This window comes from Peromyscus maniculatus, chromosome 20 (assembly GCF_049852395.1).
Source record: "Peromyscus maniculatus bairdii isolate BWxNUB_F1_BW_parent chromosome 20, HU_Pman_BW_mat_3.1, whole genome shotgun sequence".
Lineage (NCBI taxonomy): Eukaryota > Metazoa > Chordata > Mammalia > Rodentia > Cricetidae > Peromyscus > Peromyscus maniculatus.
In genome coordinates, this window is record NC_134871.1 from 19,516,301 (window position 1) to 19,588,389 (window position 72,089).

General features: G+C 38.1%; 1 protein-coding gene across 1 annotated transcript; it reads left to right on the forward strand.

Moving 5' to 3' along the window:
* The first annotated feature begins 9,664 nt into the window (after positions 1-9,664).
* Positions 9,665-43,813, forward strand: Eif3e (eukaryotic translation initiation factor 3 subunit E). Its single transcript, XM_006978711.4, has 13 exons — positions 9,665-9,827; positions 14,113-14,227; positions 16,648-16,765; positions 20,025-20,067; positions 21,945-22,049; positions 25,936-26,061; positions 26,676-26,800; positions 30,498-30,624; positions 31,358-31,459; positions 32,897-33,006; positions 41,245-41,347; positions 41,958-42,092; positions 43,619-43,813. The coding sequence occupies exons 1-13, from the start codon at positions 9,738-9,740 to the stop codon at positions 43,655-43,657; spliced, it is 1,338 nt and encodes a 445-aa protein (XP_006978773.1). The 5' UTR covers positions 9,665-9,737; the 3' UTR covers positions 43,658-43,813.
* Positions 43,814-72,089: the final 28,276 nt, after the last annotated feature.

Here is a 72,089-nt window from a genome sequence, read left to right on the forward strand (position 1 = left end):
CAAGAACAATTTTATTAGAGTTCAAAAGAAAAATCCCAGGACAGGATAGATCTTAACAGCTTTCTGGAAATGGAGGAGAGATGTAGGGGGTGGGGCAAGTCATGTAAGCTGACATGGAGGTCAGACATATGCCCAACAAGCAGCCACACAACAGGGAGTGACCAGCCAGCCTGCTTTCTTAGTCAACCCAGGATCAAGTAAGCAGGAGCAGCATATCCCACAGTAGCCTGAGTCCTCCAATACCAATCGTTAATTGAGAAAATAACCCACAGACTTGCCTATAATTCAATCTGATGGAGGCATTTTCTCAGTTGAGGTTCATGTAGTCATCATGAATCCATCATGTAGTCTAATAGCAGCAAAAATTGCCTATGTACAAGGTATAACATTACAGAATCTGAAATAAACTTTTTTTTTAAAGAGTGGCAGCAGGGATTATTTCAGATCTGTTTTGCTCATGCCAAAACACAGAACTGGAGAAGGTGTTGTTTCAACTAAGTTTTCAAAAAGTGACGTCAACAGGGTCAGAGGAGAGGGAAGACCATTTTAATCTGGGGGGTTTTATTGAAAAAAAAACAATGATATTGGAAGCTTGAGCAGAAATGACTGTGGAAGATGTATAAGGTTCTGGAGGGAGATTCACACAGTGTATTAAGAATGTTAAAGTATATACAAAATAGGAAATGACATGATACATTAGTTTGGTTAGGCTGCCATAACAAATCACCACAGACTGCATCGTTTGATTTACACAACAGGCATTTCTTCTGTCTACAATCCTGAAGGCTAAATGTCCAATATCAAGGTGTTATACATTCTTTCTTATGAAGCTTCTCTCCTCTGCTTATATATAAATACCTTTACAACATCTTTTCTCTATACATATTGGTACTCTAATCACTGGTTTTTATGTGTACTCTATTTATAATGAAACAGAGCCCACTCCAAGAACCTGGTTTTAACTTAGCCATTTCTTCAAGACTCTGTCTCCATACACAGTCACATTCTGAGTACTACATTCTGGGATAGTAATCTATCTACCTAGACAGTGTACCAGGCCTTTTCTTTTGGGCCACCAACCAGCTCCCAAATCATGACACAGAGACTTATAATTAGTTTTGAATGCTCGGTCTAGCTTAGGCATATTTCTGGCTATCTCTGTTTAACTTAAAATAACCTGTTTTTCTTTATCTACCTTTTGCCTCAGGACCTGTTTCCATTCTTACTTATTTCTGAATATCTTACTTTCACTGTTTCTCTATGTCTGCTGGCTGGAGTCTGCCTGGCTTCTTGCCCCGGACATGTCCCTTGTTCTCTTCTCCTTCTTCTCTCATTCTTCCTTCTCTTCTTTAGCATAGATGTCTCCTCCTATTTATTCTGTCTGCCCACAAGCCTAGACTATCCTTTCTCCCGCCTAGCTATTGTACATTCAGCTTTTTATTAGCCCAATCAGGTGCCTCAGGCAGGCAAGGTGAAACAAATGCAAAATGTCTTTTCACAATCAAACAAATGCAGCATAAACCAAGTAGCACACTGCTATGAAATAATCCTTTTGTACACCGTAAAGATTTGTTACTCAAATTGGTTTAATAAAATGCTGATTGTCCGTAGCAGGGCAGGAAATATAGGCAGGGCAACCTATGGTGATATTTTATTTGTACTAAAATGTGATTTTATTTGTATGTTAATAAATAAAGTTGCCTGGGGGTCAGAGCTAATAGCAAGCCATAGCAGAAGCCAGGCGGTGGTGGCACACACCTTTAATCCTGATCACATGACAGATAGATCCCTGTGTGTTCAAGGATACAGCCATCAGCCATCATGGAGACACACACCTTTAATCCCAATCACATGACAGGCAGATCTCTGTGTGTTCAAGGATACAGCCATCATGGAGACACACACCTTTAATCTCAATACCAACCATAGAAGACCTGGAGGTCTGTATAGACAGGCAGTGACAAGGAGGTCATGTGGTTGGGTTTACAACCAATGAGAAGGCAGAACAGAAAGTCAATAAAAAGACACAGGAAGTAGGCCTCTTTCTGAGGGGAAGGACGATAGCAGCAGGAAAGGGTAAGAAAGGCGGTTTTTAGTCTCAGCTCTCAGCTACTGCTCTGACCTCTTGGGCTTTTAACTCTGTATTTGGCTCTGTGTTTCTTATTTAATAAGACTGTTACATCTACAGCAACCAAACTAAGGATGATGGGAGGGAGAAGGGAAGAGTCAGGAGTCACCAGCCAGATGCAGAGGGAGCAGAAGATGAATGTGCCATGCTAATAAAAGTACCACCATGTGGCATAATATAAATAAAGAATATGGATTAACTTATGTAGTAGGACAGGCCCATAGGGTCAGACCAGTTGCCAAGGCATGCACTTAAAGTACTTTCTTAGGAGCCAACCTGGAATCTGCCTGAGGGGCTAGCAACAGTAGCTGCCAGAGTTCCTAATTGTGCCCAGCCAATGAGGGACAACCACACAATGCCACCAAATTGTGACACAGACTGGGTGCTGGGAGGAGGGTATATAAGGCCTTCCCCTTATTAAATAAATGATTTTGTTGTTTGCCTTCAACTGACTCCCAGTGTCTGTGCTATTGATGCCTTGCCTTCTCACCTCCTCCCCCGAGGAAGCCATTAGGATCCAACAACAAACTTAAAATGTAAGAGTTAGCTAGTAATAAGCTTGAGCTATCAGCCAAGCATTTGTAAGTAATATAAAGCCTCTGAGTGGTTATTCAGGACCAGGTGGATAGGTGAGAACTGTCTGTTTTTTACATATGGTGTTCCAACATGTGGCCGAAATTTCCACATAAAACCTGAGAGAGCTTGAAAAAGGAATCTAGACACACAAGAATGGAGTTAAGCATGGCTTCTTGATAGCAGCATTTTTCAGATAGTCTGTCTTTGCTAGAGGTGAGCAGAGGCACAGCTCCATTAACAGATAGCTTTCTGGCCAGGTGCTAACAGCAAAAATGGGTGACTCTTTTAAGAGGCCCTGATACCTAACACTTATATGGTGTTTATGAGCAGTAGAAGACATGGTACTTAGTGACAGCATGGACTCAAAAGCTCCCCAGAGCTGGGGTGCTAACATGGCTCCCACCAATACCTCTGCTGTGAAGTTAAGCTCTCACAGACCAAGGAGCAGGGCAGAGCCAGCCGCCAAAGCTGTTGCTTTGGTCCTAGGCATGCTACTTAGCAGTTTAAAGACTCATGAGGTCAAAAAAAAGGTTGAGAATATACAATAGAGATGGATTTAGACAAAAGAAACCGGTTACAGTGTGTTTAAAAATATATGTAAGCATGGGAGAGAAAAGAAAAAGGGTAAAGAAAGCCTTAAAATAGAAATAAAGTAATAAAAATTAGAATAAGCCACTTAAAGATGTAAAAAACACATAAAGTTTGAATTATGTATATTATTGTGTTGTCTTTAAATTTTTTGGATTCTAAAAGACATTGGATTATGAAAAAATGCTATATTAATCCAACCTATATATTTTTAAAATATCTTGACTTCAAAATTTAAGTCAAAAGATCAGTTACTTCAAAAAAGAGGTTCTGCTTTTAATTCCATAATAAATGAGAGGCTCTGGATTTATTCTGGATTAAGAAAAATCAGGCTTGATTATGGAAGACTTCCAGAAAAACTCATATAGGAATGGATGGTCAAGATGATCCAATGTTTCAGAGAGCCTCTGTTGCAATTTCCTCTGAGTTCTGCATCCTGAACATCTTCAAGGCTGCTGGCTGAGATGATCCAGCCTCACTGAATACTCCAGTCAAGACTTCACCATAATCCTAAATTTTTCCCAGGGTCTCCCAAAGATTATCAGAGCCCCCAATCACCAGGAAGTAGTCTAGAGAACTATGCCCACATTCCCAAAAATAAATTATGAAAGTTTGTCATTATTTAAGGGGTTAGTTACAAGTTGTTATTGATAATGCTCAGAAAAAAAAAACTGAACAAAGATTAGATTCAAGGATCTCATTCTAAAAAGAAAAAGGGGGTTTATAGAAATAGGATAAAAGGGTAGATTATTGAATCTACTTTTAAACCAAAAAAGCAACCTCTAGTCTAAAATATTTTACATATATTCATTTGGGTTTATTGATACAAATTTAAAGTAAATTTTGTTATACTGTATATTTCTACTCTTGTTTGGGGTATTATGTTTGTGTAGCTTATTTAAAATGTAATATACAATTAGGAAATACAGATTAATAGTCATCTGTAACAGCAAATTTATAGTCATGTTAGGTATGTTTTCAAGGTCATACAGAGATACATTTCAGATGGATAGGCAATCTTCAAATACTTCAAAGACCTACAGAATATTGGCATTTTAAACGTTTTAAGAACTGAGACTTTTCCTGACAGTGAGACACATCTGCTCCTACCAGTACAAATTACTTCAAAGAAGATGATGAGCATTGAAGAATATGGATATGGGATACAGAGTCTCTTTCTTTATGGCAAAATCTAGCCATGTGGGCAAAGAAACTGCCCTTGCCTTAATTGCTGACAGATACTGTACAAACTAGACCAGCAGGATGCAAAAAAGCTGACTGCCGAACTTTCCCAAGATAAGGTAGGACAGTTCTCCAAAATTCCCTTCTTCACAGGGAAGTCTGTCAGACATGCTAGGCCTGTAGGCCAAAGAAGGATGCCCCAGTGTTGCAGAGAAACTTTGGGTGACTGTTCAGGCAACCTAATGTCCCTGTCATTAGGTAACATTTTACCCTTCTGGGGTCTTTGATAGAGTTAAAGACTATATAGTTATAGTTATAGGTTTCATTAATTATGATAAAAAGCAAATTATGTATAAAACTTTAGACTCACCAAGATAAGATAGATAATAGAATATTTTCTCTAATTTTGCCAAATACAAATAGACTAGACACTGTAACTGTAATTCTTACTTGATGACTATTTTTGTTGTATATAATCTTACTATGTTAAAGTCAAAACCTTCCTTTTTAATTAGAAAAAAGGGGGAATGCTGTCGAATAATCCTCTTGTACACTATAAAGATTTGTCACTCAAATTGATTTAATAAAATGCTGATTGGCCAGTATATAAGAAGGAAGTATAGGTAGGTTGACCAAACTAAGAATGATGGGAAGGAGAAGGGCAGAGTAACGAGTCACCAGCCAGACATAGAGAGAGTAGGAGATGACCATGCCATGCTAATTAGATAGGTACCACCACATGGCAGAGCATAAATAAGGAGTATGGGTTAACTTAAAATGTAAGAGCTAGTTAGTAGTAAGCCTGAGGTATTGGCTGAGCATTTATCAGTAATATTAAGCCTTCAAGTCAATTATTTGGGAAACAACTGCCAGGTATTTGCGACCAGGTGGTCAGGACAGAAAATGTCCATTTACAGCACACCTTTACACAATTAAAGTAATATTCTGCAGCATAAACAAATGTAATGCATCTTTGCCTAGTTAAAATAATATTCCACAATGGGAGAGAGCATAATTCAGGTCACAACAGGGTTGTTCCTGATTCAAATCATTGGCTTGGTCTGGTTTGTGATACTATAACACAGTATCACAGACTGGATAATTTATAATAAACAGAATTGATTGTTCCTTGTTCAGAAGGCTGGAGTCCAGGATTGAGAGGCTGGACTTTGATGGATGTCTTTATTCTGTATTATCCCATGTAGTCAGATAAACAGGGTAAAAGTGAGCTAAAGGGAGTTAAACCTGTAATTATATAAGGAAAACATTTTTCTGACAGTTGCATGAATTATCCTATCACCAGGATGTCGTTGGTTCTATTTTGGCTCTTTGCTCTTTTTAGGGGCCTACCACCCAGCTCCCAAATAAATTCACACCAAGAGGCTTATTCTTAATTATGACTGCCTATCCTTAGCTTGGCTTAGTTTCTAGGCAGCTTTTCTTAACTTTAAATTATCTCACCTGCCTTTCGCCTCTGGGCTTTTCTTGTTCTTTTACTTCTGTAAATCTTACTCTTACTCCATGGCTTGCTGTGTAGCTGGGTGGCTGGACCCTAGAGGCCTCCTCCTTCTCTGGCTACTAATCCTTTTTTCACTCCTCTATCTCTTTTTCTTCTTTCTTCTCCCAAATTTCTCCTTCTATATATTCTCTCTGCCTGCCAGTCCTACCTATCTCTCTCTCCTGCCTTGCTATTGGCCATTCAGTTCTTTATTAGATCAGTCAGGTGTTTTAGACAGGCAAAGTAACACAGGTTCACAGAGTTTAAAAAATGCAACATAAACAAAAGTAACATACCTTAAAATAATATTCTACAACAGCAGGGTAGTATCTCTATGGCCCAATACCTCACATTAGGCCCCACCTCTGAACAATGGCATATTAGGTCCAACCTCTGAAAACTGCCACAAAAGTGAGTGATCAAGTTTCCAATACATGAGTTTGGCAACCATCCAGACATTGTGATAGACCAGTCCAACTAAGAGAGACATTTAGAAGAACATTACAGTGGTCTATATAAACATGATCAGAGTCTCTCACGGAACAAAAGAGGACATGTCAAAGAAAGGAGAAAAGAGATTCAACGGGAAAACAATGTTAGGAATCACTATCCTCAACATGGTGACACACAACTACTCCCTCAGCACATGGGAGACAGAAGCAGAAGGATCTGAAATTGGAGTCTAGCCTAGACTTCACAGCAAAACTGTCTCAAAACTCCACAATTTGGGGATGTAGGTCAGTGGTAAATGGCAAGCCTACCATGTGCTAGGCCCTGAGTTCTACCCACAGAAATACAATAAGTAAATAATTATTCTGAAGCATAGAACTCAATTCATCAGCATAGTCCATGGGCTTAGGACATTTTATCCATAATGCCCCAGTGTCTTACTGGTGGATATAAAATGCATGTTCTTCCTAGCATTAAGAATTTCTCAAAGTCTCTATTCATACTATGCTTCTTCTCAAATTTCTGTGCCTCCTGAACATCTGTCTGTTTAGGTAGAGGTATTCAAATGTTAACTTCCCCAAGAAGTAACTCTGTCAGTGAGTTACTTCCCTCTGGCAATCCCCAGGAACACTATGCACAAGTGCATTCTCATATGATGCTATGATTGGTTTATGCTTTACATAATTGCCACCCCTTTGAAACTATTCTTTGTGGGCTAGAATTAGTCTTATTTCTTTGTTTCTCCAGAGCTCAATATGGTGATCATTCAATGGAGAACATCCATTAAACACCTGATGAGTTTGTAAAACTCAAACTTCATACCTGATACTACCAAAGTGAACCAGATGAGTCTGCCTTTGCTTTCTTTCTCTGTAATACTTCTTTTATGGAAACATCAGGAAGATACTACATCAATAAAATTAGATTTTTCCATATTTTAAAATATAAATCTCCCTTATACCCCCCCAAAAGACTACCCAGCAAAGAAATTTCCAGGGGAAAAGCCAGGCAAATCAATCAACAGAGTTTCCAATCTGTAACTACTTTAATCCAGCTTATAAATCAACTCCAGTTTAACTTTAGGGATAAAATATCACTTCTTTCATATCCTTTTCAATTTAAGAACTCAGTAAGTGGTTCTCATTGTCTATCTGGTCAAATCAAAGTTTCCCAGTCTAGCTTTGAAAGTCTTCATTACCTGTCCAGATAACATTCAACCAACCCACTAGCCACACAACTGTCAGAATTAACCGTCCTGAAATACAGGACTGTTCTCTTTCATACTTAAAAATGCTTTAAGACTCCCTGGAACTTAAGATAAATCTCAAATTATTCACAGCTATTAATATTTGGTTCTTGCCTCCCCTTCCCCCCCCGCCCCCCGGCACATCCTCTTCTAGAGACACCGGTCTTTAGCTAAGTTCCCAAGCTTTTATTCAGGTCATTCTTTCATTTTCCTGCCTGTGTGTTTCTCTAGTGTTTAAGTTGTTTTAGAACCATGTGCAGTTCTTTCTGCTGTGTCTGTGTGTCTTTCATAAGACCCAGCACTCCCAATAAGCTGAGCTTTCTCCATCTGCTGTATTGATAATTTCTACTGGGCATCAGCCTGATTAGTACTCTCCGCTCTTCTCATACTCCAGTCAGCTTCTCACAATACTCCCTTACTCCATTAGTTATCTACATGAGTATTTTTTTTTTTAGAGCTGAGGACCAAACCCAGGGCCTTGTGCTTGCTAGGCAAGTGCTCTACCACTGAGCTAAATGCCCAACCTACATCAGTATTGTACCCAGTACTATGAGCATCCAAACCATATTGTTTAAAACACACTCCCTGTTCCCATCTACTGATCTTTTTTTTTCTTCTAGTTAAGGTCCTCAATATATGTTTGTATATGTTGTTGCAATCTTTCTTCTTTCATCCTTTGACTTCACTATGAATAGATTTTTCACCCATTATTTTTTAAAAGCTCCCATATTAAGGTCATCAAGAGGAGAGGATGTGCCAGGAAAAAAGGACCAGAGTCAAATAATAATAGCACAAAATTGTTATGAATAAATTAAATAAAATAAATTGTTGTAAATATTTTACATGTGAACTTTATCACGATGAAGTAACAGAGCCATTACATATAATTAATTGCTACTTGAATCCCTCCCCTCCTTTGGTTCCTAGGACAATAGTTTCTCTTCTTTCCCTCCATCTATATTGTATTAGTCAGGGTTCTCTAGAAAGACAGAACTGGCAGAATAAGTGTGTGTGTGTGTGTGTGTGTGTGTGTGTGTGTGTGTGTGTGTGTGTGTGTAAACAGGATTTATTAGAGTGGCTTACAGGTTATAGCCTATTCCAACAATAGCTGTTTCCCAATGGAAAGTCCAAGACCCCCGTAGTTGTTCAGTTCCCGAGGCTGGATGTCTCAGGTGGTCTTCAGTATCTGCCGGAATCCAGAAGTAGACTCTAACTCCGGGGAAGGAATGAACGGGAGGGTGATGGCAAAATGACAAAGAGCAAAAGCTTGCTTTCTTCTTTTCCTCCTATAGACTGCCACCATAGGTGTGGACAGATTAAATGTTGAGTTTTCTGACCTTAAGCGATTGGGATTTAAAGTGGGCCTGCATACCTCAAATAATTTAACTAAGAAAAATCACTCACGGGTGTACCCAGCTGCTTGGAGTTTGGTTAATTCCAGATGTAAAGTTGACCACCATGAATAGCCACCAGATTATATTACCCAGCGCTATGGCTTCTTTGCTTGGTCTGAATTGCCCCTACTTCTGTGAGGTGAGGTACCTAGGTGTAACCTCCCTCACCTCTCTTTCTAACACTCTGACGGCTTAATTTTATGCAGTTTCATGGCTTTCAATTCCATCAGTAAATTAGCAAGAGTTAATTTCTATCTCTAGTTCTGATCTTTGCCTTTGTTCCAGTTTCAAATATGTACCGTGACCTAATACTCATTCTCTCCACTTAGGATGTCAAGTCAGCAGGGCAATCTACACCAAATCGATGTGAAAAACTAAACTCTTGGTTTCCTTCCTCCCTAAAACTCGCATTTGTTTACTGGTACAACAAGAAGGGAACACTGAAGAATCTGGAAGCAGCAGATAATCTGCGAGAGGCTTGAGCCCCACCCAGAAGGCGTGGAGAGGGAGGGAGGGAGGGAGGGCTGGGAGGGAGGGACACAACGCGCAGGCGCGGCCCTGGCCCGCACTCTTCCGCGGGGCCGCGGCTGCGCATGCGCAGTGCGGGGCCTGTCCGTCCTTCGGCGCTGTTTAATAAAGTTTTCGCGAACAAGCTCGCCCCTCTCCTCCGGCAAGATGGCGGAGTACGACTTGACGACTCGCATCGCGCACTTTCTGGATCGGCATCTGGTCTTCCCGCTCCTTGAGTTTCTCTCCGTGAAAGAGGTGAGGGAGTTTTGAGAGGGAGGAAGGTGTCGGGCCGGGAGAGGCGCCGGGAGAAGGCCGGGGAGGCGGCGGCGGGGCCGACACACGTGCGAGCCGGAAGCCGGCTCGGGCCGCCCTGACGCCGGCTGGGCCCGGGGATGGCAGCTGCGGGCCCTGGGAGTGTGGAGCTGGTGGGGTGCGCGGGGCGGTGGGGTGCGCGGGGCGGTGGGGTGCGCGGGGCGGTGGGGTGCGCGGGGCGGTGGGGTGCGGCCGCGCGGAGGGCTGAGGTGACAGCGCGGGGCTCCGGCGACGCCGAGGCCCCGGCTTCCTGTCCTGTGCGGGACCCTGCGGGCGGCCACGTCCGTACTCGCCCGAGGCTGCGCCGGCGGGGCGGGAGGAGCGCCGGGGCTTTGCGCTCGCCCCCCACCCCCACCCCCATCCCCATTCTCCGAGGCTGTTGGAAGTTCCACGTTTCTTTTAGGAAGTGAGTTGATGGGCTTGGATTTGGGTCGCTGTGTGCGGAATCCCTGGACATGATTCTCGTACACGTAAAAAGTCGTCTCCGGCACTTGAGCTTCCACGAAGTCGTGGGTGCTTTTGCTGTTCATGTCCTGGTATTCGCTCGGTAGAAACGTAGTGTATGTTGTCAGGTGAGGATAAAGACCAAGAGGAACTCACAGCCCCACAAGCTGCCGTGTAAACTTTGTTTTCTACTATTGATGTTCAGACTTAACGTCATACGCTTTAGTCTTTAATGTTCGCTACGTGTGGAGTTCTGGGAGTTTATCGTTCAGCCTTTGAAGGCTTTAGGACTTTGGGGTTATTGAAAAGAAACACTGGGTTAGAAATATTAGGCTTAACTATACATTGACTTTATGGGAAAATTGATGCATTTTGCTAAGTACAGTAAGTAAAGCTACTATCACATAAGGTAGAATTTTGTCCAGAAAAGTTGATGAATTCTGTTTCTGGACACAGATTATAACATAGGGAACTGTAGATTGGGGGGCTGGGGGTTTGGCGTCCAACATTTTTTTTTTAAGTCTGGTAAAACTTTTTATGATTTATAAGCTTCCAGATACGGTTTATATGACAGGTGTAATCTTTATGTTCGTAGGAAGCTTTCTAAACACATGTAGACTGCTCTAAAATTGTTGATACTATGGACTAGCAAAGTTCAATGCTGAAAAATGGCTTAATAAGTGAGACATGAGCTATTAGATTTATTTATTTATTTTTTGCGTTAAACTTTTGTAGTCTGTAGACTAGAGAGTAAATAAAAATTTGTGTGTTTTGTTTCATTTTCTGGGTAAGTGAGAGTCCTATGTACATGAGAAGTACATACTGAAATCCCTCACTTTTCTATGTGTAGCAGAAATATTTTAAAAAGCTGCCTGAACTAAGTTTTTTGTTTTTGTCGTTGTTTTGTTTTGTTGTTTTTCGAGACAGGGTTTCTCTGTGTAGTTTTGGTGCCTGTCCTGGATCTTGCCCTGTAGACCAGGCTGGCCTGGCTCTGCCTCCTGAGTGCTGGGATCAAAGGTGTGCGCCACCAACGCCCCGCTGAACTAAGTGTTTTTTGTGTGTTCTTATACATTCATGTTTTTGAGGCAAACAGGGAGGAATGTGTAGATGTAGGTTGGTAAGGTACCACTATAACTGAGTGAAAACTGACTCCTTTGAGGATGTTATTAAGATGGCCTTAGTATACACCAAGGGGAAGGCAGATCTACTTAGCAGTTACTAAATATTGGAACTTGGAATTGTGAAAAATTCAACATAAAACTTAGACATCTTACCATTGACAAATTGTCTTTAAGGTAGAAGTAGTACATATCAGGCAAGTATTGGCCAAGTGCTGTTAAATTAAAATTTTTCTGTTACCTTCAGTGGCCAAAGAGAACTTTGAGAAGGTGCTTCTGTCTTAAACTAGACGAAGAGGATAGAGTCAGGGATCTTGATGGATGTCAGTACTGACGTAGGTGTAGATATTGGAGAATATAGGTTCCAGAAGAGAAACTACTTGGGTTCTCCATGTTCTCAGCACTTGAAAGAGTTCTGCATAAAGGCTTTGATATCGTTGAATAATTAGTTAAATGACTATGTGTTGGCTTCTCAGTGTTTATTCTTATGTGTAGTGTCAGGACAGGTGGAGCAAAGGCCAGAACCTTTGAATTTGGACATGAGTTAGGATCCTTGCCCTGTCTTAATTCCTCTGCACTATAGGGTGCTTTTTCCCTTTTATCCAACTTAGTGATCACACCTCTCACTGTAAGCTCTTTTCACATCATGGATTTGTTTGACCTGTTGTGGTTTTTTGTTTTCCTTTTGAGGTAAGATCTTGCAGGGTAACCCAGGGTGGTCTTGAACTCCTTACTGCCTGTCAATTTCCCAAGAGCAGGATTTGTAAGAGTATATACCATGCCCAAATTTTATTTATATGTATGTGTATATGTGTGTGTGTGTGTGTGTGTGTGTGTGTGTGTATGTGTGTATGTATGTATGTATGTATATTGGTATGACAGGCAAGCTGTTTGCTACTGTGATCCATGGTCTAAGTTCTATTTTTAGAAACAGAGTTTCCCTGTGTAGCCCAGGCTGATCTAGAACTCAACTCCCAGAGGTCCTCCCATTTCTTCTCCTGAGAGCTGGGATTGTAAGTGTATACCAGCACCCTTGGCTTCTTGAACTAATTTCTATGTCATCTTTCATATGATAGCTGTTGTTGATTTTCATTGCTGATGGTTAATCTATTGTGTTATACCAGTTTATTCATCCATTATAGCGTTAAAGGACTTGTGTGCTGTGAACATTTTTAGAAATATACTTAAGTAGATGTACTCTAGCTTTAGGCATTTTGCAGAGTTTGTTAGTCAAAGCGTGTATGACTTCAGGAGATAAAAGTTTTGAAGTGATTGTATTCTTGCCAGTAGATTATGAATATTCTAGCCAGTCCGAATTGACAGTGGCACTGATACTATCAGTGGTTTGTTTTGTTTTGTTTGTTTTTTATCATAGTTTTTAGATGCACTTCCCTTTTGATTAATGAAGTTGAGATCTTCTCATGTGCCTTTTAGCCATTTATCTTGCTAAGTGACTATTAAGATGTTCCAGCCATTTCCCTTGGATTATCTGCCTTTTCTTAAAATTTTATGGAAGTTTTGTATATAATTTGGGACGTTCACTTTTTATTCTGTGATATACTATTGTGAACTCTTCTTAGATTTTTCTTTCCTTGGAAAATTAAACTCAGAACGTGTCTAAATATCTCTCAGATTCCTTATATGTTCTCATTAGCCTTCATCTTTATGTCTGTACGTATATGTTTATTCCCTGTGAGTTAATACGTTTCTTGAGCACTCTGCAAATAAAAAACCCGGCATGAGGTTGTTGACTTACAAAATTGGTGCTAGTTTTATTTTAGAGGTACAGATAGAGAAGCACATAAATGATTGCAACTATTAAATGAGAAAAATGTAAAGGTAAGGTTGTAGCCACATCAGAGAGGTGGGTAGGCATCATGTGGATGTAAAGGATACCAAGGAGGTAAAATATTTAAGAGGCTATTCTTAATTACCTGGGTGTGGAGAGGAGACAGAGACACTTGGTTTACAGTGGAGAAGGTAAAGATATTTTTGTATATTATATAACTTTTCTAGAAAGAATAAAAGATTGCTTGATAAAACAATAATTGATCTGGAGTAAAATGGGAATGAAATTCATTTTCAAATCTTTGGGTAGATAATATGTTGTGTAAATTGGGTGCTTGCTATATTGGTTGCTTTTCTTTTTACTAAAAGTTGACTGTGTGTGTGTTTGTTTGTGTGTGTGTGTGTGTGTGTGTGTGTGTGTGTGTGTGTGTGTGTATACACGTGTACTACTGGGAGAGGAACTTAGAGCCTATGTACACTAAGCCAGTGCTCTACTGCTGACCTCTATCTCTAGCCCTGTCATGCTTTTTTAAAAACTGGGGGGTAAGGGGCAAAATTCAATGTATTAGCTTCCACATTACACACATGGAGGTCAGAGGACAGTGGATAACTTTGTGAAGTCAGTTTTTGTCATCTTTATGTAATTTTCAGGGATTGAATGCTGCTCTCCTGACTTGCTCAGCAAGTGCTGTGCCTGCTGAACCCACTCACCAGCACTCCCCATATGCTAAACCAACTCAGCAGCGCATGCGCGCGCACACACACACACACACACACACACACACACACACACACACTTTTTAGTGTTTCATGAAGTATGATTCTGAATAAACAGAAGAACTTAAATATACTCATTAAAAGTAGTTTTTCTCTTACAGATATATAATGAAAAGGAATTATTACAAGGGAAATTGGATCTTCTTAGTGATACCAACATGGTAGACTTTGCTATGGATGTCTACAAAAACCTTTATTCTGATGATATCCCGCATGGTAAGTTTTATTGTTAGAACTGAAGCACATCTTATAGCTGAGTTGTATGTAAAGTTTTATGATACATGAAAGAGCTGTAGCTAAAAGGCTTAATTATTCAACTGTTCTTAAAGTCATTGAGTGAAAACATAGAAAGGTTACAAGGATTCTAAGATGTGTTTTCTCTTAGTGAAAGATGTGAATCTGCTTTCACATAGTCATCAAATACCTTCAGATCATAGTGTGTGTCATCAAAGTTGTGCTCGTGCTACAGGATGTTGGCCTACAATTTTCTGAAATGCAGTTCTATACATTTTGACGTCATCAGGTTACCTGGGAGAATTCCTTCGAAATGCAAATTTTGGCCCACAACCCAGACCTGTTTGATCAGAAACTCCTGAGGCTCTGTAGTAAAGTTGGAAAACTACTAGGAGAGTTTTCCAAACTGGTTCAGTACAGTAGATGTTTCTTGAAGAATGAAAGAATAGAAAAATGGTCCCTTAAGTACAGGAAATATGGTAGTACATACCTCTGATCCCAGCAGCCTTGGGCCTAGAGGCATAGGCAGGTGATACTCTGAGTTTGAAGACAGCCTGGTCTACACAGCGAATTCTAAGCCTGCCAGAGCCCTGACTCAAAGAAAAAAGAAAAGCGTAGGAAATACTGTAGTCTTCTTTTCCTTTTCTTTTTCTGTGCATGTAACAAATTCTGAACAGCAATGAGCTCTTTACTTTGTTTAACATTGCTGTTTTTCAGGTTCTCCATTTTTTCTTTTGGGCATGAACTTGGAAGTTTTTTGGGTTTGGGTTTTGAACGTATGGCTTAAGCACAGAAATTTAAAGAGAAATGCTTAGGCAAAGAAAAAGGCAGCCCATGTTGGGCCAGAGAGATGGCTCATAAAGAGAAAGTGTGGTGATTTTTTATTTGTATGATAATAAATGAAGTTTGCCTGGAGGTCAGAGGTCCCATAGTGAGCCATAAGCAGAGTCAGGTGGTCGTAGCACATGCCCTTAATCTGATCACATGGCAGGCAGAGTCTCTGTGTGTTCAAGACACAGGCAAGCGTGATGGCACACACTTTTAGTCACAGTACCAACCATAGAGACCTGGAGGTCTTTATAGACAGGCAGTGACGAGGAAGTGAGATGCCTGGGTTAAGAGCCAATGAGAAGACAGAACAGCAAGGCAGTAAAGGTGCAGGTTAGATGGGTTTGGTTCTCTTGGGAAGCTATGGCAACGTGGTGAGCTAAGGTTAGTTGGTGACTCTCACTATTGCTCTGATCTCTACGGCTTGCACCCTTGTATTTGGCTCTGTGTTTCTTATTTAATAAGACTGTTTAGAAATTCATCTGCAGGAAAGCACTTGCTACAAATGCCTCCTGACCCCAGTTTGCTCCCTGGGACCCATAGTATAAGAGAGAACAAACCCGTACACTCACACCGATAATCCCCATCATTCACACTGATAATAATTATAAATAAAGTAAAATTTGAATAAAAGCAGTATCCAGATAGGAGAAGGAATAGGATAGGTTAGGAGTGTCCTATATAATACAGACATTGTTAAAAGTCAATATAGCTTTTTTTAACTTGTAAGCAGTAACTATTTAAATTTAGATTTGTATTTTATGTGTATGATGTTTGACTGCTTGTGTGTTTGTATACCGTTTGTGTGCCTGGTATCCCAGAAGGTCAAAAGAGAGCTTTACATCCCCTGGGATGTGGGTGCTGGGAATCAGACTGAGCTCCTGTAAGAGTAACAAGTGCTTTTAACCACTGAGCCATCTCTCCAGCCCCCCACTATTGTCTGCTTTTATCTCAGCTTCTTAAGTGGCTAGAAGTGCAAATGTGCAGCCCTGCAAGTACAATGACTGTTAGTCGCTGAGTGTTATCTGAGATATTTTGCAACATAGATTATGTGTGAGTTTTCTCTTTATTTTGGTGGTGGTAATTTGGTTTGTGAGATTACAGTTTGTTTATATTAAAAAAAGATTCTTGAGTAGATTAAAATTCCATTCCACCTAGTAATAATATGTAAACCCACTAGTATAGTGTCTCTGCTCAGAAACTGTAGGGTAATAGTTAATCAGGAATTAAATAGGAACAAATCGAAGGATACTTGGAATGAAATCAGAAATGTAGAGCCGAATGACAAGCGCCCTTTTCCTGCCTGCTCTTTCTCACCACTACCTGCCCCTTCATTGTATGTGTGTAGTTTTCCCCTCCACAGTAGGAAGATGAAGCCCCTTTCCTTTATGTGCCTTTTGGCTCTAGCAAAAGGAAATTGTGAATTTGGGGAAGGTGTTAAGTTGGTGGTTCCTGGCATATGAATACAGTCTGAGGAATAAACAAGTGTGTATAGTTTGAATTAATGGAAACTTCTCTAGACAGTCTCCTGGAGTCGTGTGGTTTAACTTTCTAGTACTCATGTTTTTCATTAGCTTTGAGAGAAAAAAGAACCACAGTTGTTGCACAGCTGAAACAGCTCCAGGCAGAAACAGAACCAATTGTGAAGATGTTTGAAGATCCAGAAACTACAAGGCAGATGCAGTCAACCAGGTAATCTGTGAACTTGGATCCTAGACGTTCTCTTTTCTGGATTAGTAGACAGTAAAAGTTCACAATCTAAATGAGTGCCTCATTTGTTTATTTTCATTTATCTTTATTTTTTAAGTGTATAGTGCTTTGCTTGCAAATGTTTATGTGTACACATGCCTAGTGTGCTTGGAGGACAAAAGAGGGGGTCAGGTTCCTGGGAACTGGAGTTACAGGTGGTTATGAGCCTCCAGTTGAGGCTAGGAATTGAACACAGGACCTCTGCAAGAGCAATAGGTGCCCTAACTGTAACATGAATTGCTAAATGGTCTTATTAATAAAAAACCCAGAGCCAGATACTGGGGTGAAAGCTGAAAGATCAGAGGGATAGAACAAGCCACGGCCACCAGCTATTACCTCACTAACTCCACAAGTGCTTATTGAAATCACCTCAGCCTCTGAGAGAGAGAGAGACAGAGAGACAGAGCTACTTCCTGTATGCTCACACCTATATACCTTTCTGTACCCTGCCATCTTACTTCCTGTCTCCTCCCAGCTACATCACTTCCTGTCTTGTCTGTACAGACCTACCTCCAGGCCTTTATGGTTAACTAGTGCTGGGATTAAAGGCATGTGCCACCGTACCTAGCTCTGTTCCCAGTGTGGCCTTGAACTCACAGATCTGGATGAATCTCGGCCTCCCGAATGCTAGGATTAAAGGCGTGTGTGCTACCACTGCCTGACCTCTATATTTAATATAGTAGCTTTTTCCTCAGATCTCCAGGCAAGCTTTATTTGTTAGAGCACAATAAAAATATCACCACATTTAACAGCTGAGCCACCTCTCCAGCCCCAATACTAAATATTTTAAAGGAACTCTAAACCAGTTATTCAGACCTTATCATGGCCTGGCAGCTGCTCAGCATTCCCTGACCCCCTTTAGGAGACATTTGGCTATAACTGGAGACTGACTGTCAGATCGGAGGAGCGCTGCTGCACCAAGGAAGTGCAGAGGTGGGAATACCGCTGAGCATTCTGTGCTCAGGACTGCCTTTCCCTGGACTCCTTCCCAAGAGTCAGCCAGCTCCAAGTCCTTGGAGAAAACCTGTTCCTGGTGGATGCCCAGAATGCTTGGGTTGCTTTCTGAAGGAGACACCTGCGCTCACTTACCACTTAACATTCCTTTACATCTTTCAATGTCTGTACTCACCCCAGCTAAGATGATTTTGTTTCTAATTTTCTTTTTGCTAGAAAGACTTTTTGTTTGGTTTCCAAATGAGCCGCATTACCTTAACCTTTGGAGTTATTAGAAATATTTGAAAGTAACATGTACTAAAACTGAACATTAGCTGCTGTAATATGACTTAGCTACCAATGCATTCACTTCAGAAATTGTTAGTGACTTTGCCATGCTGTTGGTTTCTAGACTACATGTTCAAACCAAATTTTTAAAATAGTGGCTCTCAGTTTTTACTTGTGATTTAGGAAAGCGTTACCTGATATTATTAGAAAAGCTGCAAACATTACGCAGTTACTCTGCCATGCTGTAATATGCTATGTACTGGGCCATATTACACTACATGCATGTGCAAAAATACATACAGATGTACAGATAAAAAGCTGTATTCAAAGGAGAAAGTTCCACCTTTCTGTGTGAATATGCATATATCTCCACTAGACTATTTGTTTACTTGTAAGAGTACAAAGAGTAATTATAGCTCTTCAGGCCTCATGTCAGTATGCAGAAAGTAAAGGCTGAAATAATCCAGATATTAGATGACAACAGACATTTTAGCATGTGTTAGGCACGTAAAGATTGGAAATGGGGACTAGAGAGATGGCTTAAGAGCATGTACTGTTGAGAGGGCTGGAGTTTGGTTTCTAGCCCATTTCAGGTGACTCAAAACTGCCTATAAGTCCAGCTCCAGGGACTATGCCTCTGGCTGCTGTAGGTACCTGCAGTCATTTGCATGATAGCCACACAGACACATACACATACTTAAAAATAATAAAAGTAAATACTCAGAGGGAAGAAGAAATATTCAAAAGAAATATTCAAAGAAAAGGGGATGATGAAATTAAGGTAAGAGCAGAATGCATGTATGATGTGTTCACCACATAGTGGACAGACAATGCCTTTCATAATGTAATGGGCTCTGTGCTAATTAGTTCTTAGTTCTTTGTCAGCTTGGCACAAACTAGAATAATCTAGGAAAGGGAACTTCAGTTGAGGAATTGCCTCGAGCAGATTGGCCTGTAGGCATGCTTGTGGGGCATTTTCTTGATTATTGATTTTCTGTAGGAGGGCCCCAGCCCATCCGGGAGAGAGAGGCAATGTCTCCCCTGGGCAGGTTGTCCTGAGTTGTATAAGAAAGCAAACTGAGCCAAGCCGCTGGTGAGCAAGCCTGTAAGTGGCATTTCTCAGTGGTCTCTGCACCCGCTTGGGCCTCCAGGTTCCTGCCTTGAATTTCTGCCCTGACTCTTAATGACTGTGGTTGGGAAGTTTAAGCCAAGTAGATCCTTTTCTCCACAACAACTTGCTTCAGGATGTTTCATTACAGCACTAGTAAACTAGCTAACTATGGCAGTAACTTAGTTGAAAACAAATGAAGGACTCACCTGTTAGAAATTTGTAATCTACTTAGACGAACAAACTACTTACTTTCACAGTAATGGTATTTTTCTATCACTCTCTTTGTTTTTTTGTTTTTTTGATCATATAGTGTATCTCTTAGAAAGTTATCCAGAAAACAGTGCAAGTTTGAACTTTGTGCACACTTTGTATTCAGTAATTTAATGCTGGCAGGGCTCCCAAAGTGTGCCACATTCCACAGCAGATTCCCACATTGAAGAAGCCTAAGAGAACATTTTATTTTTTGAAAATGTGAAGATATGCTTTTTGACTTTATTTTTTCACCATTGGTATACTTGTTACATTTGTCTTTTACTAGTCTGTCAGGATCTAGAGTTAGTACAAAACTAATTTAAGAAAAGCAGCTTGATGGGTAATAATTGGGTGAAGCTTGTGACATTGTGACATGGGTACCATCTAAGTTTGTCTTCAGTCAGAGCTTAAGAAATCTAAAAGTAAAATTTCAAGCTTATATTTATTCTATATCTAAGTTTGATATGTGCTATTTGTTTTATTCTAGAAGCTATATTTCTGTTCACGTATTAAGAGATTTAAAGTGACTTTTTGGATGATAACTTAGAAGCTAGAGCTGCATATTTTTCGTTCTGCAGCTTGTAAACCATAATAATGCTCGCTTTTTCCAATGTTTAGGGATGGTCGGATGTTATTTGACTACTTAGCAGACAAGCATGGGGTAAGTTTTATATATATATATATTTTAAAAATGGTTATTTAGATTTAGAAAATTAGAAAAATGGTTATTTATTTAGAAAAATGGAAAAAGGTCTTTAGAGACTATGGCTATGCAAATTCATAGTTTGGCATAAGAATATAATTCTTAGATTAACTTAAATAGTGGCTCTCAGTTTTTACTTGTGATTTAGGAAAGCATTACCTGATATTATTAGAAAAGCTGCAAACATTACGCAGTTACTCTGCCATGCTGTAATATGCTATGTACTGGGCCATATTACACTACATGCATGTGCAGAAATACATACAGATGTACAGATAAACTGTATGTATAAACCTTTATGGTTAACTAGTGCTGGGATTAAAGGCATGTGCCACTGTACCTAGTGTGGCCTTGAACTCACAGAGATCTGGATGAATCTCTGCCTTCCGAATGCTAGGATTAAAGGCGTGTGTGCTACCACTGCCTGACCTCTGGTATGTTTTTAACATGGTTTTTGTAAAAATCAGTGATGATAGGGAAATTTTTGTTTATAATCCCCCTTTTTTTTTTTTTGATTTTTCAAGACAGGGTTTCTCTGTGTAGCTTTGCGCCTTTCCTGGAACTCACTTGGTAGCCCAGGCTGGCCTTGAACTCACAGAGATCCGCCTGGCTCTGCCTCCCGAGTGCTGGGATTAAAGGCGTGCGCCACCACCGCCCGGCCAATAATCCCCTTTTAATAACAAATCCTTACAGTGTTTGCCTTATGTGGTCATCATATAATAACTCTTTATTTTCTCTCTCCCTTCCTGGACTCCCAAACTCTTAGATTTTTGAGGCAGGATCTTGCTAAACTGTCCCCAGATTTTGGTGATCCTCCTGTCTCTGTTTTCTGGGTCTAGGATTACATGCACATGCTCCTGTATAGAAATCAGGATTCTTTTTCCTCTTAGCTTTATGAGTAAGGTCAGAAGCAGAGTTGAATTAAAAATGCTTTCTTTGCACAATAAGAACATTTTGGCTGCTTTAGGGGACGCAGTACTCTTGACATTTTCATGATTAATTCACATTAATTCATTAATTTACAAATTCATAAATAAGTGTTATAGTTCTTCCTAATGTCTTTGATTTCTGTTAGCTTAGGGAATGACACTTTGTTGTTTGTTTGTTCGTTTGTTTTCAAGACAGGGTTTCTCTGTACCTCCTACACTTTGTTTTTTGTTTGTTTGTTTTCAAGACAGGGTTTCTCTGTACCTCCTGGCTATCCTGGAACCCACTCTATAAACTAGGCTGACCTTGAGCTCGGAGATCTGCCTGCCTGTGCCTGCAGAATGCTAGGATTAAAGGCATGCACCACCATGCCTGAGAATGGCACTTTGAATATAATCACACTTAACGTTGAGTTCTCAGCTCTCATTTAATAATTGCTGGGGTGGATTGCTGATCACCACATAATACTCTGTGGTTTGGTATAGAATATTTAGTAGTTTGTTGTTTGTTGTTGCTTTAAGTCTTCAATTCTTTTAGATTTCTTCAGTTTTATTTTGTTTATATTTTAACTCTAAAAGTTGATGTAATTTTGGAGCCAACTTTCAGGAAAGAGAGTTTTATTACTATATGTGTTATTGGTTAAGACCACCAAACGTTGGAGGAATATATATGCTCCATGGTTAGCTAGCATAGTCACCTTAGCGGACACCAGATATCAGTTGTGGTCAGAGTTTGTTTTGCAGTAAAATTGGTATCAGCAAAATATAGAAGTCTTTGAGGTCAAAACTGAACACAAAACGGACAATTTCATGTATACATTACATATAATCAAGCATTTCTCTGATTAGGATTTATTGGTGGCAGTTGTTTTTTTACTACTTAACTGTAGAAACTTTTTCTTCCCCCAGTTTAGGCAGGAGTATTTAGATACACTCTACAGATACGCAAAATTCCAATATGAGTGTGGGAATTACTCAGGAGCGGCAGAATATCTTTACTTCTTTAGAGTTTTGGTAAGTACCTCACCCCACCCCACCCTTTACCCTCTGCTTCTAAAACTTTTCCTCGTTCCTCAAAAAAAAAAAAAAAACTTGTCTGTTGAGTTTGTCTGTTAAATTATAAAACAGTCATTGGCAAAGGAGAAACATAATTTAGGTTAAAAAAAAAATGAAGAATGAATGAAAGAAAATGAAAAGATCCTTCACAACAAAAACCAAATAGAAAACTTTATTAAGGCCTCAAAATTTGAAAGTAGGGCTGCTGAGATGGAACCGAAGGTAAGTATTCTCACAGTACAAACCTGAAAACCTGAGTTTGGTCCCCAGACTCTCCATCAGGGTGTAGTCAGAGAACCACTCTACCAAGTTGCCCTCTGACTTTCATGCACACACATGTATGCATGCAGTAATAATAAATACAATTTCAAAACAATATTTGGGAGGGGAAGCTTTGATTTGACCTTGAGATCCAAAAATAGGAAACGGTTACTTATAATTACATGAATTTTAGTATTAGCAGAATTCTGTCCTATAATGGATTTATTATGGTACTATAAGCAGAATGAATGACAGGTTTCAAACTCAGGCCTTTGTCTTAACAAGCTTTCTCACTCTTTCTTCTGTTTAGGTAATCCGAGTGCTCTTACTAGCCTTTTATCAAGGAAGTTATAATTTGTTACTCACTATGGATTAATGGGCAAGCACCGAAAGCCTGTGGTTTCTTGAGTTAATCCTAGAAATGAGAGAAAGCCCTAAAAGAGAAAAAGTGACAAAAATAAAGGAAGACGGGGACTTTCTGTCTTCCAATCTTAGATTTCTTTATTTTCTGTCGCTTTTTTTTTCTTTTAGTTTTATATGTCACTGAGAGAACACTTGGACCATGCTGTCTTTGGTGCCTTCAATGAAATTCAAGTTTCCTCTTTGGGGTAGTTAAAGGGGAAAATCATTGTTATGTATTTAGATATCTTCTACCCTAAATTGTACAGGAAATTTTTTAAATTACCCACTGTCCTTCCTTCAAGGAAACGAGTATTTTCTGATTATTTCCAAGCTGATTTACAACATTATTTTTTCTTTCTCTCATTTGTGTAAATGAGTTCATTTACGGATAAGCTATGATTAGCTTGCAAAGTGCACTGAAGGTAATCATTGATGTTAAACTTGAAGTGACTTATCAAAAAATTCCATCACTTTTTACCTTGAATGTTACCAGGGATTTAAGAGAGCAAAAGTTGATTACTTTGAGAATATAAACAGCTTAAGCTAGGATTGTAAATCCAGAAGCCTGGTATGATTACAGCTACATGAAAAGAGCCGGTTATTCATATCATTTGTTACTTCTGGGAGTGAATTTTGAGAATGAAGATTTAGTGTCATGTTAGAATTCTAGCACAGTAAATTTATTGTTGCTGGTCAGTGAGTGAACGTGCCATTTTCCTAAGACATGGAAACTTAAGGTAACTGCTGGAAATCCAGATATTGAAACTCTTCTAGTATATCCACGCTTGAAAGCAGGTTGCTATGAAGAGCCAACTGTAATGACATGGAGTTGAGCCAGCGTAGTGCACATGAACCTTTTGGGGGTTACAAAACTTGAAGTTGTACAAAAAGCTTTTATTCTACCACATTTAACACATTTTAGTTCTATGAGTGTCATGTTTATGGAGTATGGCTTAATAATTAGCCTAATAATTTCCATAATTAATAGGTGCATATTTTATAACTGGGAGTTTTAATATTTACTTTAAAAGTTATGACACATATTACTCTGTCTTTAAAAACATTCAACTATATGCCTTTGCATTATTCCTAAGAAATCTTGCATTGAAATTCAAATAATAAAGACCAGCAAATGAAAATTGAGTTTCTTAGAATTTATGTAGAATTCTATTGTTTCATTTTATACCATAGAAGATTTGAGCTAGGTAGAAGCTGTTTTGTTTTGGCATATTGTTACCTAGTGCAAAGGAAGAATAGATATTAATTACATTTTGTTGATTTACGTACTGCCATTAGAAATCTTAGGTTTTAAAAGTTTAGTAGTAAAAATAAAAACCTTGCTTTGGATTTGGAATGACATGTTTTAATTTAGTTATTTCTTTTGCAGTAGGCTTTTTTCATTTCTGGATTTTTTTTCCCCCCTGGTGGTTGGTTACTCTTGAATCTATGGTTAAGGAAACATAAGCTATGAAAGAGCCATTGTAACTGGGCTGAGATTAGAATTTGACTCTCCAAATGACCTATTGTAGGTCAGTGTTTATAAATTAAAGCTGTGTGACCCTAGATTTATTTTTAAAAGACTTGGTGGCTTTTAGAATATGTTGAATGTACCATTTGGATGTGAAACTTCTTTGCATTATGCTCTAAAAGTGTGTTAATTAAAATAAAATCAGGACAGTTAGTAGAAATTTGAATATTTTTGTTTGAAAGTTTTACTGAATTTTTATTAAAGATCTGTCCTCACTTTAGAGCCTTTGGTTTACCTCTAAAATATAACCATTAAACAACTGTTTTGTTTCTTTTAAATTTTCATATGGAATGATAAAATATGTATGTTTGTATCTGGCTGTTCTTTGTCAGCAAGGTAAGGTTTTGATATCGTATTAAAGTAGCTATCAGAATTCTTGCTGCTTAGTAGTATTCCATTCTTCACATGTACTTTGGTCTGCTTGGGTTTTAATCATTTCATACATATTTGGATTATTCCAGTTTTAGTTTATTAACAGTTGTGCGTATTTATATGTGGATCATATTGTGGGTATACGTCAATGATTTCCAGAACATTTGAGAAAACTACTGCAAGTGATAATAAAAATTATGTCAAAGTGCTATAAATTTTCCACTGTGATGACCTCCCACTCACTCACTGAGTTCTTAGTGTGTGTTGGGTAGTACACTTTCTGTCCTGTTTAAGCTGCACAGCATCTGAGAGGGGTTCTCACTCCTCCCTGTGCTGCAGGGAGGAGGCTCGAGTATGGGTGCCTCTGCTGTCTGGGGAGCAGGGCCAGAGCTGCACACTTGGCTGGCTTTCTAATCACACTGTACAGTTGAATTGTAATTTGTGATTCACGTTATTTCTGCTTTGTAAATGCTTTGGTGAAGTGCGAATTCAGAATCTCATCGTGCAGTGCAGGAATATGTTCTTTCTTCTCAGCCTTCTCCCTTGCTCTTGCTGCCCCATGATAGTTAGTTCATAGTCATTTTATGTGTTCCCGTTCATATGTTGTTAGGGAGTATTTTAGCAGTTTTTATCATTAGTTTGGTGGTTATTTACAATTTCAGTAACTTTCCTTATAAACCATTAGGCCTGCATTTTACACTTTCTTTCCTATCATATTTTTGTAGTATTTATTTTCTTGAGTCGAGGTCTCTGTTATGTGTGGCCTCAAACTTGTTATCCTCCTGCCTCAGCCTTCCTAGTGCTGAAATCGCTAATGTGCTACTGTCCTCTCTTTAGAAATGTTTTTAGTATGTGTTTAATCTCTTACCATATTGTGAATGAGACCCAGAAGTTTGGGTTTCTATACCTTGATATAGATTCTATCCATTGATACTAGCTTTCTTTGAATCTAACATAGTTTGTAAAGTAGTCTCAGGTACATGAAATTTGATTGCATATGTATTATCTGAAATAGGTATACTAAAGTGATGCTCTTATTTGCTGGCTTTAAAAATCATCCCTTATTTTACATGAATACCTGACATTAAAGACCTAAGTATTTTTAAATAATTATATTGAAACAGTTTACTGTTGTGCTTCAATAAGGCCTTGAAAATAAGTATTTTGAGGAAGAGGTATACTTTGTATATATGTCTTAGGTGGGCTAGATGGATATGTTGTATTTGAAATGTACCTTTGTTCTTGCTGCACGATATTGAGACTAACTAATTGTTCATACAGGTTCCAGCAACAGATAGAAATGCATTAAGTTCACTCTGGGGAAAACTGGCCTCTGAAATCTTAATGCAGAATTGGGATGCAGCCATGGAAGACCTTACTCGGTTAAAAGAGACCATAGACAATAATGTGAGTTACATGTTCTGGATTCATTCTCTGAAACTTCTATGTACTTGTCATCTTTTCTGATATGGGACAACACTGCACTCTTAAGAGAGGAAAAAAGAAATAAAAATCCTTCATATTTTGGGTTTTTCCTTTATTTTGACTTGACCACAAAAGCATAGTTGGTTAGCTCATTTCACCTTGAAAACTGACACACTTGGCTTGACTGGTAGAAAAAGGATTTAACCCTTCACTTCTGCTACAGCTATTCCACCTGTTTTCTATGCCAGTGAAAAGGACACTGCCCTTGTTAGTGCCTCCTACTGAAGGAAGCTGTTGCTGAAGATGACAGTTTCACCCATAATTAATGTCATCCTACCTACTAAATAAGGACTGTTTACTTCTGTCCTTGTTTTTACAATGTATTCTGAAGTGTTTATAACTTAAAATCATTTGAAATGTCAAAGATGATGAGAAAGGACTTGGGGTCAAACCTTGATCATAATGCCTGATTAGTATATGCCGTAGAATACAGTCTGGTCTAGTTCTAGTTACACTTTTGAGATTGGTCATGTTTATTTGCATGTCTGTTTTTCACATACTAATGCTTCCTGTGTATACATTTTTTAATCCTTCAGTCTGTGAGTTCTCCACTCCAGTCTCTTCAGCAGCGGACATGGCTCATTCATTGGTCTCTGTTTGTTTTTTTCAACCATCCAAAAGGCCGTGATAATATTATTGATCTCTTCCTTTACCAACCACAGTAAGTTACATCACTGTTTAATTTTAGTTTTTGATTATCTGAAATGTCCTCCTCTAATATTTAAATTTGTCACCTGCCAATCTTTCTGTTTGATTATGAGGGGTGTGTGTGTGTGTGTGTGTGTGTGTGTGTATGCTTGCTTGATAATTGAAAACCTCACATGTAACTGTTAGTTAAGTAATTTGATAACATGTACTCTAGACCCTTCCTTCAGAATTCTTCTTAAAGTATGATCTCTGAACCAATAATCATGTAGACTCAGGGCTCATCCAAAAGATTAAATCAGAATTTGCATTTTCACAGGGGCCTCTGTTATGTTGCAGACAGCTGATCCTGTTTTTGTGGATGACATATCTGTAACCAACTGAGAGAAAAATTCCATCTTTACTGAATATATACAGATGCTTTGTTCTTGCAATTATTTCATAAATAATATAGCAGTCACTACAAACAAATTTTATATATTATTAGGTATTATAGGTAATTAGAGATTATTTGAATTATATAGGAATATGTGCAAACTGTACTCCATAATATTATAAAGGGACTTTGGCATCCATAGATTTTGACACATAATGACATTTTGGAACCAATCCCTTATTGAGTGACTGTACATTCAAGTGTTAGCAATAAAGATTTATTGCTAAGCCTGGTGATGGTGGCGCACGCCTTTAATCCTAGCACTTCCAAGGCAGAGAGAGGCAGGTGGATCTCTGTTCGAGGACAGCCTGGTCTACCAAGAGAGTTCCAGAATAGGCTCCAAAGGCTACATAGAGAAACCCTTTCTCGAAAAACCAAAAAAGCGGGGGCGGGGAGCTTATGCTAAATTATTGAAGGGGAAGAAGGGGGGTGGAGGTTCTCTCATGGAAGAGTCCTTTTTGTATCAACTTGGCCTGTCCAGCTTTTGGCTTATCTTGAGTCAATAAGAAATACACACATTGTTTTGTGAATTTGTGAACTACACCATTCTGTTGTTGGCCAGAAGTTTTGTTTTATTTTTTTTTTATTTACCTTTTTAAAGTTCTCACTATGTTACTGACGGTTCTTTATATACCTCAGTCTTGCCTAAAACTTGATCATCCTTCTTCGACTCACAGGTATATCCCACAAACTTGACTCTTCCAGATATAAGGATGTGTATATGAATATAAGTATATGTATAAAGTTTCTGATTGGTTAGTTGTTTTGTTAGCCAAGTAAGAACAGTCATTTACCAGCAGGGATTCAGTTGTTTTTCATTTCAGCAGCCAAAGACACACAACCAGAACAAATTAACTTACTTGAAACTAGAATGGTTGCTGAGGGGAGGGCCCCCGGGGACTTGCTCTGGGCATGGGAGACGTTTTCTGAGTTAGAGCTGCCCCTGGGCTCCTGTTGTCACGTACCGCATGACGTGGAAATTCACTTATGCAGTCTAACATTCAGTCTGAAATTTCAAAGTAAAACAGTGCTTTCATGTAAAATTTATGCTTCAGTACAGTCATTTAAGTGACAGCATGGGATGAATCACAAGTTCCGCCTTGCAGCCTTGTGCGTTTCCCATTCTGTCCAAAGCTAAAACCAGAAGCAGACCTTCCTTGCTGCAGATTGGTGACAGATCCTTTCAAACTCACTTTGCAGGTCTAGAATGTCATAGACCTCATTGCAAGCACAAAGGAAAGTCCCGTATTTCTAAATTCATTCAACTAGATTGAATTGGAAGTGATGAATCTGTAATGTAGTCACATGCAAAGAAGCAGTATCAACACAATTTAATTAAATTATGTAAGCAATAAAGTACTCCCATATGCTTGTCAATTGATAACAGTAGTTCAAGTATCTTTGCATAGCTTTTATGAGGCCATGGGTTTGAGCCCTTACATTGCAGGCCCCCCAAAATGACTAAATATTAAATATTTGAAAATCTTATTATAGGTCAGCATTAACCAATAAACACTGTAAAATGTGTGATAAATTTTTAAAATTTTTATTACTTTTTATTTCTCAAGATGGTCTCATTGAGCCTACCCTGTCCTTGAACTTGTTTAGTGTCTAAGGGTAACTTGAGCAACTGATTTTCTGCATCCCACTCCCAAGTGTGGACATTACAGGTGTGCACTGTCATGTCCAGCTCATTTGCAGTCACTTTATAAGCACTTCTAAATTTGAACCCATTAAGTTATCCCCAGTGAAGGAATTCCATTTGTCTTATTACTTAGCTTGTATTTTTAAAACATAAATTCAAATACTATATTTTGAATTTTGTCAGTAAAATATTTTAGAAATTTGACTTCTCTTTCTGTAAGTACCTCTATAATCCTAGTTCTTCACAAAATGTTTGTCAGCTTCTGGCATGTATTCACTGAAACGTTATCCAAGGATGTGGCTCACTAGGAATATGAAAACATTGTACAGTGATACAAATTTTAGAATAAGTAAAAGGAATACAAGTTTAGCACCATGTGATAAATTTGTAGATTTTAGGTAGATTTTTGACAAGTTCCCCAAATGTTTACTAAAATGGTCCACTTCAAAACTGTTAAGAAAACAGAGTATCAAGTAAACTTCTTTCACATGAGTATTACAATTTGCTTCTTGAATCAAGGCTCAATTTGTGAGCAGATACAGTTGTTAGCTGGTCCATGTTAGTTCTCTACCTAGAAGTTTTGTTCTTGAGGATATTGGTTCCTATACCTTATCTTAGGAACATTTGAGAGAGGACAGGCGATCCTCGGTAGTATAAGGTATTAAATTCTAAAGGCATCTTAAGAATTCAGTAGGAATTTGTAATACAGGGATGTGTGTGTTCTTGTTTGTGTGGATACATATACACGTGCTATAGTCTAGGAGAGCATGGAAGTTAAAATCTTAAAAGCTGGCTGGGATTTCATCTTGTGAGAAGTATATATTTGGAAGAACAATTTCTATGGCATCAGCTTTATTGGTGGGAGCCAGATTGATACTTTAGAACTTGAATATATATATATATATATATATATATATATATATATATATATATACCTTTGAGAAATGATCTTCACAGACAGATAATTCTGAACTCAGTATCATACCGGGGGAAGGCACTCAGCTAGTATATATTGGTTCTATATAAGGAAATTGTTCAGAAGTGCAGTGAGTTAGGTTATCCACTGTGAATAGCAGCATTATTTGGCAAATAACACCTAAGAGCCCATTGACATCTCACATTTATTCCTGGTTTTCATGATTGCCACTGCTACAGATTAATCCAGGCCATGTAATACTGTAATAATGCCCTCATTGTTTCTACTTTTATATCAGCAGAATTATTTAATTTGTATAAGTATCCAGGTTTCTAACTATGAAATTACTTGCACAAAGTTTCACTCCTTTGTTCTAATGAGAGCGTGACAGTCACAGCTGATTCCAAGTTTTTGCAATAAACTAATAGTACATCCAAAGACCTTCCACCATTATTTTGCAGTAGTAAGGACTTACTACATTCTTGAATGAGTCTTCCAACTTACTCTTAATTGACAATAGTAGTGAGATTGCCCTCCTGTTATTGGAATCTGCTGATTTTATAGGTGATTATTCCATTGCAGTAGTTATTGGTAAATGTTTGCAGTCTTAGGCTAAACAATGTAGTCAGATATTTCCTGTCTTTCACACTGAATTATATACACTGAAAATTGTGGGAATTTAGTGACTATTAAGTAATTGTTGTATTTTGCCTTAGGTACCTTAATGCCATCCAGACAATGTGTCCACATATTCTCCGCTATTTGACCACTGCCGTCATAACAAACAAAGATGTGCGGAAACGCCGGCAGGTGCTGAAAGATCTAGTGAAAGTTATTCAACAGGTAAAAGTAAACACCTTAAAGTATTCCTGCAGCCTTAAGTGTAAGCTCTTCTGAAGTAAGATTCTGGGGTATTCGGTGAAAATATGAAAAGTGGAAGGGAAGTGTACGTGAAGTTAGAAGAGAGACAAGCCCTGAGCGTTTACTTTTGTAGATTCCCAGTATCTTTACAACAGATCCGGCATAAGTGATTGGTGCTGTCTTCTCAAGACTCCAACTTGCTGGAGCAGCTTGGTGGGGTTTGCGGGAGTAGTTACCTGCACAACTAGATGGTGACCTTCTAAATAGACTATATAGTAACAGTCCTTAAGGCGAACAGAAGCCATTGCTGCTTGATTTATATTGAGCTTCCCAGAAAAACAAAAACCAGCCCAAGAAATCTTTATTTAACCTAAGACTGCATTAATACTAAGAAGTGATTGTTACAACAGGGTTATATCTTCATAGCTGGAAAAGTTCTTCATTGTTCATTGACTAGAGGAGGCTAGGTATTAGAATTGAAAATTTGTGATTTCTGAATAATTCTAAGATGAGTGCCAGAGACTTTGATTTGGACATTATTACAAGTTTACCATGTTACCTGGGATAAGGGTTAGAATAGGTGCACTGAGAAGATGACATTGGATTATTTGCTGTGAATTAATGATAAGAAAACTAGAAAATGGAGATATTTTGTAGACAGTGTGCTAAACAGTGCTCAGCAAGATCTAACTGAATATTTGACTTGATTTTACAGGAGTCTTACACATACAAAGACCCAATTACAGAATTTGTTGAATGCTTATATGTTAACTTTGATTTTGATGGGGCTCAGAAAAAGCTGAGGGAATGTGAATCAGTAAGTATGAATTTTTACTACGCAGCTTACATTCTTAAATTTCTAGATGTGGTATTGAAGGAAATGAAGTAAGAAAGAAGCTTAAATGGCAGGTTATTGGTAGAATGAAGTCATTTAATTAGCACTTGTCCCCTTTGGTTACAGAAGTTAAAGCATCAATTGTTTTTGAATGCATCTGGGTCTCCTTAATTCTGTGTTTTTCTGATCTGGTTCATATGTACATGCATATCACAACTTTGACTCTTATATTTGGAGCTACTTTTAGAATTTTTCAAATGATCATATTTAACATTTCCTATAAACTAGGCAATTATTATAGTTATGAGTTTTATACCTAATCTTTCCTGTTGTTCATTTGACAATAAAATTCTTTGAGAGAAAATCTGGAACTTGATATATAGACCAAACTGTCAATGGAGTGACAGAAATCCATCCATCTGCCTCTGCCTCTCAAGTGCAGGTATTAAAGGCCTGCACCATCACGCTCTGCTGCTGCTTTTCTTGTGTTTGTTTTTTGTTTGATTTCTAAAGAACTGCCCTTTTTTAGTGTTGGGCACACATGTGGAAGCCAGAGGAGAACTTGGTGGATTCTGTTTGTTGGTTCACTGTTGCATGGCTTCCAGGGTTCTGACTTGGCCGTTAGGCTTGCATGCTGTGCTCTACCAACTGAGACATCTCCAGGGCTTTGCCACATCTAATTAATTAATTAACTAGCTCATATTCGCACCATATTTTGGGGTTTGGTGAGGCTTGAGAGTGCACAGTTTGCTATCTATCTTAAGCTGACCTTGAGTCTGTGATCTTTGTACCTTAGTTCCTTGAGTGTTGAAATTGTAGGTGTGCAGCACCATGCTCACCTAGTTTCATCCAATAAAATCAGATTTTGGGGAAAAGTGTTTAACTAGGATCTTGTTTTTCTAAGAAAAAAAAAATACATTGTGATAGTTTATATTAGTCAACATAGAAAAAAAACTAAAGTCTAGATTGACAGTTTGTGTCCTTATAGCCATGTGAACATTACACACTGCTGTAGAAATAATCTCTTTTACTTCTTTCTGTCTTTGAGCCATTCCTTGCACTGTTTTCTAAGTCTGTCTGTCTTGGGTTGCAGAAAGTTCATATCCTTAGTCCATTCCTTCTTTTTAGTAGCTAGAGCATGATGGACAAAACAAAGCATCTCAGGAAGTTGCTCTGTTATTTTAGTCATCAATGAAACAAGGAGCCACTGAGGCTTTTTGGAGGTTTTCTTCCATCCTTTAACTACTTAAATTATTAAGGATTTGAACATGAGCAATATTCTAGAAAGTGCTATGCTCTAGGGTTTTTTTTTTTTCAGATAGATTATAGTGAATAGAGCAATAAAGTAGACAAAGTGAATCAAGCTTTTAAAAACAGTTGTCAACATCATTAATTTTTAAATATATTTTATACATATAGGTGCTTGTGAATGACTTCTTCTTGGTGGCTTGTCTTGAGGACTTCATTGAAAATGCCCGTCTCTTCATATTTGAAACTTTCTGTCGTATCCACCAGTGTATCAGCATTAAGTAAGAACACTCAGATTGAATAGATATTTTCTACTTTAGTCTCTGGAAATTGACATTTATTATAATGTTACATGTAATGAGATTTCATTCATTTAATTCCATTTTTGTTTCTCTTTGCTTTTAGAAGAAAAAGAAACTAATTTGCTAGTAATTTGTGAAAATTTTAATCTGTTTGAATCTGAGAAATCTTTAGGCTTTGTGTGGTAGAATATAATTTCTGTAAGTGACAAGTTGAAAACTGAAACTCTCTTGTAGTTACCTTCTTAGAGAGTAAACGGTGTTGTGCTGTTATGAAGGGATATTCAGGATGGTTTTCAGCGTAGGTCAGATGAGTTAGCCCTTAGCAAATGAGAAATTTTGTTGTAAGACCACTACATTTGGTAATAATTTCTGTTAAGTTTGTTTATTTAATTACATATTTGAATTCTTGTATAGTAAGTTCCTATGACATCCTAAAATGTTGAAACATGGAAAGCTTGTGGTGAATTTAAGTTGAAAGTTTCTCTGTTGTGTGAGAAAATAATTGGGAAAATTGTGAAATGTACATGACCTATTAGAAACTAATTTCATGTATTAGGCTTTCAGAAATTATTAGTGCCCTTTGGCCACAAATGAAGTCAAATATAAAACATAAAAACTTAGTACTTTAATGTTTGCCTCTGAGGAATTTTGTGTAAACCAAATTCTGTTTCTTAATGCCATTTGTTTTTGGTAGGAGAGCTATCCATACTTGCCTAATTTTAGTGGGTTGTCCAGAGTTAGAAGTGTAGTGTGAACACTGGGCCTTCCTTTCGGGGACTAGGACTTTGATGTAGTTTGCAGGCTTGCTTTTTAAAATGGATTTTCTTCCTAGTCTTAATGGACAATTGATGTGTGATTTCAAAGGCAGGCACATCACATATGGACTGATGGACAGGAGATACCTGGACTAGATTGTTCTTTGTTTTGAGATTTGTAATTGGGGCTTCTCAGTGAGAGAGGAATGCTTAGTATTTTGGTTTCCTTTTGTAATTTTCTCTATTCCCTCGTAGGCTGTGTTCTCTTGTCTTTGGATTGATTTGTTTTGTTTGCATGAGTGTTTAGCCAGAACTTCTTGAACTGCTCCTGTGTTTTATAGCAAATTTTGTACAAATCTTTATTAAGTGAATCAATGTATTCTGAACATTTTATAGCTTAAGGCTTCTTTACATTTTGCTTCTGAGATACCATGGATAAGACATTTGTGATAATTCTAGCTCTTTACATTTATAAGTTGGCATTTGGGTTTATTATTTTGTTTCTTAAAATTGAGTTGACTGTGTTTGTCAGTAGAATAGACTAAGTATTTATACTCTGGTAACATGTGTAGCCTGGTGACAGTAGTAGACTAGGACTATCTCTTAATGTTTATGGTTTTGTCTGTGTTGGTTGCTTGGCTTGCTTTTTTGTACTGCCAGGATCCAACCAGGACCTTGTAATTGTTAGTTAGGCAAGGCCCTGATTACTGACCTGTACCCAAAGTTTTCCCATTTACCTTATGGACATTTTACTTTTTCTTGGATCTCTTTTCTTTTCTGCTAGACTATCTCTAAAGCATCTTAAACTAAATTTCTAGAGGTGTTCCAAAGCCCTAGCTAGGGTCTTCTAGTCCTCATATTGTATTTACTTGAGATTGTTTTACTTTTTTTCTTTTTGCCTGCCTTAGAAGATTAATTTAAGGAATATGTAGATGTGGATTATTTTTCTTCAAAACAGTAGATGAGATCAGGCATATTCAGGTTAGTATGGTTGTAAATGGTTTCAAATATTGTAAGTTTTGAGGTGCAAGAACTCAGAAAAATCTACTAATCCAATCCTGCACAGCTGTAGAACAACTTACTTTAAGTCTTTTCAGTAGAACGAGGGTAGAAAAACAGAACTTTCTGTGGTGGTGGAGGAAGTGTTTTATATATCTTCATTGGCTAGCCTGGGGCACTGGAAACATGACATACATTTTACGTTCTAAAACCTGGGCTGGAGCAATTTGGCCTGCTGTCACATGCAGTCTTACTTGTATGTATAGCTGTGGGTGCATGCAGGTATAGTAAATCAGGATTTTTCCATGCTGCTGTAGCATACGTTTATCCTGACATTTCTTTGGAACTCTAAGACTTCAAGAAATACTGGCTCTGTGCACTCCTTGTATTTAGCTGGAAACCTTAAGGTTTGGTGTGATCCAGCTGCTGTCCAGGTCATCCTGGATTACCAAGCTTATGCTGGTAAGCCTATATTGTACTGTTCCTCACTGTTAATTGTTTTGTTGTGAACAGTTCATATTTTAAGAAATAAACTTTATATAAATTAATTGATTGTTTAGAATACCAGTTGAGCTGAAGAGTGAACATGAAATCCATGACAGCTTTTAATTCTTTATCACAAAATTCCTGGTTTTGTTTGACACACGCAGTTGTGCTGTATATCAGGGCTGCTATGCTATACCTTGAGGGTTGGTTATCTCAAATCATATCCGGAACTTAAGAATCACATCACATCACTTAGTTTTTTATCCATGTAAATTACATCTCTTTTTAGAGTAAGTGGTAGATCAGTATCACACTATCTTTAGTATATTGAATTTAGTAACCTTTTTCGTGTTTTTAAAGCTGTTTTACTAGATTAGAATAACAGCAGCTGAAAGTAATATAAAGTATTTAAATTAGGATTTTACAAATGCAGTGGATCGCTCAATTCAGACTCCACAATGACAATCCATGAAAATGATCAACAGAACTAACCTTTGTCTTTAAACAATACACAGGGAGAAAAGCAATTGTTCTCTGATCTAGATGTTTTTAAACCCTGCTACATACTGAAGTCATCTCAAGAAGTTATATAGCAACTTAAATTGAATTGCTTTTTCTAGATTCATCCAAATCTTCTGAATCAAAGCATAACTAACCTTCTGAGTCAAAACCTAACTAAGCATGTATCTTTTCAAAGAAGGAAGCATTGCGAGTGTTAGCTAGACACTGACGAACAAGCTTTGAGCAAATAAGTTCAAAATTAAAGATTTTAATAGGTGTGCAGAAACATCATGACCAAAACAATTTATAAAAGAAAGCATTTAATTGGAGGCTTGCTTACATACAGTTTCAGAGGGTGAGCATATGACCATCATGTTCAGGAGTATGCCGACAAGCAGGCAGGCATAATGCTTGAGTAGTAGCTGATAACTTCCATCTTATCTACAGGCATGAGGCAGAGAGGACTAGACTGGGCCTGGGGTGGTGCTTTTGAAACATCAAAGCCCACGCCTAGTGACACACCTTCTCCTACAAGGCCACACTTCCTACCTAATCTTTGCTAGAGTCTAAGGAATAGGAACCAAACATTGAAGTATGTGAGCCTGTAGAGTCATTCTCATTTAAACTACCACTGTAGGTATTTGAAAAACAACATTGAAAAGTCTATAGAAGTAATTCAGGTGGAAGTTTCAGTCAGTCCTAAACTCTTTGTGCCCGAAACTAGACTTTCTACTGAATGCTTATCATGCCACGGTATCTCATTCTCTGGTTCATGCTGGCCTGTTTCTGCCTCTAATTTGTGTATGTTTTCTCTCTTGTGGGTGGGAGAAAGTATGTGTCTCTGGCCTCTTGCCTTCCAAAGGACATATTGCAGTTTTGGAATACAATAGCTTTATACGGTTCATTGTTTATTGAATAACTTTATACTTGTGATTCAAAACATTATTAATATACTTCTTGATTAAATGTATCTAAGGCCGTATGAAAGTCATATCTTTATAAATGCATATTAAGATTGTATGTATATATATTCCTGTAGATTTGTAGGATGTTACAAATCTGTATAACAAATTATGCAACATCCGTCAGGAAAGACAGTATGGTGGAGTTTAATTTAGTATAGCTTACTAGTTTATTAGATATTTGTGTCTGAAATTTAAAAGCTATTACGAAATAGTTCTTGGACTAGTTTTCAACAAGAGATAAAAACAAAGAATGGAAGTAATATTTTGAAAACATACAATAAAACGTTGGATCATACACTAATATGATTTCCTTAGGGGATTACTTTGGGTATTTTCAGCTATTACTTTCTTGTATTTTAACATTGTGAAATCAGTCTACTTCATTTATTAAGTAAAATTAGATCTTAACCTTTCCTTCATATTACCACATAAGAATTTATATTTAAAATCACATGGATAGTAGAGAGAAATAGTTGTTACCAGGTAGTAGTTTCAGAGGCCATTTTCTCATTTCAGTGTTAGCTTTACATTCAGCATTTAATGTTTCTGGGCTATCTGTCCTCCCACTCTCATAGTTCACTGTAGTTTCTTAGCAGATTTCTTTAGTTACTTGTCACAGCATACTCTTACAGATATACAAGTCTTTTCTTTGGATGTATTGGTTGCAGTCTTCAGTGAAAACCAAACTAGAGGTTCCCATATCTTAACCCTTTAATCAACAATATTTGAAATAAAACGAACTTGTCAACTAAAACGTGGAAAAACAAATTGTATGAAATAGTTATTAATATCGCATGTGAAATGCTGGACTCCAAATTTGTGCTAAGATGGGCAAAATGACCACTGATGGGGTTCAGAGGAGAGAAAGAGACATCCTCAAGACCCATTATTGACGACTTGATAGATAATCAATATGGAATCAGTAAAAACCCAGTAAGTCCCTAGATGAAGATAAATATGTAATGCTTGTAAGTGGGCCCCCTCGTAGTGATTACTTCACAGAAACAGAGAAGTATCTAGTTTGTGCTAGAAGAATGAACAAACTAAATTAAAGCAACTGGACTGAGGATGGATGTTTGTTTTTGCTTGGTGTTCAGGAGTCTGTTATGTTTTTGTATCTATAGAACTGGCAAACTAGTCAACATAAAGATGTATGTGGCAATTTTTAGAGAAAATATTTAGATCTACTTTGAAATGCTTCTAGACACAGTTAAGATTTTTAGTATTGCCTGCATCCAGAATTGGTTTCTGTTTAGATCGGGACCAACTTGGATTTTGTTTTTCTCAGCAATTTTACACTTTGATTCATTTTAGAGCATCTTGTAGGGTTATCTAAGCTGTCTTTATCTTTCAAGCTTTGATTAAGCAGTACTTTTTTTTTTAATCTTTAGTATTTTGCATGAAATAGAGGTGGGGGGAGAAGACACCAGGTCAAAGGGCAGCTTACTGAATCAGGTTTTTCTTCCTTTCCATACTGATCCATTTTGCCAGCTCAGTTTTACATTCTTTAATTTGTTCTTGAAGTGATTGGTAGCTTAGATAACCCGAGGTGCCATCAAAATAATGTACTAATGCTCTTAGAATTTAGTAAGTAAAGGATCAAGAAACACAGTGGGGTCAGTGAATCACATAGCTGCCCTACAGTGGGATTATAGCTCAGCCTGCAGTATTTAAACAGCTCTGCTAGGCGTGGTGCCAAGTCACTGCAGCCATGTTAGAATGTGAATTTAAAGAAAAGGGGTATTGATTCTAGTTAAGAGTTACTGTGTAGAGTGTAGTTCTCTTCTAAAATCTAAATCAGATATTTCCTTAGGTCAACTCTTCAGGCTAGAATTGGTTTAGCATTGGTAAATCCTGTGTGATCTTTGTCTCATAGATCTTCTAGGTTTGGACTTTTGTTGTTATTATTGTAGTGATCTATTTAGGGATTAGGTAATTAGTTACTCCCTAACTCCTCGTCTTTAAATACTCAGAGTTGATCATTGTCACAAGCATCAAAGCCAGTTCATATTTCATTGAATGGGTGATAGAGAAGGAAGAGAGTTGATTTGCTCATTAGCATATGGTGTTCATGAGGGAGAATAATGGGAAGCTGAAAACTTAGATTGTAGCTAAATTGGAGGAAGCCATGACTTGGTAATTAAATTTGAATGTTTATGCTTTTTGTATTGAGAGGTTTTTTTTTGTTTTGTTTTGTTTTTTAAGATTTGAAAAGAGCTGGGAAATAAACTGATTGTTGGGCTTTAGGGCTAAACAACTGTAAAATAGATTTAAGGGCTCAAGATACAGATTATTTGGGTAATAACGAGAAAATAGTAATGGAACCTGAATCATATTTATGGCTAGACTGGGAATCATACAGTTGGGTATTGTTGGCTCCTTTGTGAGCTGCATGGCACTCTTTTCTGGGTGCATAGTAAACAAGGCATCTTACAAATTTGTGTATTCTTTGGAAGATTTTCCTATTTGAGAACCATATAAGAGACACATAACTCAAGTGAGGGAAGGGATGGATAGAGGTATGGCCTGTGCAGAGCCCTAAAGTAGAGTTGGGAGTGTCTGAAAAACATGTAGCATGTCTGCTAGAGAATAGTGCTTTCCATGGTGAGAGTAGATAAGGAACTTTTAATGAGAAGCCATAATTAACAAAGCAATTGAGGGACTTCCATTTAGATAGAGATGACACAGAGGAGTCCAGTAGCCTTGGCTGTAAGCTGTTTTATTTAATTCTACTTCATAGCTTCTAAACAGAGTTTGTATTATGATTTAAATCTTTAATGATGCCAGTAACATAATTATCATCAGAAAACCAGGTTCTCTGCTTTTAAACTGCAGAATATAGCCACATCTGCTGACACATGCCTCTGATCTCAGCACTTGGGTGGGATGGGCAGAGGCAGGAGGCTTACTGCAAGTTTGAGATCAACTAGAGCTTAACAGCAAAATTCTGCTTCCAAAAATAAATAAGTAGAAGGCTGTAGAGAAGATTGTCAGCCAATCCAGTTTTAAACAAATTGACTCAGTTATGCTGAGTGAAATAGTATGTTTTTAAAATCTGCTCTTTAACAGCTTCAGATACTTACTTACTTACTCATTACAGAGGGGGTGAAATTGACATTTCTCCAGAAAATGCTAGTGGAAACAGAAGGGATGTTAACTGTGGGGACACAGGAAAGACAAGTTGCTGGGATTTTCCCCTTTTTGAAAACAATCCCTTTTAACTGGTGGGTCTCTGGCATAGGCCTGTAATCCCAAGGCATCAAGAAGCTAAGGCTGGAAGATTACAAGTTCAAGCCCTCGCTGAGCTGAAGACCCACCTCAAGCTCAGCTTTGGCAATTTAATCAGGCCAGGCTCAAAAAGTAAAAAACAGGTTAGGAATATAGCTCAGGTATAGAGCACTTATCAAATATGTGGAAGGCCCTTTTCCGATCTTGTTTTAGACTATTTTATTGATAAACTAACTTAATTTTTCCATTTTGAACAAAATTTTGTTAAATTTCTTGTATTGAAACATGTTAAATAGGGGTGTGATAGAGAGCATATACTTTCCGAAAAGGTATTTAGATGAATTAAATTGATTACATTTGGGTGGAAGCCTTATCTTGACATAATTGCGCGTACAGCTGCTAATGGCTTAAATACTTTTAAAGATGAATATATTGTTAGATCTGAATTTCTGTCTGTAATATTCCCAGAACCAATTTTGTTGGGGAGTGGTACGTTGGTGGTGTAGTGGTGAACATAGCTGCCTTCTAGTCTGATTGAAAACATCTAGTTCTCTAAAGCAAATCAGTGATTCTGTTAAAGACTGAGCAGTATGATAGCTTCAGGTGAAGACAAAGGGCAGTTAATAAGAAGTGTGCACATGCTCATGAATGCAAGCACAGTATGTATGTTCCTGTTACCATAAATGCCTGTGTACTTTTTGTCAGCTGACTGATAGACAAGTAGCTGGAGCTTACTTTAGTCTCTACCTATCTCAAGCATAGGCCTTCTGCAAACTGACTATAAGTTGAAAAAATAAAAGATCAGTTGTGAAAGGTGTTTTATCATATCTCACTGGTGGCAGTTGTATCTGTCTCTCTGTCCCCTTCACTAGCAGAATTGTTGGTTATATGTTGTTGGTTATATGCAGAATAACTGCAAGTAATCCCCCAGAGTTTAAGCATTTAAGAGCTTTAAGCATTAGCTCTTTGTAGTAGGTATATTTTATCTCATCATTCAATATTATAAAATTCTTCCTTTGATAGCTACTTTGGGGCATGCAAGTATAACATTATGTTCTAAAAAACTAGAAGTTTTCTAAATGGAGGATATGGTACATTTTGTTAAGGATATTTATAGTCCAGCTGCTGTTATGAAGGCAATATAAAACAGGCTTATACACAGGGATGGTATATGTAGTTAGGATCATGTATATAAGAGAATGGGATCCAAAAGAATCTGAAGTTTATGCAAAGTATAAGTTAAACACTGTACAAAAAAACTAAACTTTTACCTTTCTCATTAGTATGTTAGCAGATAAACTGAATATGACTCCAGAAGAAGCTGAAAGATGGATTGTGAATTTGATTAGAAATGCAAGGTTGGATGCCAAGATTGATTCTAAACTAGTGAGTATTATGTTAGATACGGCACATGCCGTAAAACAGCTGCTGACTTTTTATAACTCTGGGAATTTTTAATTAGAAATTTTATTCAGTAAACCTTAATTGAAGCAGGGTCTCACTGTGAAGCTATGGCTGCCCCAGAACTCACTGTATGTAGATGAGGCTGGCCAATTGCCTCCTATGCTGGGATTATGGACATGCACAACACCTGTCTAGGAAACTTTGTTAGGCTGAGCCTGGTAATGCAGGCCTGTAATCTCCCCTATTTTGGGTTCTGAGGTAGGAGGATTGCAAGTTCAAGGCCATCCTGGGCAAAATAACAAAATACTTTCTCAAAATGGAGAAGTAAAACCAGGATGGGGGCTGTACCTCTGACAGGGTGCTTGCCTGTTCTATGTCAGCCCGTTTTTGGTACTGTATGCCCCACCAAAAAATAGTTGGGTGACATTTGTTTGAAGGCGACGGTACCTCCTGTTTTTCTTGCTGGGTGAATGATACCCGTCTCCGTACAGTGTATAGGTGTACAGCAGGCATGTGGCATTGCGTGATGTCCACAATTTACTGAGACGCTTCAATCATTGACTTTACTAGAATAATTTCTGTTTCATTTCAGGGTCATGTGGTAATGGGTAACAATGCAGTCTCACCCTATCAGCAGGTGATTGAAAAGACTAAAAGTCTTTCTTTTAGAAGCCAAATGTTGGCCATGAATATCGAAAAGAAACTTAATCAGAACAGTAGATCAGAGGTAAGAAGCAAACATTTTACATTCTCTTTGGGATTTAGCAGTAATGTAACAACTATTACATCAACTTTGAGAACATATCAGTATTGGTTGGCTCTAATTTATATATAGTTCTTTTTAATCTTATGAACATTTTGTTCAAGAAATTACTAAATTGAAACAAATTTTGACTTAGATGTATTAAACTCATTAGTCAAAGAAACAGATAAAAATTATGTTCCTAATTATAACTGGGTTTTTTTTCTTTTACTCCTCTTATGTGACTTAATTAATTTGCTACCTCGGGGCTCTCAGCACATCATTTTGATGCTGATAGATGATAACTTACATGTGCTTGAAATGTGTGTTCTCTTTCTAACTCTGAAGAAATACTTCTATAAAAAATACTGCTTCCTTTGCTGATCTTACATAAATTTTAATTTTATCTTTTATCTGATGCTCATAATTAACTGTCCAAAAATATCCCCTTTCCCTTTTAGTAGAGAGCCCTCATTTTAGATGTTCAATGAAGTTGAGTGGCCTTAAGGCTTCGAAATTCCACAGCATCTGTAAATCCCTGCAAATTGAGTGCATACAACTAAGGGTAGAAAGAAAGTGTTATTAAGTAACAGCGTATTGAAGGACTCCATTGCATTGAAACTGGAGGAATAGGTTAAGTAAGAGTGCATTTACAATTGCATTTGTCAACCAAGTCTAGTGGAACTGAGCCTGAACAAGTATGTTCTTGTTTGCTTTTTCCTATATATTCAGAAAAAAAGTTGATTATTATTTTTTTTCATTTTTCTTTATCAAGAAATTTTTCTACTCACTTCACATGCTATCCACAGACCCCCCCTCCCTCCTCCCACCTCCCAGCCCTCTTTCCCAAGCCACCCCACATCCCCCAAATCAAGGTCTCCCATGGGGAGTCAGCAAAGCCCAGTACACTGAGCCTAGGCAAGTACAGGCCCCTCCCCACTGCACCAAGGCTGTGCAAGGTGTCATACCACAGGCACCGGATTCCAGAAGCCTGCCCATAGACCAGGGACAGATCTCGCTGCCTGGGTGCCCCCCAAACAGTTTGAGCCAAACAACCATCTTCCATATCCAGAGGGCCTAGTCCAGTCCCATGGGGGCTCCACAGCCACCTGTCCATAGTTCATGGGCTTCCACTAGTGTGGCTGGTCATCTCTGTATGTCCTCCCATCATGATCTTTTTTTTTTTTTTTTTTTTTTTTTTTTGGTTTTTCGAGACAGGGTTTCTCTGTGTAGCTTTGTGCCTTTCCTGGAACTCACTTTGGAGACTAGGCTGGCCTCAAACTCACAGAGATCCACCTGCCTCTGCCTCTCGAGTGCTGGGATTAAAGGCATGCGCCACCATCGCCTGGCAAATTTGTTGATTATTGTTCCCATGTTGATGATTGATTACTATTATGCTTTATCACTGTCCAAAAGCTATACCAATGATAAGATGTTTGTACCACTTCCTTCTCTGTTAGCACTTCAAGATTTCATTTCATCTTGATGATTTCTCTCTGCATGTATTTTAGGCTCCCAACTGGGCAACCCAAGATTCTGGCTTCTATTAAAGAATTATAAAGAAAAGAAGAAGAAGAAAAAAAAAGAATCAAGGAAAGACACTGTAACCATTATATATAAAGGGCGACATACATTTTTAGAAACAATTGACATGTTTACTATAAATTTTGGACAATTTGAATAAAATCGGCTATGATTAATTTTTATCTTTCTTGAATTTCCTTGTGTGTGCAGTTGTGTTTTATTAACTTTATTTTCAAGCAGTTCTATATTCCCAGGAATGTGCTAAAAGGAGTGTAGAGAGGTCCATGTATAAACCCAGTTTCCCCGGGTACTGTAGAACAATACAAACCAGGGTATTGACATAAATATACATAAATGGATTTTTTTTTTAAATATGTGCAGATTTGTGTATCTTGTGGTTGAGGTACAGAACTATCACTAGGTCATCTCAGTAGTTCTAACACCTGGCAACCACTAATCTGGTCTCTGTCTCTGAGAATTTTACAAAAAAAGAATTAGTAGAATCAGCCTGCCATTTTGGCAGGTTTTACATCTGCAGTTCTACAGAGCAACAATACTCAGACAAAGAAACATATCTATACTGAATATAATATATAATGACAAATTGTCGTATAGCTCAGTAGTATATTCCTTTTATTACTTAGTAGGACTTTTGTTCATTTATCGCAGTATAATAATGATGTATCTGTTGAAAGATATTGGTTGTTTCCAGTTTGGTGCTATTACAAGTAAAGCTTTTAAATATACTTTTCTTAGTTACTCTAGTTAGAGACTAAGTCGGAGTGTAAGTTGTATGTTATAAATTCCCTGAATGTCATACACTCAGGAGTTTAGCACATACCTATGTTATCTAAGTATAATTTTCTTATTGGGTCTTTATCACACAGTATTGGATTGGTGTATTTGTATGTGTTTCTCTTTCTCCTGTGCTAATGGTGTAAAAATAAAAGACGTTTTCTTTATTTTACCATTTGTCAGACCACTGCTCAAAGTCAGTTGTTGAGATTCTAATGTAATTATATTGCATGTTCCACTAGAAAAGCACAGAACTCCCAAGAGCAGGTGTACAGACTTTCTATAAAGACGCCATATGATAACTATTTTGGCCCTAAAGACCATATGCTCTCCTGTTGGAACTATTCAGCTGCCATGCAGTACAAAAGCATGTGTTTGATTAAGTGAGTGCTTATGGCTATCTTGTAATAAAATTTCATTTCTATAAACAACCAAGTGCCAGAATTGAGGTTTCTGGCTCTTGTCTTGGAATATTGGTATTGCTAAGGAATCCAGAGGTGCTCATAGTTGTGAAAATGCTGAATGTTGCTCTAGCAGCTACAGATAAGTATAAAGGAATATTTGTAGTACAAAATTATCAAAGTTCATGTTGAACGCTCCAGAAAGTGATATCAGTAAGAAGATAGAAAGTGATCCTTATATAATAGCTAATTCCACCATCAAAAGTTCTGATCAGTAACAAAGCCATAGTTCATAACAAGGCTAAGTAGAATTGTATACCCTACTAAGATGCCAAGTTTTGATCTATAACTTAACCAAGATACTTTAATAGCAAATATTTCTCTATGACTAAAAAGTTTATCAGATATGTCCTAAGTGGGGTAGCAAAAGTCCAGGGAAGGGATATAGTTAATATTAAACATTTCTCTGCTGGGCTTGAAACAGCCTTCGGGAAAAGAAATCTACCATATGAACACCTTAGGCAAGCTAGAAACATGGAAATGTCCATAGTACTCCTATTTTGGTGGTAAAGCATGTTCAGTCTAGTATATGTTAAGGTGTAGAGCCGAGAACAACTGTGTCAGTTCTGTCAGGTTGCTGAATGTTAATCCCACAGGGTTGTTAGGACCCTGGTCAGAGACAGATGTTTTAAGTGAGCACGAAAAGTATTCTATGTTCAGTTCCACCAGTGTGATCTCTGGCTACTAGTTCACATTTTCCACTTTCCTTGAAACATGTCATTATTAGTACCATTTAGAAAAAAATGTATATAATGTCATTTTTGCACATTTATAACTATTCATTATTAAGATATATTCTTGGTGTGCATTTACATAAAAATTACTTAGCTGTGGATATGATCTTAAACCTTAAAAACAGATAGTCTTCCAGTAAGGTACCAAGTCAAAATTTTATTTTTCATGTTTATACTTTGCTTTTTATTATATTCCTCATTCTATGCATTAGCAGTTTGTTTGTTTTTTTTAAGACACATCAAGAATCCATGTATCATAACTCTGGATATTTGCTTGTGTATTTTATATTTGTTTCTATTTGTAAACATGTGTTTGCTATTTACAAGTATGAACTATATAAATGTATATATAGTGTATATTCATATGTGTGTATAGACACACACAAACATGCAACCTGCTCAAGAAATCAAGATCTACCTAGTAACTACTTTCTGCTCTTCTGCTTACATTTTCTTCTTCACTTCTGAAGAGTAAATACTGCAATAACTTTTGTATGAATAATTCATTTGTTTATAAAAAAGCTTGGTTTTCAGTGTTTCCAGTCAAATTGAAATAATGTTTGGTATTTATTCTATAGCTTGCTTCACTCAGCAGATTGAAATTTATTAAGCTTTAATCCCATAGCTTCTCTCTGCCTTTGGTATTAACTATATGTATCATAGGTTACTCTTGCAAGTATTTTGTAACGGTTCCCTCTGATATTAAAACATTCCATCCTACAGAAAGCTTTTTAAGCAGGGAGGTAAACAACTCAAAACAACTTCAGAAAGTCCCTAAAACTGACCAGATTGATTAGCCCCTTCCCTTTCAGAGTAAACAAAAACTGAGAGTAGTCCCCTGATGAGCTATAGAGAAGACATGAGACCAAGCCAGCTGTCTAAAAGTTTTCAACCTGAGGTAACCTATTGAGTTACCTGCAGGCTGTGCAGCATGATTCAGGTTCTGTGAGCTATCACCCACGTGACTTTGTAAGCTGGTGTGGGCATTAGTGTGATGAAGCTGTCTTTGAGTCATTTCTGTGCTGTGGAATAATCCTTTTGTATACTGAAGATTTATCTCTGTGATTGGTTTAATAAAGAAGCTGACTGGCCAATAGCCAAACAGGATAAAGTTAGGCAGGAAAGCCAAGTTGAGAATGCTGGGAAGGGAAAGGGTGGAGTCAGGAGTTGCCAGCCAGCACAGGAGATGAATGTGTGGTATTAATAATACCATGTAGCAGAATGTAAATAAGGAATATGAGTAATCTTAAAATGTAAGAGCTATTTAGTAATAAGCCTAAGCTGTTGGCCAAGCATTTATAATTAATATAAGCATAAGTGTGTTTATTTAAGAGCAGCTGTGGGATAGGAAAACTCAACCTACATTTCTGTTCCTGTAAGTAACCCCTTACCCATACTCTTGTAAATAGCACCAATAAACCTCATTGGCAGTTCCACTATTTCCCCTGTACTAGATGAGCAGTCCAGTGCTGCATTTCTGTTCTTAGAATGGTTATCCTAGAAAATCTGACAAACATGATTTTACTTGTAACATAAAGTTACTATCTGTACCATCCAGATACATGGAATGTTACACTGAATGAAATTCTCATCTTATTTTATATGCATTATGTTTATATTGTAACCTCCAAACAATGTTTTGCCACTGTTTAGGACTTGTTTCTTTAATTGATGTTGCAAATTTTAGTTACACTAAATGGGATTGTGACTGCCGATTGGAGGATAGGGTTTGTACTGTTCTCTCGATAGAAGGATGGCTCTTTGGATATTTCTTTCCTGAAATTCTGAGGTTTGTTTCCTCAAATTATCTGATGAGGGTAGGGGAATGTCTGTGTGTGATATTTGCCAAGTTTTTTTAATGTGTCTTCTGGCTTCTCTATTGGTCTTTTAGCCTAGTTTGCTCATGAATATCTGTTGAATTTCTCACTTTGGTGATTTTTCCCTATTTTTTTGTGGTCAATTTTTAAAATCTTACTTTTTATACCTAGATGAAGGGTGATTGATCACTCAAGTGCTTGTCAAGTCTCAAACTGCACATCTTAATGAAAATCTACAGTTAGTTAGAATGGCCGTTCTCAAGCTGTGGAGCTTTGCCTGGGGTTTTACACTTTCAATTATATTTTTATACACTACCCACTATATGCACAGACAAGCATATGTGCGGAAAATAATTAAAACCAGAGAAGAATAAACTTATTTTAAATGCAGTCTGTGTTATTTAAACTACATTTTGTGTGCTGAATATACTCTGCTACCTTCCTTGTCCAAGTTGTCACCAGTTACTTCCATGAATATTATAGCTTTGGTTAATTTTCCATTTTGTTTTTCTAGACTAAAGAATGTGTATTCCTAAAACACCATTTTATGCCAACCATAAGCCTTGCTTTTTTCAAACTATTTTGATGGCTGTTGAAAAAAGCATTTTAAACTGTCCTAGACTCGTGTGTGTGTGTGTGTGTGTGTGTGTGTGTGTGTGTGTGTGTGTGTGTGTGTGTGTCCGTCCTATGTACATACTAGTAATTGTGTTCCTAATTGAGAACCTGCTAATTGGTACTAATCTACCTTACAGAAGCATTGCTCTGTTGTTCAGGCTCACTCCTCTGTTGTTCAGGCTCACTCCTCTGTTGTTCAGGCTCCAGTCCTCTGAGAATGAATTTTGTCCCTCTATAGCCTCACTACCTATGCATATACTTCTAATTTGCATTTTACTTTTTTCTCTGGAACTCAGTTCTCAAATCAGGGAAAATTTTCGTTCTCACAAAGCAGTTACAGAATGTCTTGTGTATTGTATTTGCAATTATGCTGTTTTTGTTCTTTGTTCCAGAATAACACTGATTTGTTTCACTGATACCTTTTTTTACTGTGCCTCGCTAATGTCTGGTATATATTAATTAGGCTTCAGTAAATTGTTGAATCAAAGAATAATGTTCAGAAGGTTCTGAGAGAAAAAGAAACGTTGATTTTGAAGTTCTAAAGCTGAAAACTAAGCCTACTAATCAGAAAACTTAGTTGTGTTGTGTAATCTTGTGATATGGCTGTTTCTTTGTGTGCTTGAAGTAAGCACTCCCATAAGTAAGTAGTTGAATTTCGTGACAGAGACCTTTAATCTCAGATACTCAGAGTGCTGAAGCAGGAAGATTCAAAGTTTACAACCCACCTGGGCTTTAGAGGAAGCTCAGGGCTGGGCCTGAATTGTGCCAAAGGAGCAATGTGAGAACCTCTAGGTTTTCAAAATGCCTGGGGAGATGCTCTAGCCAGGCCTAGTGTTTTGTCTGCTCCTGCTACCTGCAGATCCAGATGTAGAACTCTCAGCCCCTTCTCCAGTACCATGTCTGCCTGCATGCCTCCATGCTTTCCACCATGACAAAAAAATGGACTAAACCTCTGAACTGTAAGCCAGCCCCAATTAAATGTTTTTCTTTATAAGATTTAAAAAAAAAAAAAAAAAAAAAAAAAAAAAAAAAAAAAGCCTGGGTATATAGACAACCAGTTAGGTGCTTGCTGAGCATATGCAAGGCTCCAAACTCAAACCCCAAGGCTATGTCAAATATGTATCATTGGAGCCCCGATTTAAAGTAAATTGAAAGAATCGTTTAGACTTATAGAGTATTGCTGATGGGTGTTTTTGTTATGTTGGGGCAGAGGGGTTAATTGCATGAAGACTTGTTTCTTGGCATTGTATTTTATGAAAAGATTTTAAACACTTTTTTTAAAAGTCTTTTTCTTGGTAATGGTGAAAATTAGAGTGGAAAGGTCTTCTTTCCTCTTAGCTTTCCAGTGTCCGTGAAATAGCTGGGCAGTATATACAACTACTGAGTGATATTTCTTGGCCTCCTGCTGATCTCCAAGCATGATCCGCTGTAGTGTAGGTGTGTGAACAGAAAGGGTGTTGCTACCTTAGAGATCTTCCCTGCTTGCTTTTGAAGAGGCAGGCCACTGGGAAGTAACCCTCATGGTTCCTCTTGGGTGGTTGTTCCAGAATAACACTGATTTGTTTGATACCTTTTATATGGTGAATCCCTAATGTCTGGCATATTTTAGGCTTCAGTAAATTGTTGAATCAAAGAATAATTTTCAAAAGGATCTGAGAGGAAAAATGCTCAGAGGAGGAACTAACACAGGAGCCTTTGAAAGCAACAGCAAGTCAGCAGTAAAGGCCACTAGTAAAGCTGAACTGTAAATGCCAGCAATAAGAAAAATAGTCAAGGCCAGGGCCAGACTATCAGTGAAATGTTTGAAGCTTCCAGTGAGACTGAAATTACTCTTAAAAATAGCCCACTGTTAAACTGTTTTTGTGTTTCTCGTATATAATTTACTCTGATGCATCTTAAATTCTGGGATCAAGGATCCTCTGGGAAAAGGCTCTTAACTTCCTGGAGAAGGAGCACAAACAATGCTCTGTTCTGCCCATTTTTCATTTGCTGTATTTAATAAACTATTGGCTGTTAGAATCTACACAAAAGAACATTATTAATGCATTTCCTATTTTTTGTTCTAAAACTGACTTTTGTGCTGCCTTCCATTTAGTCTGATGAGTTTGGAGGGAAATGCCAGGATTGGTTCATTTTGTTTTTAAGTGTTATGAAGACAGTGAAAAGATGAAGGTAATATTATTTGAAGATGACATTTTGAACAGACAACGGCTTGGCCACTTTTAGACATCATTCCAGGTAAATAAGCTGTGTGCGTGCACGCATGTGTTTGTGTCTGTTTATCTGTCTAAAGATATACTTCTAAGATGTGGATTAGTGCTAGAAGAGATTGAAGGCCATAATTGTCACAGATGGACAAATGACAGTGTAATAAGATCACGGAAAACTTTCTTTTTTCATCAGGATTACAAATGAAGTTCTACAGGAATAAAATACCGAGGTGTACTTTTTAGGGACATTTTTAAGTGTTACTTCTACATTGCCCTTTTAGTAAAGGGACTGTCATTTGCTCATAGATACTTGGTAGGTATTTACTTGTTCACCATAAGAAGGTGTTTGGAAACATAAAAGCAGCCGTCTGACAGGAAAAAAAAAATGCTGTCATTCTCTGGTTTTGTCTTGTGAAATGTTGAGTTCCTCCTTTTTCTTTAATGGCAAGGGATCCACAGAAAAGAAGCAACTGCTTAACTTTGCTTAGTTGCCTAGTCAGGTCAGGGCTGTTGGCCCATCTCTGCATAAGTCATTCAGGGATTTTTTTCCTTTCCCACTGAATCTTTTCCCACTCTGAATCTTTTCCAGCTATTCCTAATTGCTTGTTGTTGGAGACCAACAATAAATAGTCCAAATAGATCATCAGCTTTAAATCACTACTTTTAAAACAAGAAAGCATGAAGCACAAACCATTTAAAGACCAGTCATTATCTATGTTTTTAGAGGTCAACACATTGGTATCACTTGTGCTGGTATCTGGATGGATGGATGGATGGATGGATGGATGGATGGATGGATGGATGGTGGACTGATTGGTGAATGGGTGGGTGGGTGGATGGATGGATGGATGGATGGATGGATGGATGGATGGATGGTGGACTGATTGGTGAATGGGTGGGTGGATGGATGGATGGATAGATGGATGGATGGATGGATGGTGGACTGATTGGTGAATGGGTGGGTGGATGGATGGATGGATGGATGGATGGATGGATGGAATGATAGGAGTGGGGGTGGGGATGGTGCTTAAGATGCTCTGGATTGAGCCTAGGGCCCGATGTGTTGCCTGGGCTAGCCATAAACTTGTAATCTGGCCACAGCCACTCTAGTAACTAGGATGGCAAGTGTGTCCATGCCCTTCTAATTAGAGCAACACATCATCAGTTCTGACAGACCTCAATATTGGGACTTTGTTTTGTTTGTTTGGGGTTTGTTTGTTTGTATTTTTGTAATTCCTTACTGGAAAATCCATGCTGCCCTGCAACTCGTTTTAGTCCTCAGTGCTGGGATCACAGATATGAGTCACCATGCCTGGCAGTATTAGAATTATTTATTTATATTTTCGTGTGTGTGTGTATATGTGTGTGTGTAAGTGTATAAGAATTTGGTCATAGGACAACTTGTGGGAGTGCATTTTTCTTAACTCTATATAGTCTCAGGGTTCAAACTTGGGTTATAATATTTAGTGGCAAATGCCTTTGACCCATGGACCATCCTACCAGCCCCAGCACTGGAACTTGTTTTCCTTATGTTAAAATGGTAACAAAGTCCCTTTCTGCTAGTGAGTCAGTTAACACACCCTAGAGAGATAAAGAGTAGAATGTGAATAATTTTGTTGAATGAGAAATATCTCTGCAATTCTGTTCAACCATATGCCTCCTGCTTTGGTGGATGACATTATCAGAAAGTGTTAAGTGTTCAACAACACTTTCCTTACACTGGGGTTTGTGCCTGATTTTTTGGTAATTTGTAGGTCTCATGAATTTCACTAATAATTATTAATGTTCATTTAGTTTATTTTCAATTATTTAACATTTACTTATAATCATTTGTATTACATAAGGTCAACTTTAAGTTGCTTATTGGCTATTATCCTTCAGACTTACTAGCTGGCCATTGGCTCTTTCCTTATTAGGTCACTAATGAATTAAGAGGGGGATACAGTTAACTGTGAAGGGGTAAAAACTAAAGTCTCTATTACTTTTTTTCATTGGTGGGAGAGAAAGCAATGAAATTTTAGATGCAATATTATTCTTTAAGAGAAAAGAGGAAAACAAATAGATTGCCCCTTTTCAGAGCAGTGGAGGAAAGATGTTAAATCAATAACTGACATTAACACCCTTCCATCAATGAGTATTTGAATAGACAACAAGGAAGGATAGTATTTTTGTTTTCAGCTAAATTATTCTAAGAACAGTCTACTCCAAAATAGGAATGCCAATAAAGCAAATGATGGTAATGCAAGATGTCCTGGGAGACTGCAGGGGAGTGGGGCTGTGTTTGAAACACATACTCAGCTATAATGGCTAAACTGTAGAGAAGCTAAGCTAAAGGGGACATACTATTTTAAAATATCCCGTGTTTGTTTTAGGAGTGAGCATACTCGTTTTGTTTGTTCTGAAGCATTTAGTCTTAAATATTTATAAAACAATATAGAATGCTTGTTAAAAGTTATCCATGTTTAATTACTGCATTTCTTCAAAGTAAAATTGCCAACAACATGAAGGTATCAAGCAGTATGTAAAAGAAAAGAAGATAAAACCAAAACTGACACATTGGAATTAGACAAAACAAACAGAAGGAAAAGAGCCTGTGAGAAGGCACAATAAACAGAGGCCCACTCATTCTCACACTCAGAAATCTCATTAAAACACTCAACTAGAAGCCGTAAAATGGGGGGTGGGCTGGGGGGAAGGAGAGGGGGGGCAGGAAGGGAGAGAACAAGGGAATCTGTGGCTATTATGTAGAACTGAATAGTATTGTAAAATAAAATAAAATAAAAAGCCATAAAATATATGCAGACCCGTGCAGGCCCTGTGCATGAGGCCTCAATCTCTGTGAGGTCATTTGAGCTTTGATAATGTTTATTTAGAGGGCCTTGTTTTCTTGGTGTTCTCTATCCCTTCTGGCTCTTATACTCTTCCTACCTCTGCCATGGGGTTCCCTGAGCCTTGAGGGGATGGATTTGTTGGAGACATCCCAGTTAGTGCTGAGTGTTCCAAGGTCTCTCATTTTAGGCATAATGTCTTGTTGTGGAGCTCTGTATTTGTTTTCATCTACAGGGGGAGCTTTCCTGATAATGGTTGACAGCAAGGCACTAATCTATGCGTATAGCAGAATGCCATTATTCATTTTATTGCTGTATTCCTTTAGCAGAAAAGTAGTATTTAGTTTTACCCTAGGTCCCTGGACTATCTATTCTCAGGTTCTTGGTCATCCAAATAGGTTGAGTGTGGAGTCCATCTCACGGAGTGGGCCTTCCGTCAAGTCAGATGTTGGTTGGTTACTCCCACAAACTCTGTGCCACCATTGCAATAGCCTACTTTGAACACAGGACACTATTGTTGATCCAAGGTTTTGTGAGAACATTTCTCTCTTGGTCGAATGCTAAGTACTATCCTGTACTAAAGACAATCGAGTGTAGGGGTGAAGGCTGTGTGTAGGCAGCAGCTCGACTTCTCCGCATTCAATCCTGTAGGTGGTGCCTTCAGCAGTGGGGCCTTGCTGCCATTCTGTGGAGAGTAACCTATACTCTTAGCAACAGCCTGGGTTGTTTGGGGATTCCCATGGGACTCCTTTGGCCAACAAACTCAATCAGATATACACCTAATCCTGGGACTGGAAACTTGGTTTGGTGAGAAGAGATGGCCTGTCTCCCCCATTATTTGGTGATTTCAATTAGATTGCCTTCACATATGTATTTATTTTAGGAAGCTGCTACTGTATTTGGTTTCTATACTATATTCTTTAAATCAACTTTAATTTTACCTGTCTCTTCCCTATTTTCTCCCTTGGCCCCCTCTTTCCTTCCTTGCTCCACTCGATCCTCTGATTCCAACCTTCCCACCCATTCATAACTTTTCTATTTTCCTTTCCTCAGGAGATCTGTCTGTCCACCATCTAATCCCTTACTCTAAGCTCTGTGGGTCTATGGATTGTGGCTTGTTCATCATTGATTTAACAGTTTATAATCTCATGTAAGTGAATCACATGACAGTATGTATACTGTCAGAACACAATCCAAGAATGGAGTCATATGAGAATAGTGAATGCTTGTGAAAAAGTTCCAAGAAAATAAGACAAGATCTTGTGACCTCATTGTCTTCAAAACACAGAATGTGGGGCCTGGTGAGGTGGCTCAGAGGTTAAGAGCACTGGCTGCTCTTCCAGAGGTCCTGAGTTTAATTCCCAGCAACCACATGGTGGCTCACAACCATCTATAATGATATCTGGTGCCCTCTCCTGGTGTGCAGGTATATATGCAGACAGAGCATTGTATACATAATAAATTTCAAAAAGTTTCTATTAAAAGCAAGCAAACAAACAAAAACCCCAGAATGTGTTTTCATGCTCCTCCCAGGTGTAGAGGACAGTGTGTTTACTTCAGATTATTCATTATAACTGGCTGTTGTTGTTTGTTTAATGTTCCTCTATGGAAAAACATGTTTTGCTTCATGTGGCTTACCTGCTACTTTCAGCTTGCCCCTGTGGTTGTCCACTTTACTCATGTGACTCCTCTTCACCCTCAGAGTATAAACTGTCTGATGCTCTGAATAAAGGTGGCTATTTCGTGATTCTTTAGTCTATCCCATTTGTCAGCTCCACACTCCCAGGTCCCACCACCTGTAGAGTGGTAAACACATAAATATTTGTCTTTCTGGGTCTGGTATACCTTACTCGGGATGATATTCTTCTAGAATATCTAGAAGATTCATGACTTACTGTTTTTAACAGCTGAGTAATATCCCATTGTATAAATGTACCACGTTTTCTTTATCCATTCTTTGGTTGAGAGACATATAAGTTGTTTCCAATTTCTGGCTATTATGAACAGAGCAGCAATGCATACGCTTGAACAAGTGTCTCTGTGGTAGGATAAGGCATTCTTCGGATATATGCCCAAGTGTAGTATAGCTGGATCTTGAAGTAGATCGATTTCTATCTTCCTAAGGAACTGCCACACTGATTTACATACTGGCTGTACAAGTTTACACTCCCACCACAGTGTATGAATGTTCCTCTTATTCCACATCCTTACCAGCATGAGCTGTCACTTGTTTTATTGATCTTAGCCAATCCCATAGATAGAGATAAAGCTTCAAAGTAGTTTTGATTTGTATGTCCCTAATGGCTAAGAATATTGAATATTTGTTTCTTAGTCATTTGAGATTCCCCTTCTGAGAATTCTGTTTAAACCTGTAATCGATTCTTACTTGGGTTATTTGTTTTCTTGATACCTAGTTTCTGAGTTCTGAGTTTGGATGTTAGTCCTCTATCAGTGAAGTTGTTAAAAAGAACTCCTGTTCTGTAGGTTGCTGCTTTGTCTTTTTGTCATTAGTATATAGGTGGGCTACTGATTTAATTTTTTTTTTTTTTTGATTTTTCGAGACAGGGTTTCTCTGTGTAGCTTTGCGCCTTTCCTGGGACTCACTTGGTAGCCCAGGCTGGCCTCGAACTCACAGAGATCCGCCTGGCTCTGCCTCCCGAGTGCTGGGATTAAAGGCGTGCGCCACCACCGCCCGGCTATTTTTACTAATAATTTTTTTATTCATTTTACATTCCAATCACAGATCCTCCTCTCATCCCTTCCTCCCTTCCTTCCCCCCTCAACCCATCCTCCATTCCCTCCTCTAAAAAGGTAAGACCACCATTGGGGAGTCATCAGAGCCTGGTACATTCAATTTAGGAAAGTATAAGCCCCTTCCCCTGCATCAAGACTGTGCAAGGTGTCCCACCATGGGTAATAGACTCCAAAAACCCAGCTCATGCACCAGGGATGGATCCTGGTCCTATTGCCAGGGGGCCCCTTGAGCAGATCAAGCTACACAACTCTCTTGCTTATGTGGAGAGCCTAGTTCAGTCCCATGGAAGCTCCACAGCTGTTGGTCTAAAGTTCATGAATTACCACTAGCTTGGCTTGGTTGTCTCTGTAGGTTTCCCCATCATGATCTTGATACCCCTTGCTCATAGAATCACTCTTCTCTCTCTGCAACTGGACTCCTAGAGGTCATGGTGCTTGACTGTGGATCTCTACATCTGCTTCCATCAGTTACTGGATGAAGGCTCTATGATGACAATTAGGGTATTCATCGATCTGATTACTGGGGTAAGCCAGATCAGGTACCCTCTCCACTACTGCTAGTAGTCTAAGCTGGGGTCATCCTTGTGGATTCCTGGGAACTTCCCTTAGCACCCGGTTTCTCCCTATCCTCATGATGTCTCCTCCTATCAAAGTGTCTCTTTCATTGTTCTCCCATTCCATCCCTGTTCCAGCTCAACCATCCCATTCCCTTATATCCTCATCCCTTATCCCCTGTCCTCTATTGCCCCATGTCATCCTTAGTTTACTCATGGAGATCTCATCTATTTCCCCTTCTCAGAGCAATCCATACATCTCTCTTAGGGTACTCCTTGTTAGCTAGCTTCTCTGTGGATTGTAGTCTGGTTATCCTTTGATTTACATCTAGAATGCACTTATGAGTGAGTACATACCATGTTTGTCCTTCTGATTTTTGATTACCTCTCTCAGGATGATATTTTCTAGTTCTATCCATTTGCCTGCAAGTTTCATGTCATTGTTTTTTACTGCTGAGTAGTATTCCATTGTGTATATGTGATACATTTTCTTTATCCATTCTTTGGTGGAGGGGCATCTAGGTTGATTCCAGATTCTGACTATTATGAATAATGCTGCTGTGAACATAGTTGAGCATGTGTCTTTGTGGTAAGATTGAGCATTCCATATAGTTGAGTCTTAAGGAAGACTTATTCACAATTTTCTGAGAAACCGCCATATTGATTTCCAGAGTGGCTGTACAAGTTTGCATTGCCACCAACAGTGGAGGAGTGATCCTCTTGCTCTGCATCCTCTCCAACATAAGCTGCCATCAGTGTTTTTGATCTTAGCCATTCTAACAGGTGTAAGATGGTATCTCAGAGTCATTTTGATTTGCATTTCCCTGATGACTAAGGATGTTGAGCAATTCCTTAAATATCTTTTGGCTAGTTGAGATTTCTCTATTGATAATTGTTTATAGCTCTATAGCCCATTTTTAAATTGGATTGCTTGGTATTTTGATGTCTAATTTCTTGAGTTCTTTATATATTTTGGAGATCAGCCCTCTGTCGGATGTGGGTTTGGTGAAAATCTTTTCCTACACTGTAGGCTGCCATTTTATCTTATTTATCATGTCCTTTCCCTTACAGATGCTTCTCAGTTTCAGGAGGTCCCATTTATTAATTGTTGCTCTCAGTGTCTGTGCTACTGGTGTTATATTTAGGAAGTAGTCTCCTGTGCCAATGCATTCAAGGCAGATTAATGTCAGGATCTTCAGTTTGATTCCATTAGTCCACATGTTGGTTTTTATACCAATACCAAGCTGTTTTAATACTATAGCTCTATAGTAGAGCTTAAGATCAGAGATGGTGATGCATCCAGAAGTTGCTTAATTGTATGGGATTGTTTTAGCTATCCTGTTTGGTTTTTTTCCCCCATATGAAGTTGAGTATTGATTATTCTTTCTAGGACTTTGAAGAATTGTGGTGGGATTTCAATGGGGGTTGCACTAAATTTGTAGATTGCTTTTGATAAGATTGGATTGACATTTTTACTATCTTAATCCTACCTATCCATGAGTATGGGAGACCTTTCCATTTCTGATATCTTCTTCAATTTCTTTCTTCAGAGACTTAAAGTTCTTGTCATACATGTCTTGGACTTGCTTAGTTAGAGGTTCCTCAATGTATTTTATATTATTTCTGGCTATTGTAAAGGGTAATGTTTATCTGATTTCTTTCTCAGTCCATTTATCATTTGTATATAGGAGAGCTACTGATTTTTTAGCTAACCTTGTATCCCACCACATTACTGAAGGTGTTTATCAGCTGTATGAGTTCCCTGGTAGAATTTTTGGGGTCATTTATATATACTATCATATCATCTGCAAATAGTGAAAGTTTGACTTTTCCTTTCTAATTTGTATCCCCTTGATCTCCTGTGTGTGTGTGTGTGTGTGTGTGTGTGTGTGTGTGTGTGTGTGTGTGTCTTACTGCTGTAACTAGAACTTCAAGTACTATATTGAATAAATATGGGGAGAGTGGACAGCTTTGTCTTATTCCTGAATTTTTCTCCATTTAATTTGATGGTGGCTGCCAGCTTGCTGTAAATTGCCTTTATTATGTTCCTTATATTCCTGATCTCTCCAAGACCTTTATCATGAAGGGGTGTTGGATTTTGTCAATGGTCTTTCAGCATCTAATGAGATAATCATGTGGGTTTTTTTTCTTTCAGTTTGCTTATATGATGGATTAGATTGACAGATTTTCTTTTTATTCATTCATTTATTTATTTATTTATTGGTTTTTTGAGACAGGGTTTCTCTGTGTAGCTTTGTGCCTTTCCTGGATCTTGCTCTGTAGACCAGGCTGGCCTCGAACTCACAAAGACCCACCTGCCTCTGCCTCCTGAGTGCTGGGATTAAGGTGTGTGCCTCCACCGCCCGGCTCAAATTTTCTTATGTTGAACCATCCTTGCATCTCTGGGATGAAGCCTACTTGATCATGGTGAATTTTTTTTTTTTTTGATGTGTTCTTGGATTTGGTTTGTGAGTATTTTATTGAGTATTTTTGCAACAATGTTCATGAGGGAGACTGGTCTGTAATTCTCTTTCTTTATTGTATCTTTGTGTGGTTTGAGTATCAGGGTAACTGTAGCCTCATAAAAAGAGTTTGGCAATGTTCCTTTTGTTTCTACTGTGTGGAACAATTTGAAGAATATTGATATTAGCTCTTATTTGCAAATCTGGTAAAATTCTGCACTGAAACCATCTGGTCCTGTGGGTTTTGTTTTGTTTTTTGAGACTTTTATCAACTGTTTCTATTTCCTTAGGGGTTATAAGTCTATTTAAATTATTTATCTGGTCTTGATTTAATTTTGGTGTATGGTATCTATCCAGAAAATTGTCCATTTCTTTTAGATTTTACAATTTTGTGGAGTACAGGTTTTTGAAGTATGACTTGATTATTCTCTGGATTTCATTGTTGTCTATTGTTATCTCTCCCTTTTCATTTCTGATTTTGTTAATTTGAATGTTCTCTCTCTGCCTTTTGGTAAGTTTGGCTAAGTTTGTCTATCTTGTTGATTTTCTCAAAGAACCAACTCTTTGTTTCATTGATTCTTGTATCATTCTCTTTGTTTTTCTTATTGATTTCAGTCCTCAATTTGATTATTTCCTGGCATCTATTCCTCCTGGGTGAGTTTGCTTCTTTTTATTCTAGAGCTTTTAAGTATGCTGTTAAGTTGCTAGTGTGAGATTTCTCCATCTTCTTTATGAGGGCATTTAGTGCTATGAATTTTCCTCTTAGCACTGCTTTCATAGTGTTCCATAAGTTTGGATATGTTGTGCATTCATTTTCATTGAATTCTAGAAAGTCTTTAATTTCTTTATTTTGCTCTTAATCCATTGGTGATTCAGTTGATCATTATTCAGTTTCCATGAGATTGTAGGCTTTCTATAATTTTTGTTGTTGTTGAAATCTAATGTTAAGCCATGATGGTCCAATAAAATACAGGAGGTTATTCCATTTTTTTTTTTTTGTATCTGTTGAGATTTGCTTTGTGACTGAGTATGTGATCAATTTTAGAGAAGGATCCATGGGGTGCTGAGAAAAAGGTAGATTCTTTTGTGTTAGGGTGGAATGTTCTGTAGATATCTATTAAGTCCATTTGAGTCATAGCATCTGTTAGATCCCTTATTTCTCTGTTAAGTTTCTGTCGGCAGACCTAGCCATTGGTGAGAGTGGGATGTTGAAGTCTCCCACTATTAGTGTGTTGGGTTTGATGTACAGTTTAAGCTTTAGTATTGTTTCTTTTACATATGTGGGTACCCTAGTATTTGGGGCATAATTGTTCAGAATTGAGACTTCATCTTGGTGGATTTTTCCTGTGATGAATATGTAATGTCCTTCCCAATCTCTTTTGATTGATTTTAGTTTGAAGTCTATTTTGTTAGATATTAGGATAGCTACACCAGCTTGCTTCTTAAATCCATTGATTGGAAAGTCTTTTCTCAACCTTTTACTCTGAGGTAATGTCTGTCTTTGAAGTTTAAGCGTGTTTCTTATATGCAGTAGAAAGATGGATCCTGTTTTTGTATCCATTCTGTTAGCCTCTGTATTTTTATAGGTGAATTGACTCCATTGATATTAAGATATATTAAATACCAGTGATTGCTAATTCCTGTTATCTTTTGGTGGTAGTGTATGTGTATTTCCCTTCTTTGGGACTTGCTGCTGTGGGGTTATCTTTTGCCTCTGTTTTCTTGGGTGCATTTAACTTCCTTCAGTTGGAGTTTCCTTCTAGTCCTTTCTGTGGAGTTGGATTTTTGGATAGGTGTTGTTTAAATCTGGTTTTGTCTTGAAATATCTTGTGTACTTCGTCTATGGTGATTGAAAGATTTGCTGGGTATAGTAGACTGGATTGGCATTGATGGTCTCTTAGTATCTGCAAAATGTCTGTCTAGGACCTTCTGGCTTTCAGAGTCTCTATTGAAAAGTTTGGTGTTAATCTGATGGGTCTGTCTTTGTAAATCACGTGGCCTTTTCCCTTTGCTACTCTTAATATTCTTCCTTTATTCTGTATGTTTAATGGTTTGATTATTATGTGGCAAGGGGACTTTTGGGGGAGGATCTAATCTATTTGATGTTCTGTAAGCTTCTTGTATCTTCATAGGTATTTCCTTCTTTAAGCTAGGAAAGGTTCCTTCTATGATTTTTTTGAATATATTTTCTGTCCCCTTGAGTTGGCATTCTACTTCTTCTTGTATCCCCATTATTCTTAGGTTTGGTCTTTTAATGGTGTCCCAGATTTCCTAGACGTTTTGTGTTAGGACTTTTTTGACTTTAGTGTTTTTTTTTGTTTGTTTGTTTGTTTTTTTTGACTGATGAATCTTTTTCCTCTATGGTATCCTCCACACCGGAGATTCTCTCTTCCATCTTTTGTATTGTTGGTTATTGTTGGTTATCTGTTTCTAGCATTCCCTTGGTTTGTGTCTTCTTCATTGCTTCTATTTCAATTTTCAGATCTTGAACTGTTTCCTTTACCTGTTTAATTGCCTTTTCTTGGTTGTTCTTGAATTTATTGATTTCTTCCAATAATTTTTTTGTTTGTCTTTTCCTCAATTTCTTTAAGGGAACTTTTCATTTCCTCTTTAAAGACCTCTATCATCTTCATAAAGTTATTTTTAAGGTCGCTTTCTTCTCCTTCTACATTGTGATGTTCAGGTCTTGCTGTTGTTCTAGGTTCTGGTGGTGCCTTATTGCTCTTTATGTTGTTGTATGTATTTTTGCACTGGTGTCTACCCATCTCTTCCTCCAATAGATGCAAGAGGTGTCTGTGTCTGAGGGAGATGCTCTTGGTCCAATCTGTGCTTGCTGTGTCTATGTCTCAGAGGACCACTCTTTGTCCAATTGGAGCTCTTGGTTTAATTGGAGCTGGCAGATCCATGTCTCAGGGAGCTGCTCTTGGTCCATTTAGATCTGGCAGATTCTGTGTCTCAGGGAGCCCCTGAAGTCTCAGGGGAATGGGTGGGCTTGGGGTAGGGAGAGGGTCTTGTAGATTGCAGGGTCTGATGGGGGGTGTTGGTGGGGAGGCATGCCCACTGGAGTCTTCCCTGCTGGCCTGCACCTGAGGCAGAGATGGGTAAGGGTAGGTAAGCATGGATTGTGCCCCATGGCCTAGGGCCTTGAGGCAGGACTCTCTGGGTGGGAGAACAGTCACTCATTTCTTGGTCCAATCAGAGCTGGCAGATTCTGTGTCTCAGGGAGCTGCTGAGGTGGCAGGGAGATAGGTGGGTTAGGGGTAGGGAGAGGGTCTTGTAGATTGCAGGGTCTGATAAGGGTTGTTGGTGGGGAGGCGTGTCCACGGGAGGCTTCCCTGCTGGCCTGCAAATGGGGTAGAGATGGGTGAGGATAGAGGGCATGGATTGTGTCCCAGGGCCTAAGTTCTAGAGGCAGGACTCTGCGTGGGAGAAGAGTCACTCAACTCTTGGTTCAGTCCCAAGATATTTGATATTATTTGAGGCTATTGTGAGAAGTATTGTTTCTCTGATTTCTTTCTCAGTCTGTTTGTCATTAGTATATAGGAGGATTATCGACTTTTGTGGGTTAATCTTATATCCAGCTACTTTGGAGTTTCCCAGTGGAATGTTTAAGCTCACTTATGTATATTATCATATCGTCTGCAAATAAAGATATTTTGACTAAGAAGAATAAGCTTTTGAAACAGAATCAAATGCCTATACAATGTCTTGTTCCTTGCCAGTTCTATTGCTGTTACCAGAAAATATTTGAGTAATAAGTTGATAAAAATCCAGTGTTTTTATGGCTGATTTTTTTCCTGTTCTGTTTATTGCATCCCATGAAAGACGGGCTAAAACTTAAAAAGAAATAGTTCTAACGTTTATCATTACTGGGGTGGTGTGGTTTATTGGTGTATACCATCAGAGGGATTTGGGAGTTCAAGGCAGACTGGCCTATATCATAGTAAGTTCTCGTTCAACCTGGACTATAGAAGACCCTATCTGAAAAAAAAATCACCCTACCCCACCCCCACAAACACATATATCATTACTATAAGAATGGGAATGCATGATTCTTGCCCTCCCCTAGACTGGTAGAAAACTATATTTTTGTATCAGAAATATGAATGTTGTGCAATCCAGAATGTGCTGTTGTGCAATAATTAAAGAATTTTTAAACTGAAGATTAAATTGGAATGTTGTTATAAACATAAGGGAATGGCCAACATTTTTCTTTGTATTAAAAGAAAACTCATTTCTAAAAATATGCAACCCCTTTGTGATGAGTCTTTAAAATAAGTTTAAGTGGTTCCATCCACAGTTTAGCTTTTGGGTCTGCAGCACTTTGCAAGGAATAGTCTGTGCTTTGATCTTATAGCCTTTCTTGAGATGTGCATCAACAAGAAGGAAGCGTGGGCACAGTATTGGCATCAACTGGTCTCTGCATCTCCTGGAAGGAACATGGCATAGTAAAGATATGCTTCTAGGAAGGGGGAGGTTTCCTTTGGCATGTGAACTTAAGGAATAGTAAAGTCATTCCCTGGTTTTAAATTGTTTTATTAATTTGAGGCAACTGTGGGCTTTTCTAAAGTTATTAAATTTAAGATTGTTGACTTTGTTACAAAAAAAAGTGGTTCATTAGCTCCCATTTTTATCTTTCCTAGAAATCAGAGTTAGGTAAAAGGAAAGGTTAGGAATGTTACCTACTCTTTTAAGTGTGGTTAGTTATGTTTAACATTCAGTAATGCATAATTATTTAGTATAACCTCTACATGTTGATTTTGTTTTACTTACCAGTCTTGAATGGCTAAACAAAAGCAAATTCTTTTTAGTTTACCTTTCATCCTGTCTCCACTGAAACTTGAATTTCTCATCTCTGCTGATTCTGTCACTCACGGAGGCCACACCTTGGTCCCTTCCTCCTGTTCTTTTGCTCTGTCTGTTTGCTCTCACTGTTTTTCTTCACTTTGCCTTTGTTTTCCAGCGATAATCTACTGATAAAGAACTGACTTATCCTTGGGAAGTTAACCTCTAAAAACTATTTTCAGTACCTACCTTATGGGCCTTGACTTAAAATAATTATCATAGTACTCGCCCACAAGACCTGTTGGCCAGTACTCAGTTTCCCTTCACTGTTCCCACACTCTCCTTTCCCCACCTCCACTCTCAGTTTATGCTTGTCATGAGGAAAGCATCAATGAGTTGACAGTTTTCCTCTTTGTAAAATTCCCTCCTTGCCATTCATCAGAGCTTGCCCATTTTCTCCACTACAACACTCGGTTTAACTGATTCAGCTACTCTGTTTCTCTACCCACTACACTTCTATATCTATTGACTTATGTTGATAAAATTATAGTTTAAGAATAAAATCATTGATTTGGAATTGGGAAATTGAACATTAGAAAAGATTGCTGTCAATAACTATTACTCTTTATCTTTGTAATTTTTCCCATTATTCCTCATAAATAAACATATTTGGAAACAAATCTTTAAATAACTTTGTAAATATATATATATAATAAGACTTTATCATGTACCAGGAATGGTGCTTTTCCTATGCTATCCTATTTAAGTCCTACTACCTTGTAATTTTAGGTCAGGGGATTTAACATCCTTATGAAACACCTGCATGTGCGTGCGCATATACACATACACACACATACACATACACACACACACACACACACACACACACACACACACACACACACACTAAATAAAAGTAAATTTTTAAAAGGTTGCTAAGAATCCTTAAAAAAAAAAAACTTCAGTTTTTGGTACATTTCCAGACTAACATCACCTAAATTTCATTAGTTGTAATATTCAGGTCATCTACTCTTTGTTTCCTTCTTATTAAATAAATATACCAGTTACTGAGAGTCTTGAGTTAATTTTTCCTTTATTTATTGGCCAACGTGGTCCCATACCTGATCCCCAAATGTTATAGACTGTTTCCAGTGCTATTGGTTACCTTACACAACCTGACAATAAGATGGTATTGATGATGACACCACTTAACTTGTGTCATTGAACATGGGAAAATCAAGCTGGTGCCCAACTAGAAGCTTCTGACAAGCATTCATGATGCTGGAAAGTGCTAATGTTGGTCCTGGAGGAGAAAAGTAATCATCAGTCTCACCCAGCAGCGACCTACATGCAAGATGACATTGTGAAATAGTGGTACAAATGTTATAGGAGTGACCAACCACTTTTTGTTGTTGTTTTTTGACATAAGACCCACTCCGAAAGATGGAACCAATACCTGGCACTGTTAAGTAACTATGAACCTGAGACTAGATAGGTGATGGGCTCTGGGGAAAAACCTACTCCTATTACTCTGTTAAATGAGCATAGCAATAAAACGACTCCTAATGACATATTGCTCTCATAGATCAGTGTATCATTCAGTCCTCATCAGAGAAACTGCTTCTTGCAGTAGATGGTTAATTAATAAAGAGACCCGCAGCTGGATAATGTGCATAAACTGTGAGATTTTGGAGGATGCAGCTGTAGATGGGATGTCTTTATCAAAACCTTTCCCTCAAGGCTCAGGAATATATGCAGAAGAGGAGGCCAAAAGATTGCAGGAGCCAGAGGTGATAGATGACCCCAAGGAAACAGCATCTTCTAACATAACAGATGATGTACACATGAACTCACCTAGACGATAACACATCAGTTCAAGCCAGACAAAATCCCAACATGGAGAAGTGGACACAGAGTTCCACCCCTAACCAAGAGGTTCCTTGTGATTGATACCTGCTGGGCGAGGGAAAATCATATTTCTCCAATGGACTGATACTGTGTATTTCAATCATACTTCAGGGTGAGCTCCACACCCAGGGGTAGTTAGCCAACACAAAAGTGATATCTATGGTTTGGTGTTTTTGACTTTTGGAGTCTTTTTGTCTTTTGTTTGAATTTTTTGTTGTTGATGAGCAAGAACATGAAGTTGAATATGGGTACAGAGATGTGGAGGTTCTGGGGGAGTTGGGGGAGAAAAAGATAAGATCAAAATATATTATATATGGAATTTAAAATTTTTCCTTTATTATATCTTATTTATCTCTTCATAATAACTATCACATTGTTACATTGTACATTATGATGCTGTGTTGTTGGGAATATAAAAGTTGAGTTGCTAACTTCTTGTTTATTACTATATAGTGAATTTTATTTAATAATTCCTTTTACCATAAAATCCATTGTATCTATTAACATTGACCCCGGATTTCTTTTAGTTGGTTTTTCCAAATATATTTTTCTAATTTTTATTTTTAAACTTTTATAGTCTTATGTTTTATATGTATCATTTTAAGTTTATGATGATTTTTGACTTTAGTAGCAGCATTATTCGATTTAATTTTAATTACTGTGGTATAGAAGTATAGTTATTGTGTATATGCATATTATTAAATATATGATATAATTAATCTCAGTATTAATATCTGTTTATATAAATAAATATTTTCAATAACTGTACACCTATTTGGATATTTTTTCTCAAACTCATTGTGTTCTACCTTTTCTGTCCTTTCTTTCTTTCTTTCTTTTTTTTTTCCAGAGACAGGGTTTCTCTGTGTAGTTTTCGTGCTTGTCCTGGATCTCGCTCTCTAGACCAGGCTGGCCTCGAACTCATAGAGATCCACCTGGCTCTGCCTCCCGAGTGCTGGGGTTAAAGGTGTGTGCCACCACCGCCCAGTGTTTCCCGTCCTTTCTTAACTATTATCTCTTCAGTGGTATTTTTCTATCTCATTCTGGATCATTCTTATTAATAGCTACTAAAGCTATCACATAATTAAAATGTATTTTTCCAGGAATTTTTGTGGGTCTTTAGTTAATTAGCTAAAATGTTCTAAACAACACATAAATCTTACACAGTTGACTTTAGTCACTAGCTCCACATGTATGTACTACAAGTATGCTTTAATTCAAGCTTATTTTTATTTGAATCCACAAGGATACTAATGTTGTATACTATCATTGTTTTCTGAATTTATCTGTAAAACCTTGTCTTTCTAGCAGGGGGTAAGGCCTCCCTATGAGGAATGGATGGGGATGTGGTGTGGGCGGAGGTGAGGAGGAGTGGGAGAAAGAGAGATAGGGGGAACTGTGGTTGGTATGTAGAATGAAAAGAAATTTAAGATTTCTTTTTTGTTGTTGTTTTTTGTTCGTTTGTTTTTGTTTTTCGGTTTTTTGAGACAGGGTTTCTCTGTGTAGTTTTGTGCCTTTCCTGGAACTCACTTTGTAGACCAGGCTGGCCTCGAACTCACAGAGATCCACCTGCCTCTGCCTCCCCAGTACTGGGATTAAAGGCGTGTGCTACCACCACCCGGCCTTTTTAAGATTTCTTTTTTTTTCTTTTTTCTTTTTTATAAGGGCTGGAGAGATGGCTCAGAGGTTAAGAGCACAGACTGCTCTCCCAGAGGGCCTGAGTTCAATTCCCAGCACCCACATGGTGGCTCACAACCATCTGTGATGAGATCTGGTGCCATCTTCTGGCCTGCAGGGATACAAGCAGGCAGGACACTGTATATATAATAAATAAATCTTAAAAGAAAAAGAAATTTAAATAATAAAAAACCCTTGTCTTTCTGTAATTTAAACTCTCCTGTAAAGATCATATTCTAGATACCTAAAGCAGATATATTTGATTTTTTCCAAAATATTTAGTTGTTAACAAATTTACTGTTTTTAGTTCTCCAAACACAGTTTTGTTTTACCCTCATTTTCCTTATATTTAAAATATTTTTCATTGGCATATATTTATTATGCTTGGTACTGGGTTTCATAAGGACATTTTCACAACTATTTCACCAGTCCATTCACTCATTAGATTGATTTCTTGTTGCTTGATTTTTGTAGTTCTTTGGTTATTTAGGACTAATCCTCTGTCATATATGTTGGTTAAGCGGTGGTGCTCGTGGCTGGATGTTGCAGGGGCAGAAGATTCATGAGCCATGGTTACCTTTCTAGAGCTCTTTTGGGAGGTGGGGGAGAAAGAGAGAGAAACCAAGGAGCGGAGAGAATACGGAAGGAGAGAGTGTGGAAAGAGAGGACACACCTGCTTTTTAGGCTGGGACACCGTCGCAGGCTGGTGACGTAATTAAGGACATAATCCTTACAATATGTATAATCCAGAAAGATTTTTCTCCCATTCTAAAAAGTTTTCTTCCCTAGATTCCTTCCGTTGCTGTGAAGAAGCATTTAAATTGCTTGAAATCCCATTTGGAGCTGTTCAGAAAGTCCTTGCCTATACCAATATCACAAAGTATTTCATCTGCTTTTTCCTGTAACACTTTCTGAGTTTCAGGACATATATTAAGGTCTTTGACTTACTTGGTGTTGAGTCTTGTGCAATAAGAGGTGTCTAGTTTCATTCTTAGGTGGACATTAATTGTTCAGGAACCATTTGTTATAGAGGCCAGCAGTACCCAATGTGCATTTTTGGCATCTTCGTTAAAATTCAAGTGGCTATAGTTATTAACACGTCATGTTTATTTTCAATAACTTTTGGGTAATATATTTCTAAGTATAGACTTTTGGTTGATAGTTCCTTTCTCTAAGCAAAATGAAGCACATTTTGTGAACTTGTAGCTTCCATTGTGGGGATGAAAAACTGCTGTTGGTGTGACTTTCCATTCTTGGAAGAAGATTTCTCTTTGTTACTTAGGTCTCTCTCTCTCTCTGAATGTCTTCCTTCAGTCTTTGATGCTCTGCAGTTTTGCTCTGTACTTTCTTTCAGCCTTATTTAGAATTCATTGAGAATTCATCATATTCAAACCAGCAGAAAAATCACTTTTCTGTCTTCTGTGGCTGTGCTTCAAGGTCTGTCACATCAAACAACACAGAACACTATCAGTAGCTTCTGAACGTAGGCAGGGCCTTCTTGCGGCTCTCTCCATTGAGCAGCTTCGGTGTCCTCCAATCACACAGCTGCAGAGGGCCTCTCGCATTCCTGCGGAACAAATCACCTTTTCCTTACAGTAGGCGGGGCAACGGAGACTTCTGGTCTGTTGCTACTCACTTCTGTAGACCTTTGTGAATGTTTACTCCTACCTCATTGCCTTTTCTAGTCTATGTTTTTCCAGGAGACCAAGGTATAACCGTTTGTAACCTGGTTTCCGGACACACAGAATCCCTCTGCTATATTCCTTAGTAAAGACAGTGAATGACAGAGACCATCTGGTTCAAGTTTCTTTTTCCCTTCCTTTCCATCCTTCTCCTTCCCTTTTCTCCTTCCCCCCTTCCTCCCTTCCTCTCTGCTCTTCCCTTTCCTTTCCATCCTTCCTTCTCTCCTCTCTATTTTCTTTCCCTTCCTGTCTCCCCTTCCTTTCCTCTTCTCTTTCCTCCCCTCCACCCTTTCTCCCTCCCCTCTTCACTTTTATCTTCTCTCCTCCCCTACTTCTATCATTTTCCTCCCCTCCTCTTTCTTCTCTCCTCCCCTACTTCTCCTTTCCCTCTTTTCCCTTGATTCTTAGATGATTATTTAATTTTCCTAGAAAAAATGTCTTCCTGTTTCATTCATAAAGCAAGTTTGCATGAGGTGAACTGTTTTGGTATTTTATATAAGAAAATACCATTCAATTTCTCTAATATTTGTTTTCAGTTTTTAATTGTTTTCTTAGTTATATTTCATTTACTAGATAAATGGTGGATAAAACTATGGATATGAAGGGAATTACCTACTGATAAATTCATTAAAAAGGATTTCCCCCCCTAACATTCCAATAGTTTATTGTTTAATAGAGAAGAAAACTATTTTTGGAGCTTCATGAATTGAACGTTAGTCCGTTCATTCTTACACTTTTTTTTAATTAATTAAAGTTGTGGCTCTGAGTCTTTTTATCAGAAGTATGCTAAATTTGACTGTATCTCATACTATGACTCAATAGAACTTGAATTTGAAGCAGCTTTTAAATTAACTTTTTATTATTAATGTGTGTTTATCTCTATTACGTGGTAATTTAGAAATTATCTTTCTATAAATTAGTTTTGCAGGATGTATTTCTATTTCCTTTTTGTCTTATGAAAGCTAGACTATTAAATGATTAAGATATTTTAGAAATGGCCTGAAGTGTTTTCATAGACAACTGAGTAGAATTGCATATATTTACAGTGTACAGTATATTTTTGCGAAAGGGTCTCACGTGGCCCATGTTGGCCTGGAGAACTCACTATGTAGTGGTAGCCAAGGATGACTTTAAACTTGTGCTCCTCTTGCTTCTGCCTCTCTGCTGGGATGACAGGCTCATACCACTATATAAGGTTTTATGCAATGATGGGAATCAAACATGGGGCTTCATGCATGCTACATAAGCATCTACCAATGGAACTACAGCCCCATCCCCAACACTATGTTTTGATGTATATATTATAAATTATAATTATAGTTTAGCTAATAAATATGTCAACCTCTTTGCATAGTTTGGGAATAGTGGTGAGAGCATTTAAGAGTATACGCGGCCATTGTCAAGTACCTGTACAATATATTAAATAGCTATTGCCACTGTGATGTATGTACTATAGATGTACAGAAAATTTGTGCATTTTGGAACATTCCACATTTCTCCTCAACCTCTATTAACCACTATTCTGTTTTCTCTATGAATCTGACTGTTTTAAAAGTATACCTAGAAGTGTTTGTTCAGATTCCTGTGTTCTTTTTTCCTCATGATATGTGTAGAAGTTATACTACTCTGTTAAGATTGTCTGTCTATGTTATATTCTTATACATTTCTCATAGATATTAACACTTTTTGCTTTTCACATTTGGATGCTGTATAATTTAATACAGACACCACTGTTGGTATTTGTTTTTATCATGTGTTCTACCCCAGCGTGGTAAACTCCATGGAAACTCCGAATCCTGCAGCTGTTATGTGCAGTGTCCGCAGGCTTTGCGGGCTCTGTTTGCCCAGCATTGCTGCCTGCAGCCTTCTTCTCTAGTGCTGGTGTCACTCCTCGTATGCAGGTCGATATCCCTAGCTCGGGCATCTCTAACATCCTAAGGGGCTCCAATGCACCTCAAGTTCCACTTCCAGAGCTTCATGGAATGGCCTTAAGGCCTTCATTCAGGGATTGTCATGCCACACATTGCCTGGCCCCAGCAGCTCTCCTTAATGATGGAAAAAGTTTCCACAACCCTATTATTTATGTGGTCTCCATTACTCTAAAGCCAGAACTATGTTGACAACATGAACAAGTTCAGCTGCCAATCTGGGGTGGAGCCCTGGTCTCTTGAATCACATTTGCAGCAGTTTTCATTTGTTGTTTTTTTAGGAGCACAAAACTCCTTAGGCCCACTCACAGGTTGGAAGTTAAGCTAGATGGGCTCTTGCTGTGAGGGCACTCTTCCCTTTATTCCAGTGTACTAATCTCCTTATCAGTTACAGCCTCTCTTCCAACAAAACACTTGGCTATAATATTTAGCTTTCCAATGTCCTTTTCCTCTCCAAGCTATATGTTTTGTATTTCTCTCTGCCCCATTTTTTTTTAAATCATTGTAGGCCTGCAAAAGGTTGATCACTAATTACCACCAATATTAGGTGGTCTCGAAATCTCTTCCACCAAAGAAAGTAGTCTTCTACTTTTAAATTTAGCCTCAGACAAATTCTTAGGGAAAGGGCAAAAAGTAGCCACATTCTTTGCTAAAACATTGTAAGAATGGTCTCTCTTGAGTTAGGCCTCCACAGTCTGCATAGCTCTCAGTTCTACTGTCTTCCAAGCTCTTTCTAGGATGGATCATTAAGGTCTGCTCATGCTGTCCCACTACTTCTCTAGTCCAAAGTTCCAAAGCCTTCCACATTCCTCAAAAACTCATAGGGTTAAGTCGGTCATGGCAGTATCCCAGTCTCTGGTACCAACTTCTTTCTTAGTTATTTTTCTATTGCTGTGATAAAACATCACAACCATGGCAATTTAGAGAAGGAGGGGAGTATTTCTAGCTTGTGGTTCCAGAGGGATATGAGTCTACCATCACAGCAGGGAGTAGAGCAGCAGCTGAGAGATCAAAACTTGATCCACACACATGAAGCGGAACTGGGATCTTCTTTAAGGACTGCCTTCAGAGCTCAAAGCAAAGCATTCTCATTATTTTCCCTAATGGCAGTCTCACTACTGAGAACAGATTTCATTTTAGAAATAGAAATCTTATGTGATCCTTACTTATGGCTTGTGTAGAATAAATTGGCTAATACTGCCTGTAATGAAAGTCTTGTGTCTACCAGCGTGAGGCAGTATATTGGCA

Bases quoted from the DNA above. Each gene is read 5' to 3' on its own strand.
- Eif3e (XM_006978711.4), top strand. From the start codon at position 9,738: ATGGCGGAGTACGACTTGACGACTCGCATCGCGCACTTTCTGGATCGG. The intron at 16,766-20,024 runs GTAATCTGTGAA...TCCAATGTTTAG, and splicing joins AGGCAGATGCAGTCAACCAG to GGATGGTCGGATGTTATTTG. The intron at 26,062-26,675 runs GTGAGTTACATG...TTAATCCTTCAG, and splicing joins AAGAGACCATAGACAATAAT to TCTGTGAGTTCTCCACTCCA.